Genomic DNA, 72089 nt, shown 5'->3' on the forward strand with positions numbered 1-72089 from the left:
CAAATAACATAATGAAATCAAAGCAAAATTGACAAAATGAAATCTACTCTACCTTACATTCTACAAAGCAATATTTACAAAATTAAATCTTCTCTACCTTACATTCTACAAAGCAATATTTACAAAATGAAATCTACTCTACCTTACATTCTAATATGCTCCATGACATCTACTTCACATCTCCTTCCATGTTGAGAACATCAAAGCTTTATTCAATTTCCTCAAAAGTACAAAGTACAACAAAGTTCTCCAAAGCTTTCAAAAGCCATCAAGGAAGAACTACAAACTTAAGAACTAGGAACTAAAGACTAACAAATGAAGGAGAGAGATCTCCTATTTATACAAAAAGATGAGAGCCATCTCATTAATGATAATCCATGAATCTCTCCCTCTACCTCTAGAGTCCTAATCAAAATAGGAACTGATAAGACACATGTCTTTTTAGAGTTACAATACAATTAGGAGATGTGACACATATCCTCATGATCCCATGATTCTTTCCAACCAAATTCGAATTTGGCCTTAGAGTGCCACATAAGGGTCTTCTATAAGCCTCCTTTCAACCTACACATGTCAACAATCTCAACCCATTTGTTAGGTATAAGCATATGCACATTATTTTCTAATGTTTAACCACAAATTCACTTAAAAGGCTTAGAAATAATAAAGATTGGAAAAACATAAAGGTGGCCCAATGATAATGAAAGTGGGATGAATGTGGTAACATAGTAGTGAAATGGAGGTGAAATGGAGGTGATATAATGGACATAATAGTGAAAGTGTAATGGAAATGAGTGGCATTTTCAAGACTCAACAAAGAGCTCGCGAAGGTATCACCAATAATTGCGATCAATTTGATAAGGCAGAGAATTCCATGCCTACCACCGCCACTCACACCACTTCCATTTTCACCATCTTCACCCCCATATTCACGCACACCAACTCCACCACCACTGCGAAGCAATATGGCAAGCGCGATAAAGTTGCCAGTGTTCAAGGGAGTAGGGAATGAAGATCCAAACTAGTTTTGGTTCATGATAAAAGCTGTATGGGAAGCACAAGGAGTCATAGATGGAAATATAAAGAAGGCAACATTGGTCAGCACTCTGCAGGATCACGTGCTGACCTGGTAAATAACCATTCAAATGAAAATCTGAATGCGGGGATAGAAAATATCCAAGCTGTTCTAAACAAAGAATTTAGCAGGCCAAAGTCAGAGGCGCAGTTGATCATTATGTTCAAGGAAATCACAATGCTACCAAGTGAGACCCCTTGGGAGTTGGATCACAGACTGAAGTTCACAATTTGTGAAGCTAACATGATGTTGATGGATGGACAACGCCGCGAAAGGTTTGTAGCATCGTTAACACTGCATTTAAGGAACATGCTGTCACAACAAATGGTAACAACTCAGGCCGAGGCCTTGGAGGTCACGATGAGATTGCACGAGACTCTGATATAAGATCCCAACCTGGGAGTTTAGTAGATTCATGCGAAATTGAAGAACTTGTGCCTTAAGATGCAAAATTTGAAACAAGATAGGACAACTCACCTAGAAGTACGTGATGAGGTATGGTGCATAAAGTACAAGGGCCAATGACATGACAAGGAACATTGCCTGTTGTTCGTGAATTACCTCGTGGGAGGAGGGTCAATGCCATTGAGACCGGAGGCAAAAATAGGACTGAGCATGGTGCCTGCATTATGGTGCACGATTTGTCAGATAGGAGGAAATCATGCTACAGATAACTGCCATTTATTGAAAAAGTACATAGAGAGCTCACAACAGTTGTTTTGTAATTTTTGTAGATCAGTGGGACATGATGAGTGCACCTATAGAAGTTATGAGTTGATGATGGATCAGACTCCTACCTATAGAGTTCAGGCTGAAACGTGGCCCCTTAACCAGAATGTAAGGATGGCACGAACTGGATTTTAGGGGCACAAATGAGGACGAGATGGAGGGGGACCAAGAAGAGGTCGCAGACAAGTGATATTTTACAATTGTAGAGGGCCAAGACATTATGCCCCTTATTATATGAATCCAACAAAACCATCATGCTTGTATTGTATGTTGTTTGATCATGAGATGGAGGATTGTCCCACACTAATAGCAAGGTTGTGAGATAAAGGAGCACTCCAACCTCCGCCAACTCAGAACCTGCAAATGATGAGGTCAGAACTGCACGAGGAAGAACCTAATGTAAATATTTTGCTATGAAGTGGAATTACGACATGAGATGACAAAGGCAAGTAGCCTGAAGAAAGTACTTGGGTTCGCAAGTTTTCCGGGAAAACTAGTGTCTTTTCGATCTGCTAGTCCCACTAAGACGGGTAGCTATCTTAGAAACAAACAATTTAAAGCACTTCAAGATTTCCTTTATGTACAATAGATAAGAGAGAAGCAAAGAGGACCAACCTGTATCTTCCGCTTGGATCCTTGCTTGTTTCCTCTCTCCCTTGATAGAGTTGGCCATTGTTCTCCTACTTGTCCTACTTTAGAGAATACCTGTAGAGGCAAAGAAACAAAACACTATCAAAGCATCTTGATCTATGATATCATAAACAATGCAGAATAAGAAATACATTAACCATACAATTGCATCTATAAATAACAAGATTCACAAATACACGATTATATGGAGGAAAAATCAAATAACATTATTGATAGTAGAAATAGAAGAGAGGATTACAACCTAGCTGTCTGATCCAGCATCATCCTCCCAGCATGAAAGCCCTCTTCACCTCATGAAAATCAAGATCACCCAACAATACAATGTTTTCTCTCAAAGAGAAACCAACAACACTTCCTTACAAATTACAAAATTCCAGCCTTTATATCTCTCAGATGAGGGATCCATTTATAGATATTTGTAGAGGGGAGAGTCAGCTTCTGGGTTTTTTATTACTGTCATTTCACTAATAGTTCTTGGTTCCACTTGGATATTTCTTTGATCTCTTACTCATCCCTGGACGAATTCAGAGAGGCAACTGTCATATGAGAAGTTTCTAGAAGATTCTATGGGTTTCCACTTGGCAAATGGTCTCTGCCATTTGTCTACTCTTGCCCACCGCACCCCACAGAAGGCTCTTTCAGTATGCATCGCACCTGGCTAGTGTAGCAGCCAGTATGCATCGCACCGTAAGCATGGAACAGTCTGTATGGTCCAATTTTGGCTAGTTCTGAGTGGTTTTTTCAGGTGGAACTTCTAGGAAATTATGTAATTAGTTGACCATGATCCTTTTGGGTGTGAAACAACACTTTTAGGGGTTTAAAAGCCCTTGGTTTATTGACATATGTGATTGGGGTTGTAGTGCCCAAATATGTCTATAACAGTTGCCCCCTAAAGCATGAGGTCATAAATCTTCTGATGTCCGGTGAAATGCTTTATTATGAGGATCCAAGGTATTTGAACTGGAAGGTGACCTATATAAAATACAATACAATACATCATCTTCATGTTATTTTCATGATCTACCTGAGGCAGGCATTCCCACGCTCAACTTTATAACTTCATTTTCATGTACATAGGACATATAATTGTCCATTGTTGCAGAATGGTGATTCTTGTAGAACCATCATCCCTTAGCTTGGATGATCATCTGTGTAGCTACTGTGTACATTTGATGTCTTTATCTTCTTGAATATATCGTAGCCTGAATGGATGAAACTAGATCTGGGATCTTCAAACTCGTTCAATCTTCACCCGATGTGCAAGTCGATCCATGTAAAAAGATGTTCTGAAGTCAAACATGGAAAGGCATCGCCTGATTACCAGCCAATGATGTAAGTTGTTCATAGGCGCAAGAGGAATCACCGATGATGATAATGACACTCAAGGTACCGTAGTACAATTCATGTGGTGCGAATATAGGATCTGATGTCAAACACCACGCAATTTTTTTTTGTCGAAGGACATTGATGTAAACCTATTGCCGGAAGTGAGAAGCATTCCATTGAGGCATGCAAGCTTCAAAGTACTGAAAGGGTTGTTCCTAAGTCAACTTATTGGATAATGAGCTGATGTCAACAAGAAGTGACCCGTCATAGGAGGGCCTCAATGAATCCCACATCTACGACACAAAACGAAACAAATTATTTTCTGGAGGTGAAAATCATCTGTTGATACAAGGTTTAGGAATGGCAGTCATGAAAAATGGAGGGTGAAGGTATTGCAATGGATGAGGCGTTAGCTGGGTGGTGAATTCTCAGAATGACTTCTTTTGAACATATCGGTGACACTAAGATGCATTGGTAGCATTAACCCCAAAAATGGATGGTACAGAGGACCAATGGTGATGTGATTGGTGAACAGAATAACCCAACCCGACTCAATCATGGTGATGGAGTGAAAGTGTCATATTCAAGAGTGACCTGCTACCAATGAAGTTCTTCAAGTTTTCTTCCCTTTTTCTTGAGTCATTGCTGACCAGTACCTCTTTATTTTTGTCAAGATTGAGGAGGATAACATATGCTTGTTCCATAATTTTCCCTTCAAGCGAACCTGTCGCTATGTTTTAGCGAGCTTAGCAATAGTGAAACTCACTCTTGTCCAGATGGACAAGTTTGTCGCTATTGTTTTAACAAGTTTAATGACAAAGATAACTTGGTCCTTTTCATGTTTAGAGATTCTGAAAAGGCATGGAAAGGAAAGTCCAACAGTCCTTTTTCATGGCATACTCCCTTAAGTCCGAAAAAGTATAAAATAATACAAAAGGGATTACTTTTCGATCACTTTAGCGAGCTGAAAAAGACAAGTGCTCGATATTTTTGTGGAATGATCCCTCAGGTCCAAAAAGATTAAATTGTAGAGGAGGGATGGTGCTTCCCCTTAATTTAATGAGCTGGAAATGCTAGTAGCTCCATAATATTTTCATATTTTACAAGTCTAAAAAGACCTTAAAAGAGACTCCTTGTTTAGGAACGAGTGATGTTTTCAAGTAGCAACTAGTCCCAGGTAAGTTTGGAATTTCTCAAACATGGCAGTGTAATGAGGGTGACTAATAGAATCACTCGTCGCAACTATTCCTCAAAAGGGTAAACAATCAAGTGGAAGTGTATGATCGGCCAAAAGAATGGAGGTGAAGGTAAGAACACAACCAAGGCTCAAAAGGCTGATAGTGAGGCAATCAAAAAGGTTATTTACCAAAGGTGGATTCATTTTTTAATGAGCTTGAATCAGAAGAAACTATGCTAGTGGTGGGTTTATTTTTTAATGAGATTGAACCCTGGAGAAACATTTCTCATACCAGTCATTTTAAAGATGTCTCTTATTAGTAGGTTCATTTTTTAGTGAGCTTGCCCCATGTGAAACTTTGCTCATTGCATTTTTATGTAGGCTAGAAATGACCAAACTACAGAGTTAACTATACTAAATGTTAAAGAACTACTAAGATTAGGGAGGATAGTTTTGTCTTTTTCCTAGATAAAACATTTCCTTTTCTTTGCCTATGCGGCACTGATAAAGTTGAATGGTGGATCAGACCATTCACCTAACCTAAGAAGTTGAACTAAAACTTAAGCTAAAACACTACGAGGTTAGAATTAAATTGGTCACTTTTCACTTGCATAAAAAGGTTTGCATGCCCCCAGGTGTTGAGAAAAGGAGAATTTCCAGGTTACCCTATGGAACTTCCTGCATTTAATGAGGATTATTTCGTCTATGGAGCAAATAAAACACTTCCTTGGCCTGTCCATCGAAATAGACAAAGGTGAATGGTGTGAGCTTCTGATCACATAACGTGTGAGGAGATAAATGTTTCAAACTGATCCCATATCCTACACGGAAATGCCATTTCAAACTAGTCATATAACCTGCAAGGAAATATGTTTTTTCAGCTGGGTTTGCCTACCAAAGTAGACCAGGGTGCATGCCCCCTAAGCTTTGCTACATTCATCGAATTACTCACAGTAATTAGGTGGTTGAACTGGAGGTTGAAGAGACATTTTTGACACAAAGAGACCATTTAGGGATGTTGTTTGACTTGTAGCTATGTTTGAACTAGGAAATGAAAGCTGGTCGATAAGTTGCACCATTATGCCTTCATGTGGGAAACACGTCACCCAAAAGAGTGTGGAAACAATAGCTCCCATGCTGTAAATGTAGTCACTCCCAACGATTAGATTGTAATATAGTTTCCCTTGGACTACCATCATGTTCAAGTGAACGGTTTTCCTTCTCAAAGTTATAAAAAAATTTGGAAGGGTCCCTAACGGTCGACTGGTTCCTTTATTGAAGCCTGACAAATTTCGATTCTCAGGCAGAAGTGATGGCGAACCAAGCACTTTCCAAGTAGTTGAGGAAAAGATACTCATGGAAGCCCATTCATCTATGATAGTGCGAGACATGATCATTTTGTAAACTTGTACTATGATTCGGAATGGTACATTAGATGGAAGGCGGGGTCCCGCTAGTAGATTCCAATCGAAGGAAACAACTAGATTGCTTGGAGGGGGGACCGAATAAATGGTTGGATCAATCTCTTGAAATGGGGAACTTCCTTCCTATCGTAAAGGAATGGGTAGATTGCCCCATGTTCATCAGACTCTGTGTTAACAAAAATAATTTGAACGGTATCGTTCTCATTCTCTTTGGGAATTGTATCATCTGAAGGTGGACCTTCTGAAGGAAAGATTGGGTCGATTGTCGTCTCGACCTTTTTACTTTGGTCTAGTATGGAATCAGAGGATTTCTCTTCAACGATAGGCTTTTCGATCGACAACTAAGGTATTTCAGTTGGATTTTCAACTAGTGATGGACTTGGCAAGAGTTTCTTGTATCCGGGCAGAAGTCGCTGCGGTGAAGCAGGACGGTTATCCAAGACACTTTTAGCTTCATGTAGAAAAGGATAATGGTGAAGGGCATGATCGCCTTCACACAACCTACAAGGAAATTTGAATCTTTCCTTTTTTCCATTGACTTCATTTTCACTAGTTGATGGTGTGTTCTCAACATGATCGATAGAGGTTGATGACACTGGATGGTGCAAACAGGGAGACCAGTCTCTCAAGATCCATGGAATGCAAGGAAAATCTCGATGAAAGTGGTTTTCTTTGCAAATTATGCATAGAGATTTTGGTTTTGAAGGTTCGGTGTGCGGATTTTTGATGGATGATGCATGGTTACCCCCTTGCTTGACTGACTTCTTCTTCTTCTTCTCCTTCCCTTTCTTCTTCTTCTCAGTTACTTGGTTTTTAGTATCACTAGTTCCACCAAGCGAAGAGGAAGAAGGAGAGGGAGAAACAAATGAAGTAGAAGGTGAGGGAGTAACTCCATATCATCTTGTTGCTGATTCGATTGCTGAGGAATTACAGTGTTTTGAACGATAGAGGTTGAGAATAGCCATAATAGCAGGCCAATTATGATTCCTGGAAGGGATAATGTAGCCATATATGGAGCACCAATATCTCCCCAAGAAGAGAAAGGACTAGGATTTCCCCCAAGGGGGAATCTTTGATTGGTGGACTCCATTACCTCAACCTAAGATCAACGAAGGAACAAGGACGTTATTCTGAATTAAATAAATTTTATGACGCTTTGACACAACTTTTATTTTTCAATTTTTAAGAGTCGAGAAAAAGCTAAATATGAGAAGTGCTTATATGGACCTTTTCTTTTTAAGGAGTCGAAAAGGAACGAAAGTGACTACTCTGGAAATCTAGATAGAGGGATTACCAAACCAATTGCAAAACTGCAATATGCACCTTGGTGGTAAATTAAAGAGAAATTACCGAGGATTTTACGTACTGTAGTCAATCTTCCCAAATGTTATGTTCAGTGCATTGCGATCGATAGGGCAGCAGACATGGCTTCCTAAGGATAAAGGATATCATCCTATTATGGTCTCCCAATATATACTTGAGGGTATGGGGAGCACAAGTCCGTACTGGCACTTGTCGTATCAAAGAGGAGAAATCACCCAACTTTCGATGAAAGCGATAGTTACTAGGTATTATGATGTCGAAACACATCTCTAGCCTAGACTTCTAGATGTTGTGCATTAGGTTCCAAATCGTTTTTATGTTCATTGAGGTTTATTTTAGAGTTGATATTTTTTAGAAGTTTTCCTTTCAAGTTTCATCACGTGATGTAAATGTAAAATTCCTAAATATTCAATCTAAAATGATAAACAGTCGTTTGCTTTCTTTTAGCAATGAAAATCGTAGCTATCGAGGAAAGAAGAGTATGATTCTTTCAACATAGAGAAAAGAGAACACATTAAGTGCACTTTTCCGAAATCATTTTCCACATGCAGCCGAAATGCAAATTCACATGCACATATTTTTTTTTCCCGTTTCCTTAATGTGAGAATGCCAAAAATGAAAACTAAGTACAGATCTGAATTATTTTCTTCGAAGTGACACTTTAACGATTTCATTTCAAAACGAAAGGAAGACTAAGATGACACTTTCAATTTCGAATGGAAAAACTCTTTCGACACTTCAAATATGATAATTTGAATCAAATATAATGGAATGAGTACAATCGACTATCTAGAAGAGGAAGACTTTACGACACTCCTCTTTTCGACTCAAAATGACAGTTACGACACTTATTTTCATCAAAAGGACAGTTTGATTAAGTTACTCTTGACAAAGGAGGACTATAAATGATGAAATATACATATAAAACATTCACAAATCCTAATCAATGGAGGCTAAATAATGTGAAGGGAGATGGCTTTAGAAATGATATACTGATCATAAGCAACAAAACTTCTAAATAGAGCTGAAAACAATGAAGAAAAAACCAAATTCCAGAGAAGGAAACAATATCATTCATTCATCACACCTATCCTTAAGGGAAATAGGGATGCATCTCACCTACAACACACAGGAAGTGCGATGCATCCAGGCTGCCAGTTAGAGATAGTTCCATGGACCAGGGAAAGAAGCTGAGCTTGGTATTTGCTCAAAATTTGCAGCTAAGTTCAGTGATTTAGGCTGGGCTATGATAGACAATATAAACAAAGTATAGGGTTATGATCTTATGAGGTTATTGAGATACCATTAGGGCACTAAGGATGTTTGCAAGTCAGATGTTTAGTTCATAAATCAACTCGGAGATTTACTGAAGCAACATTGATCTACTTTGCAATTGCATAGAAGAAGAAGTTCGAAGGCTAGCTGGCTTAACTTCAGGCTCCGTCCGTAGTTTATAAAGCAAACAACAGTAACAAACAAACAAACTATTCATTCCCTAGCGTAGTCACCATTTTGTTTCGGAGTCGCCATTTTGTTTCCGAGAAAACTAATGTCTTTTCGATTTGCTAGTCCCACTAAGACAAGTAGCTATATTAGAAACAAACAATTCAGAGCACTTCAAGATTTCCTTTATGTATGATAGATAGGAGAGAAGCAAACAGGAACAACTTGTATCTTTTGCTTGGCTCCTTGCTTTTTTCCTCTCTCTCTTGATAGAGCTTCCCACTCTTCTCCTACTTGTCCTACTTTAGAGAATACCTGTAGAGGCAAAGCAACAAAACACTATCAAAGCATCTCGATCTATGATATCATAAACAATGCAGAATTAGAAATACATTAAACATATAGTTGCATATATAAATAACAAGATTCACAAATACACGATTATATGGATGAAAACTCAAAGAACATTATTGATAGTAGAAATAGAAGAGAGGATTACAACCCAGCTATCTGATCCAACATCATCCTCTCAGCATGAAAGCCCTCTTCACCTCATGAAAAGCAAGATCACCCAACAATACAATGTTTTCTCTCAAAGAGAAACCAACAACACTTCCTTACAAATTACAAAATTCCAGCCTTTAGATCTCTCAGGTGAGGGATCCATTTATAGATATTTGCAGAAGGGTGAGTCAGCTTCTAGGTTTTTGATTAGTGTCATTTCACTGATAGTTCTTGGTTCCACTTGGAGATTTCTTTGATCTCTTACTCATCTCTGGGAAAATTCAAAGAGGCAAGTGTCATATGAGAAGTTCTAAAATATTCTCTGGGTTTCCACTTGGAAAACGGTCTCTTCCATTTGTCTACTCTTGCCCATCGCACCCCACAGAAGGCTCTTTTAGTATGTGTCGCACCTGGCTAGTGTAGCAGCTAGTATGCATTGCACCCTAAGCGTGAGGCAGCCTGTATGGTCCAATTTTGGCCAGTTCTAAGTGGTTTTTTCATGTGGAACTTTTGGGAAATGATGTAATCAGTTGACCATGATCCTTTAGGGTGTGAAAAAACACTTTTAGGGTTTTAAGAGCCCTTAGTTTATCGACATATGTGATTGGTGTTGCAGTGCCCAAACATTTCTATAACAGCAAGGCTCCAATGAAGGAACCAGTGTTTGATTTGGAGCGGGCTAAGGAAACCTTCATGGAAGCTAAGAGGAGCTTCGTTGATGCCTCCACTTTAGGAAGTAAAGATAGAATGGATCCAAAAATGGACCCATCAATGCTCACCACATTCCTGGAAACATGCATGAAGCTGTTGCACGACAACAAGGCTATAAATGGGCTGCATGAACTCATAAATCAATGTGCTGGGACCGCGCAAAGAGAACTACATGTAGTCCGGAAGCTCTAAAAGCACACAGTGCGAACGAGAATGGAGATGAGATTAACCACATAGATTCAGGAATATGATATTGACTAAGTGATTCTGGATCTAGGATCGGACGTGAATGTCCTACCGAAGCAGACATGGGAGTGCATGGGAAGGCTTACACTGCAATGGTATCTTATCCAAATGCAAATGGCGAAGCAACAAAAGTCATACCTATGGGGAGATTGCAGGGAATTACAGTGGATATCAAATGAGTAAATGCACTAGTAGATTTCAAAGTGATAGAGATTGTCGATGACAATAATCCCTACACTGTGCTATTAGGAATAGATTGGGCCACTAACATGAACGGGGTGATAAATCTGAAGAAGTGCGAGATGATTTTTTAGAAAAAGTCTCTGCACATATTTGTACCTTTGGACCCTGCAGAAGGATCATGCCACACAGATCCAGTGTGCGACTATGACAACAACGATGACTTGAACTACATCTACAAGATAACTACGCGAGATCAAGACTGGGTGAATCCGACCACAGATGGATGAATCTCATGAGAGAGTGAAAGGTCATGCACATCAGATTTAGATGAGGAAATAGAACAATGGGAGAAATAGTTACATGAGGTAACCACACTGAATTGTAACATGATGACGAGATTGCCGCACTATGTATCAACGAAGATGAGGGATCTACCTATGTATGATGGATTAAGTGAAGTAGATGACTTCCTAAACAGATTTGAAAGTGAGGTGTTGAAACAACATCGTTCGAAGATTTGAAATGGGTACTAAATGATACACCTGTGAGGTGGTGGGATACACACCAAAGAAGTTTTGAGGTCTGACATGAATATAGAAGGACGACACGCATGCTGTTTGGGAAGCCTCAGATGTGGTTAAAAGAAAAGTATGAAGGATGGAATGATCCATGTGCGAACCTCGCAAAATGGACAAAGGTCTATGGGGAAGAGCCACAACCTGAGTGGGTGCACCTATTTTGTCATACCCTGAATATTATACCCATGAACTAGTATATAGAGACAGAGCTCCGCCATGGAACAAACAAATGGGATATCTTGCATGAAGGATTCTTGTTAACCTTCACATTTGATGATTGTTAGTGGGATACTATTGATGACGCGCTACAAGTAATAAAAGCAATTATCTTTAAAATACCATAGAATCCAATGGAATTTCCTCAGCCTCAATGGGTGACCCAGCTGAGTTGCGCACTGGAGTGTTACAATGTGAATCTTGAAGAAGATGACGAAGGTCCACGAAAAGTTAACATTCCAGAAAATGAAGGATATCAGAAGGTTCAAGTGCCATTGATTGAAGACCCTGACATAACCGCGCTCGTAAAGATGAAGTAGGTAAACATTGGTATGGAGGCCGAATCGAAGTATGCAATGCTCAGCAACTACTAGGATGACACCATGGTGGATAAGGTCATTGAGTTACTTCGCGAGTACGAGGAATTATTCCCAACCAAGATCACAGACTTAAAGCGGATCATTGGTGATTTAGGGATGATAAAGATCACCTTAAAAACTGACATGAAGTTGGTTAAGCAAAGGCCTTACCACTCGAATATGAAGTACAAGGAAAAGGTTCACGCAGAACTAGAAAAAATGCTCGCAGCTGGAATCATTGAGGCAGTGGAAGAATCTGACTGGGTAAGTCCTATGGTAGTGTAAGAAAAGAAGCAGAAGATTGAGATAAGAATATGCATGGACCTCAGGAAATTGAATGACACATGTGTGCATGACCCATTCCAAACTACGTTCGCAGATGAAGTACTGGAAAATCTTGGCAGGCAAGAAGCATATTCTTTTACTAATGGGTTCTCAGGGTATGACCAGATCAAAATCACACTAAAAGACAGGAGCGAGACCACCTTCGTGACTGAGTGGGGCTACTTTCAATACACCATTATGCCCTTTGGGTTGAAGAACACACCGACCATCTTTCTATGCATAGTTGTTGCAACATTCAAAGAATATATCCACAAATTCCTAGAGGTCTATCTGGATGATTGGACTGTATTTGGATTGGTTAGGCACCATGTAGTGAGCTTATGCTTGATGTTGGATACTTACCGATGAAACCAAATTGTGTTGAACCTGAAGAAGTGTATGTTCCTCATTCCCTTTGGGAACTTGTTGGGACATGTGGTCCGCAAATAGGGACTAATGGTAGAGCCCGTGAATATTGCAGTAATTCTTAATTTGGAAGCACCGCAAAGTGTTAAATAGTTGTGTGCTACCTTGGGACATATGGGGTACTACAAGAAGTTCATCAAAAGCTATGCTCAAATCACCGTGCCAATGGAGAAACTGTTGAAAAAGGATGTCATGTTCTACTCGAATGACGATTGCATGAAGAACCTGGATGTACCTAAAGAGAAATTGGCATCCACGCCAATCCTTGTCTTCCCAAAATGGGATGTGGAGTTTCAAGTCCATGTTGACATGTCTTGTATAGTGCTGGGAGCAGTACTCACACATGAGGGTGGAAAGGGCCTGGATCACCCTATCGCATTCGCAAGTCACAGGTTGTCTAAAATGGAAAAGAACTATTCCACAACTGAATGTGAGGGGTTGCTTATGGTGTACGCACTCCAAAAATATCAGCACTATTTTCTAGGAGGACATTTCAAGATGTATACAGACGTGCTAAAATACTTGATTAATAAGCTTGTCTTGGGGGGGTGCATATTCAGGTGGTTTTTAATAAAGGAAAAATATTAACTATGGTTATGGGACACTTATTCCAAGTTGAATGTTGGGTAAAAAACCTAGTGTGGGTGTTCATTTCAGTTATTATAGCTATCGAAATTAGCAAAGGCAATGGAAAAGGCTTTCGAAAGGAAAAATGGCATTTTTGGCAATTTATTTATGAAAATAATGGACCTTAGGAGAAAAGGAATGTGAAAGCTCACATGTTGCATGTGAGGAGGAAAATGAAGGAAAATAATGGAAAATGAAGAAAATCGAGGCCACATTCATAAAAAGGCTTATGACGATCAGTTCAGTTTTGGAGTTCTCTCTCCATTATCTCTCTCACACACTCTTGGAAACTTAGAGTTTTCTTGGAAAAATTTAGCATTGGATCAAGAATGGAAAAGAAGGAAAAGAGGAAAGAAAAGATCAAGCAAGACAAAGTAGGATCAAGCAGCTACAACATGTTTAATTGTAGGTATAAATTTTCATGGGTGATTTTCTTGCTATATTTGGCATGCATGGTTATGCATGTGTGTTATTGGTTCTGTTTTTGTCATGGGCATGGGTTTTTTTAGGTGTGCTAGTGTTCTTTAGTCTTGCCTTCCCATTTCCATATAGCCATGATGTGATGGGGTTCTCATGTTTTGGTTGAGATAGATTTTCGGATGGATTCGAAAATGAATGAGATGGATATATGAATGAAAGAACACATGGCCTAGTGATCCCTAAACTAGAATGTGGATTTTGGTAAATCCATTCGCCTAGTGACCCGTGAATCAGAAAGTGAGTCATGGTAAATCTAGGTATTGCATGCCTCAGTGGGCATCAGAATCATTGAATAATGCATGGCGAGATATATGGTAAATCCTAGAGGTGGCTTCCCTTGATCGGGCCTAGAGATCCTTGCCAATGAATGGCAGGATATATGGGAAAGTGTTAACACCCAGGTTGTTCCCTTTGACTCTAAGGGAATACGGCCGGGGTAACCACTAACCAATCTTTGGATTACAGCTTCTAGCCAGGCTGTAATCAGAGAGGGCTCTCTCTTTATGATTTATCTCTGTTTTGTACTGATTTTAGGCTAGCTATAGGTTCAGGTTTGTTTAAGGTTTTGGTTGGATGATAATTTCAGTCAAGGTGCTTATGCATTCTCCAAAGTGTTCTAGTCCATTGGGCTATGGAGTCAGTGGTCCTTTAGTTATTTTGAGGTGCTGAGTGATTTCCTGTAGTGATGCTGCAGAGCCAGATTAGTGTCTGAGAACAACGTTTATAATAGTGATTAAGTGGAGTGTATCTAATTAATGCAAGGCAGTGAAGAATCTTGCAGTGAACTGCTAAAGAAACACAAGGGGAATATTATCCTAGAAGCAATTAAGAATTTCTAGGTAGTATTCATACTTATAGAATCAATATAGACATGAGCAATTAAGAATTCATGTGCATAGTAATCCTGAAGACAAACATTTACAGTAGTAAAAATTGAGTACAAGGTGTAGCGAAACAAGTCCTGCACTATTCTTTCTTTTTACTGCTAGCTTAGTATAAGATGAGTATGATTTTGACAAACATAAGTAAAACAAGAACAGAGTTTGGAAAAAACTTGTTATTTCATCAGACAGCACAAGAATTCTGCATCAGCACATGGAGCATCATCCAGACATCAAATATTTCAGGAAATCACTGAGCTCATCCAACCCTATGTATTAGATAATTATGAAAGTGTACAATACATTTGTCTCATAGAGAAAATTACCAACCCCTTATGAGTTACTCAGGGGAGTATATATACAAAATTTACATCAAAAATATCAGCGAATGAGTTAATATCTCATTTATGATATGCTAATCTCTGGAATGCAGTAGCTGAAGGAGTGAATGCTGCAGTAATTCCTTAATGCCTCAGCTGTCCAAATAGTCAGAAGATATTTGGACTTTATGGCTGTTAGAGTCGGCTGGAGATGTGCTGTCTGAAACTTGGATAGCTGTCATTGTCTATGTGATGAGTCACTTTTTTAGTTGCTTTAACTGTTTTCATTTGTCATGTTATTTGTCTTGTAGTGACCTGGAGCTGGCAGTGGCCGAATGACTGAAGCTACCGTGGCAAAATCTGAAGCATAAATTGCCACCAATCCTCCTTAGGCATTTGATGTCTGCGCATCTTTATCAATGTTTCCTCGGCCTCTGTATGTCTATATAGATTGGGAGGGGTTTCAAACAGGTGATTCACTTCATTCTCAATGAAGAACAGGCCTTCAAGTTTGTCATATAAGCTCTGTCCTGTGGGAGGCCCTGCTTGTTCAGATGAACTGCTAGATGCAATAATCTGATTTTCAATAGTGGTTGCCATTCTGTTGGCCATTTGATCTGGAGAGATCAGTTTTCCTGCACCACTTAGTAAGCTGGGCAGGCCTTTTGCTTGCAGCACTCCCATTTTAACTTTGTATTCCTCCACATCTGCTTGCATCTCATAGTACTTCCTCTGCACTGTTTGTATATAGTTCTTGAGAGTTAGTACCTTCTTGGCAGAGAGGACAGCCTCTGTTCTGTTGGGAATGCCTATAGCTGCCAATTCCTCCCTTTCTTGCCTGTTCAGGAAGTCTATCATTCTGTTTGCCTGCTCTGCTCTGTTCCCTAGCACTGTCTTGGCCTTCTGAATTTCTGCTTGAGCTTGGCCCATTAAATCCATCTGCTCATGCATTATTTTTATTGACCTCCATTGCTGTTTGATGGATTGGCCAATTTTGGCCCATAGGATTCTCTTTATGTCGGCCATAGCAGTCTCCAGATTCAGCTCTTTCTCTAAGGCCTTTATCTTTTCTTTTTGGGCCTTTATTTCTCTGCCCTGTTCTGCTACAGTCACTTTGGACTTGTCATACTTGGCATCCAGTTCTGCCAACTTCTCCTTGGCCTTCTTTATTTCATCTGCCTGGAGCTCCATTGCTTTGACGGCCTTGGTTAATTCCTCTACACTTGGGCTGGCATCTGGAGCTGCTGCTGTTCCTGCTGCTTCTGTTGTGGGGGCCACTGCTGCCCCTGAAGTTGCTGCTGTTGTTGAAGTAGTTGGAGGAGCTTGGGAAGTGGATTCTGCCTGTTTATCTTGTAATGCTCCTTCCAGCTCTCTCTCCAAATCCCTGATCCTCTGGTCTTGCTGCATTAGGAGGTCTAATTGGTCATCGACCTGTTTTTGCTTTTGAAGCTCTGCGGTTTGAGGGTGCTCTGTGGGCTGCAGCTTCAACCTTTTCTTTAATGCATTCAGGTCATCATCTTTCTTCTTCATAAGGGCCTTCACACCCTTTGGATCACTAGGATCATGTCCAAGATCAATGATGATGTCCTCAAGAGATTTTATTCTATTGTCTTTGGCCAAGGAGGACATTCTCTCAAAATCCAACTGTGTGTTGGTATTCTTTAGGGATTCTTTTAGCTCATGGGCCATAATTGCCCTCTCTACCAAGGTTGCATAAACCATTTCTCCAGCTTGCTTGTGGAGTTCTATTTGGTCCATGGGATGGATGTCTTTGGCCAAGACCTCCACCCTTGTCTTCACAAAATCTGCAGCTGATGTAGGCTGCTGTTTTGTAGGCTTGAAGTGACTGAAGATTATCTTTTCCTCTTTTATGTCATACACAGACATTAGCCTTTCTTGCTGGGCTGGTGTTGCATCTATAAATTGCTTGTAGACCTCAGCCCTCAGCAGGTCATTCTCAGCCTTTATTTGCTTGAAAGAAGCCTTAGTGCTCTTGGGCTTCTTGCTCTGTTGGGAGGAAGAGGACACCTCCAAACCAAGCTGTAAACCTTGCTCCTGTTGAAAGGAGCTTGTACCTGTGTGCTGACTACCCTCCCTGTCTTTTCTTGCACTGTCCAAGACATCTTCAGTAATTTCTTCTACCTCAGGGAAGTCTGCTCTTTGCCTTTTGGCTTCTGGCTGGTGGGAGGATCCACTGAGAGGAGTGGACTCTTCTCTATCTCTTTTTGTCCCCCTTTCCTCATGTGCTGGGGTCTGTAAAATTGGGGCAGTTACTGGCTCAGTTTGTGGGGGTGGAATTTGCAGTGCTGGAGCTGCTGGTAGCTCAGTTTGTGGAAGGACAGTTTGCCCTTGCTGCTGTTCTTGTTGATGTTCACCTGAAGGGGCAGACTTTTCTTTCATTGTTTGTTCTTCTGCACCCATTATCCCTTTGCCTTTATCTAACACTGGTGCTGCTGTGGAAGATGCCTTTATTACTGGTGCAGTCCTTGAGGTTGAGGTCCCTTCTCCCACTGAATAAGGCGGTCTGAAAGGTACCTGCTGCACATAGTCTAGGTCAATAGTTTTTTCAAGCTCCTTCACATTCTTTAGCATTGTCTCTTCCTCAGTTAGATTTTCAACTAGAGTATCCAGCTGCCATTCTTGCAGGTTGGCATATTTTTCAATGTGTGGGTACTGGCAATACTTAATGCCTATAAGCCTATACTTGTTTCTCCTAGCAGTGATGAAACCTTCAGGGTCATAATGGACCCACCGAAAACTATAGGACAGCTTGTATTTATCCTTAAGGATTAGGTCTGCATCTTCCCACCCTTCTTTCTTGTTCATGATGAAGGGGCCCAACTGGTGTTTGAACTTGAGGTGGGCCTTCTTTTTGGCGCTGTGGAAATGGGTGAGGTCGGACTGAATCAACTGCCTGTAATACTCCAAGGCAAATAACCTCATAGGTACATATTTTGGGAGCCTGTATGGACAGAGCTCACAGCCATAGATCCTAATGACAGTATGGTTCTCATATAGGTACCAGTCACCTATTTTATATTTTTTGGAAAGCTGCAGGGCTTTCTTTATCTCATTTGATATTCTGGGAGGAGGGGACCTCATCAACAAGCAAGAGACTGGGTATACAAATTGGTCAACAAATTCACAGTAGGTATAGGGTGAATTTGTGACTTTGTGATAGACAGAGGTCCAGAAGATGACAGATCTTCTTTCCCCTCTGTGATCCAGCTTTTTGATGTAGCATGGGAAGGCTTCAGAACGATAGTACATGAACAGGTGGTAAATATAGGCCGAGTACTTGAAGACCCCCTGTCTGTCCACTCTGCTCAACTGATCATGAATCTTGTTAGCTATGAACTTAGCAAAGTTATATTTGCAGGCAGGGGGTTGGCGTGGGCTGTAAGTAGATAGCAATACCAGCATTGTTTTATCCACATGCTCACTGTTTTTGTATCCCAACACATAGGCAATCATGTCCAGTAAAAGCCTGCCTACATCATTGAAATGGACATCCAGGTAGGGAGGTGGCCCTGTAGGCTGGCACTCACGTCTCATGAATGTCCTGGTGACCTTTTGAATCTCCTCGCTGGTCATCTTGGCACCAGTGTCCAGCAAATAGTTCATGGAAAATGGGATTAGCAACTCTGTCTGATCAAAATGTAACATTTTGTTGATGGACTCAGCATTAATGTAGAAAAGGATCCTCCCAGATGGAGTGCTAATAGCTCTGTGCTGCACATCATAGTTTTCAGCACATAGGTGAATGATTTCAGGGAAGACATTTACAGCTGGGAGACAATAGTATGGTAGGTTTGACTCCCATATCCCATGTGTACCATGACCATCCTTATAGTCCTCTCTTAATTGACAGAAGGTCTACAAGAAGTCCCTGTTACCCTCAAAGTCTTCAATAAGATAGTCCTTGTCAACAAATGCCAAGGCCTCCAGCTCTTTATTTGGTGGATTTAATGGAGCTACACTGAGGGATGAGGATGCAGAAGCAGCCATTGTAAAACTTGATTTTGAAATAAGGTGATGGCAATGGTTTGCAAAGTTCTTTAAGAGCTTAAGTAATAGGCCAAATGTAGACCAAGTCTGAAGTGTTTTTCTCAGTGGAAAATGCAAGCTGGTTTCTGTAGTTTGTTGCAAATTCACAGGGATGTGAATTGCTAAGGGTAAGTTGCAGAGGGTATGAGGTTTCCTTTGGTAGAAATTGCAGCTGGCCTGTACTCGGCAAAAGGGAACAATGCCGAGCACCTCGAGGAAAATTTTATGGTTCTGGCCCACGGAACGACTGTTTTAATGTCAATTTTTAGTTCTGGGGGCAATGCAAGTTACTTTAGCTGACTCTTAGTTAGCAGACAGAGCTAGACTGTGGATTTTGACCAGTCTTCAATGGTGAATTTACAGAGAAATGGAATGCATGGGCAAAATGGGGAAATCTGGTGAAATACCTGGAAAAACGTTTGACAGGCCTGCGGGCCGAACTGTGCAGGCTCAATGTAGCTGAATTCTTGACTTGTAGCGGTCTGAATCTTGAATTTGATGGCTGGAAATGAATTTTCGCGGCAGCTGGTTGACAACGGCTACGTCGTTTGTGCGTGAAAATGACCACAAACGGCTAATTTAGTCGTTTATAACGACAAATTTGGACAAAACATGCCATTGGCGCTTTTCCGCCGATGACGTCAGCATGACGTCATGGTGGGGCCCGGGTACGGAGGTGACGTGGCTGCTGAGGTGTAGGCCAGGGTGGCAGGACACGGTGGCGGGTGGATGCGGTGGCAGGGCTACGTGGAGGGCCACGGGACGCGGGGGCAGGCGGAAGCGACATGACGTCAGGCTGACGTGAGGGTGACGTGCGCCGGATGGGTGGTAATGGGGAGGCGGTAAGCGGGTTCCCCGCACCACCTTTGGGCCAAAGGCGGTATCGGGGAGGGGGCTCTGAACAACCCCACTGCCTGCCACGCGTCCCTGTACGGGGCGGAAAACCATTTTCCCCGGACGCTAAAGGTCGGCAGATCCGAGCCCAAGAATACCCACCCATCGTTAGATCATGGGTGGCGGAAGATCGACGGCTGGCGGGCCCTCCGACGGATCGTGCAAGTTGGGGGGACCTGCTGGCCTATTAAAATATTCAATTTAATATTTTTAGGCGGAAAACTTTAGAGTTAAGGGTTTTTGCGAGTTTTTTCGGGGTAAGGGTCAATCTGAAAGGGGAAAAGTGGTTAAAAGGTGGTTTTGAGCAGAGAAAAGGGGTTCTTGTGAAATTTACAGGGTAGAGGTGAGGTAATGGCTTAGGGGGAGGTTGTCACTCCAACCTGAGGTCAAAGCAATCCCATGACAGGGTTGACCATAGTCCATGATGGACTAATGTCTCCCTTGACAACTTATTTGGCTATAGTGCTAAAGGGAGGATATGCATATAATGCTGGGATTTATACACCATAGTGTTATTATAGTAGGGAAAGGGGACCATAGGGGACTTAGATAATAGAGTTAGGGGTTAATATGGATAGAAGAGGTGAATGAGGAGTGAAATGACCAGGTTTATTTGAAAACCACTTAGCTGTAGGAGTAGATCAAAATGAAAAGATTTTTACATAGGAAATGTGGCTTTTAAAGGCATAAGCACCAGTATAAAACCTCAAACTTTTTCATGAATCTTGGCTGCTCAAGGGATGTTAGTAAATGGATGTGAAAAAGGGGACAATGGGAAGTTAGACATGCTCCTTTGCCTTGCTTTTCTTATCTTGACCAGCAAGATTCAATCTGAAATGAATACCACTTCTGCAACCCCATCTACTTACCCAGCTACTTTGCCTAGCATTTTTTGTTTCTTCTTGGAGGGTGCACTTGAACTTGCAGACCCTTATGTGCCTTTTCTTTTCGTTGGCTTTTCTTTTGATCATCTATCTAAGACTGCCCTTATTTCTTCCAAGGCCCCAGATTAAGCAGTTGGGAACCTTAATTCTCTACCTAACTACCTTTGTCTGCCAAGATTAAACTGTTTGGACATACTTCTTTCTCTAATCTACAACAAAAATTGAGACATGGCATGACCCAGCTTAGGCTATTGGATCACCCATTGAGAAGTATAACATCACTAATAAAATGAACATGTGTTCCTTTCATCAGAATATGATATCTTTGCCTTGCCAAAGTAGATCATATTGGCATTTCCCAAGCCAATCATGAAAAATGAAACCTATTGGTATAGGTAGCTAACAGTGGCTCCACTTGGGGATGGTTTTTCTTCTTGAAAGACCAAGAACAGCAGGTCAGAATGCCTTGGTCATTGATCTGTTTTTACCAAAACTTGTAAGTTCTCTTCTTGTAGTTTCAAAATTTGGAGGCCACAACCTCTGTGGAATTTCTGAGACACTAATCCCCCTTCTGCTTATTTACAGCGGCATTCTCAAAATGAACTATTTACATGCTGAAAAGAAAAGATATATACAGTTGTCTTATGTACAGAAGGGAAGACCCTGTTATGTGGATGAAAAGTGATCAAAATAGTGTTTCAACATCCTGCCATTTACAGGACCTTCACCTAGGTCGGTGCCATCCAAATTCTCCAAAAAATAAGTGTTATTTCCTTGTAATGCTTGAATGACAAAAGGTCCTGTCCAAAGGGAATCAAATTTTCCATGTTTTCCTTTATCTTCTCTTCTTGAATCCCACTTGAGCACCTTGTTCCCTATGAAAAAGTCTTCAGCTTTGGTTCTTCTGTCAAAGGCTTTCTTCAGCTTCTCTTGAAGGATTTGGACTCTGTTATACACTTGATCTCTAGTTTGCTGCAGACATATAATTTGATTCACCCTCCTTTGCATATCATTGGGCTCAGCTTGACTCTCTTGCAGTAGTTTCATGACAGGAACCCCTAGTGAAGAAGGAAATTTGGCTTCTAGTCCATAGACTAACTCATATGGGCTGGCCCCAATGGACCTCTTGGTTGTTAGCCTATCTGCCCATAAGGCATTCACTAGTTTCTTATGTCAATTCTTCTTGTTTTCTTCCAACACTTTCTTTATGATGTTCACTAGGCTTTTATTTGATGATTCAGCTAGGCCATTCCCTTGAGGGTAGTAAGCAGTGGAGAGGCCCAAAGTAATCTGAAATTTGTGGCAGAAGTTGACCATCTTCTTGGATCTGAAAGCAGCAGCATTGTCTGTTATTATCTTGTTGGGGCAGCCAAATCTAGACAGTATGTTATTCTCCAAGAACTGAATAATTGTTGAATCATTTGCCTGTCTACATGGGATGGCCTCAACCCATTTGGTAAAGTAGTCTGTGGCTGTGAGGATCCATCTATGTTGGCCTGAAGATGAGGGATGAATTTCTCCAATGAAATCCAAGCCCCATTGCTGAAAAGGTCTTTCTGTTGCAATAGGCCTCAAGGGAAGTGGCAACAACTTTCTTTTTCCCTCAAATATTTGACATTTATGGCATGAGGTAGTAAAATTCTTAACATCAGAGAACAAAGTGGGCCAATAGTAACCAGCCCTGAGTATTTTATCCACAGTGGACTTCCAATACAAGTGTCCACCACAGTCACCTGCATGAAATTCTTCCTTGATCTTGTTAGTCTCATTTTCAATCAAGCAGTTCAATAAGATACCCTCATGGTTTTTCCAAAGCAAATTGCCATTCATAACACAGAATCTTGAGGCTTTCATTTTCACAAACCTACACTTAGTTCTGGACAGTCCTGGGGGAGCACACAGGTTTTGTAACACATAACAGATATCAGAATACCAGGGGGATTGTTCAAAGGCTACATTGATCTTTGGAGTCGCCAGCTCCGGTTCACTGTCCAATTGATTGATGTCCAAGGCTTGGAAATTTGTTTCAGACATTAATTTGGCCAAGCCCTGCCCTTTTATCAGTTTTGTAGGTTTTATTTCAATATCAAATTCCAAAATGTTGGCAATCCATTTTCCTCTTCTACCTTCGAAGTTCTCTTGAGTAAGTATGTCTTTCACAATTGGGCTTGGTACATAGGCTATAACATGGGAGTACAGGATGTAGATCCTAAAGTCTTTAATAGCTTTGACCAAGGCATATGCTTGCTTTTCCATGATCTGGTATTTCAGGGGTGCATCTCTAAGAGCTTTACTAAAGAAAGCAATGGGTTTCTCATTTCCTTGGTCATCTTTCTGTAATAAAACAGCGGCAATTGTGTGTTGGGAGGCAAAGGAAAATATGATAAATTCCCTATCAAATTGTGGATTTTTTAGAACTAGGGTTTGGGTGAGGGCCACCTTTATTCCTTCAAATGCTTGACTTGCTTCTACTGACCATTTTACCTTTGAATCCCTTTTAAGCATATTATTGAGTAACCTACTTAATTCGGCCAGATTTGGGATAAATCTCCTTAGAAAGTTGATTTTTCCCAAGAAGGCTTGTAATTCCTTCACAATTCTTGGATGAGGCATTTGTAAGATGGCCTGGATTCGGTCTGGATCAATCCTAATTCCATCTTTAGAGATGATGTGACCTAACAGTTTACCTTCCTCCAAACCAAACAGGGATTTTTTAGGATTTAAGGAAATCCCATATTTCCTACAAGTTATGAATATCTGTCTCAAATGTTTCAAATGTTCTTGGTCAGATTTGGAAAAAGGTGTGAGGTCATCTAGATAAATGACAAGGAAGTCATGAATCTCTTTGGCAAAAGCAATATCCATTTCTATTTGGAATGTGGCCCCTGCATTTTTCAACCCAAAAGGCATTTTGACATATTTGAAGGTTCCCCATGGGGTTGTAAATGCTGTTTTGTCCTGATCATCAGGATGTACTAAGATCTGGTTGAAACCTGAGAATCCATCAAGTAGAGAAATTCTTGAGGCCCCCACTACTCTCTGCAAGATGTGATCCATCTTGGGTAAGGGGTAATTATCTTTCAAGGATACTTGATTTAAGTTCCTTAGATCAACACAAAGCCTTATTTCACCAGTTTTCTTTCTTGTAGGGACTAAGTTTGAAATCCAATCAGAGAATCTGATTGGTGCTATGATACCTGCCTTAAACATTTTCTGTACTTCTTGTTCCATTGCTGGGAGAAGCATAGGATTAATTCTCCTAAGTTTTTGTTTAAAGGGTTTTTGATCTGGTTTGAGAGGGATGGTGTGTTGAATTACAGAGGTGTCATAGGATTTTAAATCCTCATAACTCCAGGCAAAGACATCCTGGAACTCCTTAAAAAGGTCAATGTATTTAGGCTTTTGATCAGGGGGTAAAGCAGCAGACAGCTTTATGATTTTGGGTTGTTCAGCAGTCCCAATGTTGCACTCTTCTATGGCAGTGTTGAGGGGCTGCATTTTTGGTTTGCTGGGAACATCATTGGAATCAAAAATGTCTTCTAGAGGGGCTAAGCCAGTGGGAAGAAAATTGTCCTTCAATTGTATAACTTCAGCTTCATCATCAGCTGTCTCTTCACAATCAATTTGTTGAATTTCTAGTATGTTGTCTTTGTTAAAAATTGTAGGATGTAGCATTTGGTTAGCTGTTTTAGGTGATATTGCTTTGTTATTCTGTTCATCCTGTATTTGTGATTGACTTGCTCTTTCAAGTATTTGTGATTGACTTGCTCTATCATTGTCAATACTTAGTCCTGAAAATTCTTGCTGCAAAGTCAAGAAGTTGTTTATTTGCATGTCATCATCAAACACTTGCCAATCCTTAACATTGTTTGGGACAGATGGTCTATGTTTTATCTCAGCTGTAAAGCAGTGGTGGGGCTCAAAAGGTAGCTTGCAGGTACTTGCAAATGTGGCCAAGCTATGAGCATGAAGGTTCTGAGTCCTAGGAATTTTGGTAATCTGAAATTCAGTAAATGAATTTAATAATTCAGCAGCAGCAGACCTATAGGACCTCAGTCTTTTGTCATTGGTGACAAAATTACCCTTGACTTGTTGGATAACTAGGTCTGAATCTCTTAGGATTGAAACTTTTATAGCTTGTAGGGACTTTACTAGCTTGAGACCTAGTAAAAGAGCCTCATATTCAGCCACGTTGTTCGTGCATCTGATGTTCAATCTATAAGCTTTGCCCTCTGCATGACTGTTTTGTTTATTATGTATCCAGACTCCAGCTCCTGCCCCTAACTTGTTGACTGACCCATCAAACTCCATGAACCATAGGATCTGTTGGTCTAGGGGAGACTTAACAACTTCTCCGTGGTCAGGGACTGTGAGCTGAAGTTCTGGTTTTGTATTTTGTTCATCCTTTAGAACAGTCTCATCACTTGTTTGGATCAGCTTTACTTCTAGGACAGCAGTATCTTGTTCACTATAGCCCTGCTCTTGTTTTGATGTCTTGGTTTCATCATTATTTGTTAGACCTGAACTGTCATTGAAGAGAATGTATGAATCTATATCAGAATGGACAACATATATGGGAAAGTTTTGAGGTTTCTCTTCACTGCTGACCATATATTTCATGAGGGATTCTCTATATAGTCTCTTGGGTTGACCAAAGACTGTGATTGTGGCATATGACATGTCTAACTGTAAGGAACCTTGGAGTTTAGCCCCCCATGATCTTAATAGCAACATTCCATATTTGGGTGGGATATCAGCAACCACAACATCCATTAAGATTGTTTTGTTTGGATATTGGACAAGGGATACACATAAGTCTTTAATCAAGCCTAAACACTTAACTTGGCTGGAGTCAAATGAGAATAGGTCCTTATATGGTCTTGTAATGTCTAGGTTCAGCCTCTCCATCACCGATTTAGGCATAAGGTTATGAGAAGCACCTGAATCAAACATTGCATTGTGTAGTATCTTGTCATGCACATGTAAACTAACATAGAAAGGTAATATCCCTGTGACTGCTATTTTTCCATCAACCTCTGGACCGAACAGCAATTCTGGGGTGTCATCCAACACATTGAAATTATCTTTACTATGAGTGAGTTGAAGGGATTTCTTGATCTGTTGATTGTAGATGTCATGCTTCGCTAATTCTGAGAGAGGAATGGCCACTTTCAGTTTGCCAATTTCAGTTTCCAAGTCAAAAGGTTTTTCAGTTTGAAACTTAATGTTGTGGGCAACAACCTTTTCTTTGTTCCCTAAGTTTTCTTCTTGATCCTTGCATTGATCTTGGGGCTTATGTTTTTCATTCATCTTTTGATAAGAGTCACTCAGATTAGGCTGCAAACAAGGTGCAGCCAGTGGCTCATGTGTTGAGGGAATTTGTTCAGTAATTTCTTCAACAATTACCTCTTTTGTAAGTGGATCAGTTGTGTTAATTGGTTCTGTGCCTATGGCTCTTTTAGGTTGCGGCCTGTCCTTTGTTTTTTTAGGGTGTGTTACGTTTACAGTTCTGCTCCTTAATTTGTACTGTTTATGAACTTCATAAACAGCTGTGTCATAACCTTGTTTAAAGTCAAATGACTCACCTGATTTGGTTTGGAATTGCTCAATTTCACCATCCTCTTGATCCTCTTGACTAAGAAAAACTTGATGCCCATCATTTAAGCCCATCAGGTTAATGTGGGTATCATCTTCTTGCTCATTTGAAGTGGATGTTTCGGCATAGTTTTCCTGAAATGGAGGTCTGATTTCTGGATCAGAATTGGCCTTGCCAACGTTTGGGTTTGGATTTCTCCTAAAATTGGGATTTCTGATAGTGTTGTTTTGTGGTGCTTCCCATGATGCTTTTCTCTCCACTGATTCCACCCTATCACCCAATCTCTTCATACCATTAAGTATTGCATCAAGTTTTTGATCAAAGGCTGTAAGTTCTTCTTTGTATATGCTTCTCTTTTCTAACCTTGTCCTGTTTCTTTTGGCAATCAGGTTTGCTTCCACTGTGACAGCAACCTTTTGGGCTTCTTGGAGAGTTTCAGGTGCTCTTTCCTTCAACTGATATGCCATGTCAGGATCAAATCCATCAGGGAATTTGTACAGGGCCAAATCAGGGGGAGGTCTTAAGTTTTGTGGTATCGCATTGTATACATTGTTGAATCTAGCACAATACTCTAGAACGGTCTCTTGAGGACCCCTCTTGATTGTATCATATTCACCAAGTATGTGCAGGCGATCTTTCTTCTTCTCCCATCTATTAGTAAATGCTTGATAAAGCTCATCAGGGGTTGTGATAGTGTTTGCAGCAAGTGACCTGAACCGGGTTCTAACATCACCTGTCAGGCTTTGGACAAAAATTCTCATCCTCACACTGTCATCATCTATTTCATAGTTTTCAAAGTGATCTTGCATCCTCTTAGCATGTTGGATGGCAGAGTAAGGGCCAGTGGAGTCAAAGTATGTGATTTTGGTTTGGTAATCCTGAGGTAAGGCTGCAGGATTAGCAGGTAACTGTAAGGGTGCATATCTGTTTGCCATATTTACAGGGTTTAGAGGATTAACAGGGGCAGCTGGGATAATAGGAATAGTGGGTACCACAGGGGTAATAGGTAAGGGTGAACCTAGAGTGTTGGTCAAGGGGATATGTGCAGTGGATGAAGATGTGAGAGGAGGACTTTGAGATGTGGATGGTGAACTAGGGGAACTAGGGGTAGACCGGAAAAGGACCTTGCATGGAGTAGAGATGAGGCTGGGATGATCTGAATCTGAGGTTAAATCAGCAGGCTGCTCCTGCCTTTGCTGCCTCCTAATGTTTTTAGGGATAGTATTTGGATTATCAACAATGATGGGTGGATTAGGGTCAGGATTTGCCCTAGTATGCCGTGGATTTTTCTTAGGAGCCAACTTCTAACTGTTTCTAGGATTTTATAGGAAGTTTTTATATCTGCAAGGACTGGATAAATATTTTGGAATGGCTATATATATTTCAAAGCTGTGATGAAGATTCACTGAAAAAGCTCTTCCCTAAAGTTGTCAATGTGACACAGAAATAGTTTTGAAGGCCTCCTGACTAATTTCAGGCTTGATTTGTAGCTTTGAGAGATGTATAGAAATTGGAAAATCCTAAGAAGTCCCCAGTGGAGTCGCCATTTATGTTAACACCCAGGTTGTTCCCTTTGACTCTAAGGGAATACGGCCGGCGTAACCACTAACCAATCTTTGGATTACAGCTTCTAGCCAGGCTGTAATCAGAGAGGGCTCTCTCTTTATGATTTATCTCTGTTTTGTACTGATTTTAGGCTAGCTATAGGTTCAGGTTTGTTTAAGGTTTTGGTTGGATGATAATTTCAGTCAAGGTGCTTATGCATTCTCCAAAGTGTTCTAGTCCATTGGGCTATGGAGTCAGTGGTCCTTTAGTTATTTTGAGGTGCTGAGTGATTTGTTGTAGTGATGCTGCAGAGCCAGATTAGTGTCTGAGAACAACGTTTATAATAGTGATTAAGTGGAGTGTATCCAGTTAATGCAAGGCAGTGAAGAATCTTGCAGTGAACTGCTAAAGAAACACAAGGGGAATATTATCCTAGAAGCAATTAAGAATTTCTAGGTAGTATTCATACTTATAGAATCAATATAGACATGAGCAATTAAGAATTCATGTCCATAGTAATCCTGAAGACAAACATTTACAGTAGTAAAAATTGAGTACAAGGTGTAGCGAAACAAGTCCTGCACTATTCTTTCTTTTTACGGCTAGCTTAGTATAAGATGAGTATGATTTCGACAAACATAAGTAAAACAAGAACAGAGTTTGGAAAAAACTTGTTATTTCATCAGACAGCACAGGAATTCTGCATCAGCACATGGAGCATCATCCAGACATCAAATATTTCAGGAAATCACTGAGCTCATCCAGCCCTTTGTATTAGATAATTCTGAAAGTGTACAATACATTTGTCTCATAGAGAAAATTACCAACCCCTTATGAGTTACTCAGGGGAGTATATATACAAAATTTACATCAAAAATATCAGCGAATGAGTTAATATCTCATTTCTGATATGCTAATTTCTGGAATGCAGTAGCTGAAGGAGTGAATGCTGCAGTAATTCCTTAATGCCTCAGCTATCAAAATAGTCAGAAGATATTTGGACTTTATGGCTGTTAGAGTCGGCTGGAGATGTGCTGTCTGAAACTTGGATAGCTGTCATTGTCTATGTGATGAGTCACTTTTTTAGCTGCTTTAACTGCTGTCATTTGTCATGTTATTTGTCTTGTAGTGACCTGGAGCTGGCAGTGGCCGAATGACTGAAGCTACCATGGCAAAATCTGAAGCATAAATTGCCACCAATCCTCCTTAGACATTTGATGTCTGCGCATCTTTGTCAATGTTTCCTCAGCCTCTGTATGTCTATAAAGATTGGGAGGGGTTTCAAACAGGTGATTCACTTCATTCTCAATGAAGAACAGGCCTTCAAGTTTGTCATATAAGCTCTGTCCTGTGGGAGGCCCTGCTTGTTCAGATGAACTCAATAGTGGTTGCCATTTTGTTGGCCATTTGATCTGGAGAGATCAGTTTTCCTGCACCACTTAGTAAGCTGGGCAGGCCTTTTGCTTGCAGCACTCCCATTTTAACTTTGTATTCCTCCACATCTGCTTGCATCTCATAGTACTTCCTCTCCACTGTTTGTATATAGTTCCTGAGAGTTAGTACCTTCTTGGCAGAGAGGACAGCCTCTGTTCTGTTGGGAATGCCTATAGCTGCCAATTCCTCCCTTTCTTGCCTGTTCAGGAAGTCTCTCATTCTGTTTGCCTGCTCTGCTCTGTTCCCTAGCACTGTCTTGGCCTTCTGAATTTCTGCTTGAGCTTGGCCCATTAAATCCATCTGCTCATGCATTAGTTTTATTGACCTCCATTGCTGTTTGATGGATTGGCCAATTTTGGCCCATAGGATTCTCTTTATGTCGGCCATAGCAGTCTCGAGATTCAGCTCTTTCTCTAAGGCCTTTATCTTTTCTTTTTGGGCCTTTATTTCTCTGCCCTGTTCTGCTACAGTCACTTTGGACTTGTCATACTTGGCATCCAGTTCTGCCAACTTCTCCTTGGCCTTCTTTATTTCATCTGCCTGGAGCTCCATTGCTTTGACGGCCTTGGTCAATTCCTCTACACTTGGGCTGGCATCTGGAGCTGCTGCTGTTCCTGCTGCTTCTGTTGTGGGGGCCACTGCTGCCCCTGAAGTTGCTGCTGTTGTTGAAGTAGTTGGAGGAGCTTGGGAAGTGGATTCTGCCTGTTTATCTTGTAATGCTCCTTCCAGCTCTCTCTCCAAATCCCCGATCCTCTGGTCTTGCTGCATTAGGAGGTCTAATTGGTCATCGACCTGTTTTTTCTTTTGAAGCTCTGCGGTTTGAGGGTGCTCTGTGGGCTGCAGCTTCAACCTTTTCTTTAATGCATTCAGGTCATCATCTTTCTTCTTCATAAGGGCCTTCACACCCTTTGGATCACTAGGATCATGTCCAAGATCAATGATGATGTCCTCAAGAGATTTTATTCTATTGTCTTTGGCCAAGGAGGACATTCTCTCAAAATCCAACTGTGTGTTGGTATTCTTTAGGGATTCTTTTAGCTCATGGGCCATAGTTGCCCTCTCTACCAAGGTTGCATAAACCATTTCTCCAGCTTTCTTGTGGAGTTCTATTTGGTCCATGGGATGGATGTCTTTGGCCAAGACCTCCACCCTTGTCTTCACAAAATCTGCAGCTGATGTAGGCTGCGGTTTTGTAGGCTTGAAGTGACTGAAGATTATCTTTTCCTCTTTTATGTCATACACAGACATTAGCCTTTCTTGTTGGGCTGGTGTTGCATCTATAAATTGCTTGTAGACCTCAGCCCTCAGCAGGTCATTCTGAGCCTTTATTTGCTTGAAAGAAGCCTTAGTGCTCTTGGGCTTCTTGCTCTGTTGGGAGGAAGAGGACACCTCCAAACCAAGCTGTAAACCTTGCTCCTGTTGAAAGGAGCTTGTAATTGTGTGCTGACTGCCCTCCCTGTCTTTTCTTGCACTGTCCAAGACATCTTCAGTAATGTCTTCTACCTCTGGGGAGCCTGCTCTTTGCCTTTTGGCTTCTGGCTGGTGGGAGGATCCACTGAGAGGAGTGGACTCTTCTCTATCTCTTTTTGTCCCCCTTTCCTCATGTGCTGGGGTTTGTAAAATTGGGGCAGTTACTGGCTCAGTTTGTGGGGGTGTAATTTGCAGTGCTGGAGCTGCTGGTAGCTCAGTTTGTGGAAGGACAGTTTTCCCTTGCTGCTGTTCTTGTTGCTGTTCACCTGAAGGGGAAGACTTTTCTTTCATTGTTTGTTCTTCTGCACCCATTATCCCTTTGCCTTTATCTAACACTGGTGCTGCTGTGGAAGATGCCTTTATTACTGGTGCAGTCCTTGAGGTTGAGGTCCCTTCTCCCACTGAATAAGGCAGTCTGAAAGGTACCTGCTGCACATAGTCTAGGTCAATAGTTTTTTCAAGCTCCTTCACATTTTTTAGCATTGTCTTTTCCTCAGTTAGATTTTCAACTAGAGTATCCAGCTGCCATTCTTGCAGGTTGGCATATTTTTCAATGTGTGGGTACTGGCAATGCTTAATGCCTATAAGCCTATACTTGTTTCTCCTAACAGTGATGAAACCTTCAGGGTCATAATGGACCCAACGAAAACTATAGGACAGCTTGTATTTATCCTTAAGGATTAGGTCTGCATCTTCCCACCCTTCTTTCTTGTTCATGATGAAGGGGCCCAACTGGTGTTTGAAATTGAGGTGGGCCTTCTTTTTGGCGCTGTGGAAATGGGTGAGGTCGAACTGAATCAACTGCCTGTAATACTCCAAGGCAAATAACCTCATAGGTACATATTTTGGGAGCCTATATGGACAGAGCTCATAGCCATAGATCCTAATGACAATATGGTTCTCATATAGGTGCCAGTCACCTATTTTATATTTTTTGGAAAGCTGTAGGGCTTTCTTTATCTCATTTGATATTCTGGGAGGAGGGGACCTCATCAACAAGCAAGAGACTGGGTATACAAATTGGTCAACAAATTCACAGTAGGTATAGGGTGAATTTGTGACTTTGTGATAGACAGAGGTCCAGAAGATGACAGATCTTCTTTCCCCTCTGTGATCCAGCTTTTTGATGTAGCATGGGAAGGCTTCAGAACGATAGTACATGAACAGGTGGTAAATATAGGCCGAGTACTTGAAGACCCCCTGTCTGTCCACTCTGCTCAACTGATCATGAATCTTGTTAGCTATGAACTTAGCAAAGTTATATTTGCAGGCAGGGGGTTGGTGTGGGCTGTAAGCAGATAGCAATACCAGCATTGTTTTATCCACATGCTCACTGTTTTTGTATCCCAACACATAGGCAATCATGTCCAGTAAAATCCTGCCTACATCATTGAAATGGACATCCAGGTAGGGAGGTGGCCCTGTAGGCTGGCACTCACGTCTCATGAATGTCCTGGTGACCTTTTGAATCTCCTCACTGGTCATCTTGGCACCAGTTTCCAGCAAATAGTTCATGGAAAATGGGATTAGCAACTCTGTCTGATCAAAATGTAACATTTTGTTGATGGACTCAGCATTAATGTAGAAAAGGATCCTCCCAGATGGAGTGCTAATAGCTCTGTGCTGCACATCATAGTTTTCAACACATAGGTGAATGATTTCAGGGAAGACATTTACAGCTGGGAGACAATAGTATGGTAGGTTTGACTCCCATATCCAATGTGTACCATGACCATCCTTATAGTCCTCTCTTAATTGACAGAAGGTCTGCAAGAAGTCCCTGTTACCCTCAAAGTCTTCAATAAGATAGTCCTTGTCAGCAAATGCCAAGGCCTCCAGCTCTTTATTTGGTGGATTTAATGGAGCTACACTGAGGGATGAGGATGCAGAAGCAGCCATTGTAAAACTTGATTTTGAAATAAGGTGATGGCAATGGTTTGCAAAGTTCTTTAAGAGCTTAAGTAATAGGCCAAATGTAGACCAAGTCTGAAGTGTTTTTCTCAGTGGAAAATGCAAGCTGGTTTCTGTAGTTTGTTGCAAATTCACAGGGGTGTGAATTGCTAAGGGTAAGTTGCAGAGGGTACGAGGTTTCCTTTGGTAGAAATTGCAGCTGGCCTGTACTCGGCAAAAGGGAACAATGCCGAGCACCTCGAGGAAAATTTAATGGTTCTGGCCTGCGGAATGACTGTTTTAATGTCAATTTTTAGTTCTGGGGGCAATGCAAGTTACTTTAGCTGACTCTTATTTAGCAGACAGAGCTAGACTGTGGATTTTGACCAGTCTTCAATGGTGAATTTACAGAGAAATGGAATGCATGGGAAAAATGGGGAAATCTGGTGAAATACCTGGAAAAACGTTTGACAGGCCTGCGGGCCGAACTGTGCAGGCTCAATGTAGCTGAATTCTTGACTTGTAGCGGTCTGAATCTTGAATTTGATGGCTGGAAACGAATTTTTGCGGCAGCTGGTTGACAACGGCTACGTCGTTTGTGCGTGAAAATGACCACAAACGGCTAATTTAGTCGTTTATAACGACAAATTTGGACAAAACATGCCATTGGCGCTTTTCCGCCGATGACGTCAGCATGACGTCATGGTGGGGCCCGGGTGCGGAGGTGATGTGGCTGCTGAGGTGTAGGCCAGGGTGGCAGGACACGGTGGCGGGTGGATGTGGTGGCAGGGCTACGTGGAGGGCCACGGGACGCGGGGGTGGGCGGAAGCGACATGACGTCAGGCTGACGTGAGGGTGACGTGCGCCGGATGGGTGGTAATGGGGAGGCGGTAAGCGGGTTCCCCGCACCACCTTTGGGCCAAAGGCGGTATCGGGGAGGGGGCTCCGAACAACCCCACCGCCTGCCACGCGTCCCTGTACGGGGCGGAAAACCATTTTCCCCGGACGCTAAAGGTCGGCAGATCCGGGCCCAAGAATACCCACCCACCATTAGATCATGGGTGGCGGAAGATCGACGGCTGGCGGGCCCTCCGACAGATCGTGCAAGTTGGGGGGACCCGCTGGCCTATTAAAATGTTCAATTTGATATTTTTAGGCGGAAAACTTTAGAGTTAAGGGTTTTTGCGAGTTTTTTCGGGGTAAGGGTCAATCTGAAAGGGGAAAAGTGGTTAAAAGGTGGTTTTGAGCAGAGAAAAGGGGTTCTTGTGAAATTTACAGGGTAGAGGTGAGGTAATGGATTAGGGGGAGGCTGTCACTCCAACCTGAGGTCAGAGCAATCCCATGACAGGGTTGACCATAGTCCATGATGGACTAATGTCTCCCTTGACAACTTATTTGGCTATAGTGCTAAAGGGAGGATATGTATATAATGTTGGGATTTATACACCATAGTGTTATTATAGTAGGGAAAGGGGACCATAGGGGACTTAGATAATAGAGTTAGGGGTTAATATGGATAGAAGAGGTGAATGAGGAGTGAAATGACCAGGTTTATTTGAAAACCACTTAGCTGTAGGAGTAGATCAAAATGAAAATATTTTTACATAGGAAATGTGGCTTTTAAAGGCATAAGCACCAGTATAAAACCTCAAACTTTTTCATGAATCTTGGCTGCTCAAGGGATGTTAGTAAATGGATGTGAAAAAGGGGACAATGGGAAGTTAGACATGCTCCTTTGCCTTGCTTTTCTTATCTTGACCAGCAAGATTCAATCTGAAATGAATACCACTTCTGCAACCCCATCTACTTACCCAGCTACTTTGCCTAGCATTTTTTGTTTCTTCTTGGAGGGTGCACTTGAACTTGTAGACCCTTATGTGCCTTTTCTTTTCATTGGCTTTTCTTTTGATCATCTATCTAAGACTGCCCTTATTTCTTCCAAGGCCCCAGATTAAGCAGTTGGGAGCCTTAATTCTCTACCTAACTACCCTTGTCTGCCAAGATTAAACTGTTTGGACATACTTCTTTCTCTAATCTACAACAAAAATTGAGACATGGCATGACCCAGCTTAGGCTGTTGGATCACCCATTGAGAAGTATAACATCACTAATAAAATGCACATGTGTGCCTTTCATCAGAATATGAGATCTTTGCCTTGCCAAAGTAGATCATATTGGCATTTCCCAAGCCAATCATGAAAAATGAAACCTATTGGTATAGGTAGCTAACAGAAAGAATGGAGGATGGTGTCTTGATTATGGCCTACTGATCCCTAGATTGAATTTTGGATTGCGGTAAAGCCTAATTCTATTGATTAGGGTGAGGTTTTTTAGGCTTGGGAATCTCTGGTTGGTTCTTTTGGTTTGAGTCCCATATTCATGCTTAGAATATGGCATGGGGGCCATCGTATTAAGAGATATTTGCCTGAGCCAATCTATGGTTGGGTGGAACGTGGTAGTCCCATACCAGGTTGGTTTTTCATTCATTAATAAGAGTTCCTTTGTTTTCTATTTTCTGTGACAAGGTACTAGATTATATGTAGAATTTATGGCTTTTCAATCCTCATTATTTATGTTGTTTATATGATGGGTATGGATATGTTTTATGACAGTGAAAATGTATGGTTATCATCATTTTTTTATTTTTAAATGATTAAGCAATGAATATATGACACAATAGATGATAATGCATCTAATGTGATAAGGCATCAGTGCTTATTAATGATTTTGAAATAAGTATAAGACTCATAGGCTCAAATATGTTATTATGACCTATAGAATGCATATTTTGTGACATGTTTCATGAAATGCCTATCATGGCTAGTAGCAGTCCGATCAAGTATTTTTGCAAGAATTTGCATTGGCATCATTGTCTCTATGTTTCTTTTCACTTTTTTTTTTCGATGAAGTTGTGGGCAGTGACTCAGTTGTAACCTTATATTTTATCCTTAAATATCATAGTTGTTGGCATAGAACTGGAATAAATAGGATACAATCACACTTAGGCAAGGTCATGGGAGCGACTGGGACCTTCAATCGCTTGGATGGCTTGGAAAGGGAGTGTCTGGGGCACTAGTTCCTTTAACTGTTGAGTTTCCTTAGGGGTTGGTCACGTAGAAAGGTGGGGTAGCTCCTGGAGTTTTTGTAGGATATGTGGATGGTCAATTTGGATGTGTTTTCTCAGTTCCACTTCCTTAAGGTGACAGAGGAGGTTGAATCATATCATAGTAACCTCTGGTCTCATGTTTACCCCGGTTGGTCGGTTACTTGGGTAGATGTGGGAGGACAGTGTTACATAGTGGTATTAGAGCATGGTTCACCCCTTAGGCTAGATGGGTGGTGTGTTGGTCATGCATTCATGTCAGTTGTGTATGTGCTCTCATATTTGTGGTACATGTTGGATGTGTATGCATGGCGTTGGTTATGGTTGTAGTGGTGATGTCATGTGAAACGTTAATGGCGTTGTTGTTGGATGTGTTTATTATGAGTTTATGTCGGCTATGCAATGGATATGCATGTCAATGTTTGTATGTAATGTGTATGTGTGTGTGTCATACATATGTTGTTATGCATACAATGATATGTTTATAGTTTCCATGCATGAGGTGATGATGTGTAGTGGGTATGGTGATTCATTGATGAATGGATAATGGTTGAGATGATTATTAGATGTTGATATGATTATGTTTATATATGTATTGTGATAATATGGTTGCTTTTGTAGATGAGATATCCTCCCCGAGTTATACTAAGCTATGTTGGTGTGTTTATGATTTAGCTTAGCTGGCATAGTATGCCTTGCAGGAAGAGATCAAGATGACTAGCGAGATGGTAGACTACAAGGATTCTCCCTATAAATCAGATGAGAAACATAGTGTTGGGAACTTTTTTGACTTAGCAGAAACATTAAGGAGTTTGGAGGAAGAAATAAGGAGTTGTAAAGAAGATGATGATAGAATCATTCAGGCACAGGAGAAACAAGCAGAATTAAATGCAGTAATGCTTCATAATTTTTCGGAATTGGAGAGACACTGACCACTTCAGATCCGTTATGGATAGGAGGATGGGACTAACGTGGCATATGGTAGTAGGTCTCATGGTGGTCACAAATAAGATAGAGATGACATGATAAGAGATGGTATATTTCTTGGAGACTTCGGATAGGAGAGGTGATCGACACACGTACTATTCTAGTTATGGTTATGACAGACACTATGATCATCACCATTGTCACCCTTACAGGAGGCACGATAGGGGATACTTCCCGAATGAGTTTAAGAAAGCAAAGCCACCTACTTTTGACAGATATTTGAAGAATCCTAATGATGAAGAGGCTTGGTTACTTGGCATGAATGAGTTCTTTGAACTACATGAATATACAGAGAGTATGAAGGCCATAATAGCTTTCTTCAACCTCAAAGGGAAAGTAGATATATGGTGGGAAGATGTAAAATAGGTCAGATACATTTGGATAGAGGAGTTGATTTGGCATGAATTTAAGAGATTGTTTAGAAAAAAGTACTTGTTGAAAAGGTACTACGACAACAAAGCCAAGGAATTCTATGAGCTCAAAATGGGATCGATGACCAGGAATTCTATGAGCTCAAAATGGGATCGATGACAGATGAGGTGTATATGACCAAGTTCTTGGAGATATTGAGGTACGTGCTAAAATACTTGATTAATAAGCCTGTCTTGGGGGGGTGCATATTCAGGTGGCTTTTATTATTCCAGGAATATTATTTTGAGGTCGTGGTGAAGCGTGGACACCTAAACGTGGGACCGAATCACTTTTCGTACATTGAGATGGGAGAGGAACCTACTAGTTTGGAGGAACCTCTTAGTTTGGAGAGGAACCTACTTGTTGGGGGATCTCTTTGATGTGCACGTAGCGGACGGACACTTTGAAGATATAATCCACTTTTTGACAATGGGGATTGCGTTGAAGGAATACTCCATCTAGCAGAACAAGGAACTGGTGGTGCGCATGGCTAATTTTTCTGTCATCACGAGTTACCTATACAAAATAGACAATGGTGAGATACTGCAGAGATACATACCTGAATTTGAATGAAGCCAAATCCTTGAAAAAGCGCATGGGGGCACTGTAGGAGGACACTATGCAGGGTGAGCAACCACACAAAATATTCTCTGTTAGAAAATTATATATTACGAAGCAATGGAACACATAAATATTGCAGAAATATAAACACAGAAAATGCATAAAACAAGAGAGACACAGAGATACGTGGTTCACCCAGTTTGGGCTACGTCCATGGAGAAACAACCAGTCCTTCCCTTTATATTATCCAACAAACTGAAAAGATACAACCTATAGCAGATCCGTTGTAACACCCTCTTCGCTCTCAATCTCCTCTCTCTTTCTCACTCAAGACACAGATCTACCTAGCCACAATAAAATTCCCTCATATATAGTGAGGGGTTGCCTTCTAGGGATAAAAACCCTAAATTAAACATAACTTCTACCATCAGATCTCTGTCTACCGAACATCCCAGATTGACTAGAAATTACTATACTTTTACAAGGCAATTTTACATCTATTCTTAGCTTCAAGGGTGTTTCTCTTGAAACCCCCCGCCAGGGGGGCTCCCCAAAGGTCACAACCGCCTCCCCCTGGACCCCCCCTACAACGAATATTTTACAGGTGGCATTGTTGCCCTATTTCGAACTAGGTTCCAATGTGGCAATACCTTTGAATACAGAAGATAATTAGGCTCCACACGCAACATTCTCCATGTAGGGTTGTGGTGGCCAACCCTTCATCACGATTCAAAAGCGCACTATGAGGGCTGTGATATATGTGAAAGGACAGGTAAAACATCATGGAGGGACAAGATGCCTTTGAATCCACAAATGATGTTGCAGCCCTTTGAAAAGTGGGAAATCAACTTTGTAGGACCTATCAAACCTCAGGAAAAATGAGCGTGAGATACATTATCACTGCTACAAAGTATATGACTCATTGGGTAGAAGCGTAGCTGATAAAACATTGCACAACAGCCACAGCTGTGAAGTTTTGTTTGAACATGGTACACATTTCCTAAACGAAACCATCAGCATGTTAAGAGAATAGTTTCAAGGGTATGATCATAAAATCACAACATATCACCCACAAGCCAATGAGACAGTAGAGGAATTCAACAAAATAGTGGACACTGCACTGACCAAACTATGCAATGCATAGTGAAGTGATTGGGACCTGTATGTACCTGAAGTACTATGTGATTATAGGAAAACGTGCAAGAAGCTTATGGGACAGACACCTTTTGAGTTGTTTTATGGCGTGGAAGCTCTCATGCCAATGGAATATATTGTACCTAGTCTACACATAGCAATGCCCATAGGTATGGTCGATCGCAAAGCCCTCGAAGAGAGGTGCACGTAGTTCGAAAAACCTGAGGAGGAATGGTTCCTAGCAGGCTTTCATCAATAGGTGCAAAAGCAGTGCGAGAAGACCTGTCACGATCACCATATTAAGTTGCAGACCTTCAAGGTAAATGACTTAATGCCGCTATATAACAGTAAGTTTGATAAATTCCCAAGAAAGTTCAGAATGCATTGGCTAGGACCATATGTTTTCAATTAGGTTATAGACGGAGGCATGGTATAGCTAGTCAAGCTAAATGGAGAGACTTTCCCAGTAAAAGTGAATGATAGCCGATTGAAGCCTTACACGTGTGGCCCAACTATCTAACTAGTCGAAAGAAGCATAATCTTCATGCTCCAAGGATCCGGACAAAGGCACGGGACTATAAACAAATGTAGGGAACACAGGCACATATGCATGGAAGTAGTTCCAACACCGCAGTCTCATAACAATGCATACAGGAGATCCAGTAGGCAGCCGCTCAATGCACTACCAACCTTGCAGCAGTTCAGACAGAATTAGAGGGACTCCATACGAAGATATCCCTGTCGATAGAGTGACTAAAGGGTGAGTCACAATGTTTGTGTTGGGGCCTGTTGGGTATGGAATCCCCCAAAGGAATGTTTTGGGGCTTAAAGCCCAACTTTTGACGAAGTCCTTTATGAAGGCTCCACGATTTGTTGGCGCGTAGCACGAAGTCATAATAGAGTCACAATGTTGTATGCCCTTGTTTTTTAATGCAATGTCGGCTTGATAGACCTACCCATGTTCTGCAGACCATGGGATTATATAAATAGAGTGAGGTGCTAAGCATAGCAAGAAGACAAAGGTGATGAGTCTAAGAGATTAGTCAAAGTGTAAAGTATGTCTTTGGGTTGTAGAGTAGGAGAAGGCTCTACAGTTGAGTGCGTAGAGGTCTAGTAGTCTCCAGCTGATTGCGCAAACCCCTGCAACTGAGTGCGTAGGTCAAGTCGAGTCTATAATCATTGGAAGAATTAATAAAAAGAAGTTTACCATATTAATGTGTATATTTCCTTTTTTTAATGTATGATTGGATTTAGATTGCAAGCGCAATGTTTATTTCTTTCACGAACTCTTATGAATGTGTTGTATAAATAAATATAACGTAAGACATCCATTTACGTGAAGATACTTGACTAGGCATAGGAAGATAAGTAATATCTTAGGTGTGACTTAATGGAATAGGGCAGAGCACTACTCCAGCAACATGGAAGCTCCACAGCTGTTGGTTAGGGCTCTACGAAGGAAAGTGTATCATGGTGCGAAGGCCTGGGAAGTGAGTGAAGCAACCTATGTGAAGGGACTAACAGTTGGACTAGTTAAACCTCATCAGACATCTCGAGGGTCTGGAAAGCTGGTTCTAGAACCCCCCCATACTACTTTGGGTGAGACCTCAATTCACGCTCTGTGGGCTGTTACGAAAAGGGCAAATAGTACAGGGATTTGTTTGGATAATTAACTCTGAACCTAGGTTAAGCCCCAAAAAGCCAACAATGACCTCCCACACAAACCCAATGAGAATCCGCGAGGATGCTACTTCATTCAAACTTAGGTGCATACCTTCATAGTATCTCCTGAGTCCCCATCTTGTATAAATGCCCCGCAATGATAGAAAAATTTGCCGCATGCACCAGTAGTTCCTTGTTTTGTTGGATAGAGTATCCTTCCGGTGCAGTTCCAGTTGTTAAAAAGTTAATTATATCTTCAAAATGTCCATCTGCTATGCACACAACAAAAAGTTGTATGTTGGGTAGTCCTTCCTCAAAACTAATAGGTTCTTCTCCCGTCTCAATGTGCAACAGGTGATTTGGTCCCGCGTTCAATCATCGAGGCTTCACAACAACTTCGAAATCATATTCTTGGAACAATAAAAGCGACCTGCATATGTTCCCCCCCAACAGAGGCTTATTGACCAAGTATTTCAAAGCAGAATGATTTGTATACATCTTGAAGTGTACCCCTAGAAAGTAGTGCCAATACTTCTAGAGTGCATACACCATAACCAGCCCCTCGCATTTAGTGGTGGAATAGTTATTTTCTACTTTAGATAATCTTCGACTTGCAAATGCGATAGGGTGATCCAAGCCTTCCCCACCATCCTGTGTTAGAACTATCCCCAGCGCTATACACGATGCATCAACATGAACATGAAACTCTTTCTTCCAATTTGGGAAGACAAGAATCGACGCAGTAACCATTTTTTTCTTCAATATATCCAAGCTTTTCTTATAGTCATCATCCTAGCAGAACGTGACATCTTTCTTCAATAGTTTTTCCATTAGCGCGGTGATCTAGGAATAACCTTTGATAAACTTTGTGTAGTACCCCTTATGCCCCAGAGTAGCAAGCAACTCTTTCACACTATGCGGTGCTTCCAAATTCAGAATCATCACAATTTTCACGAGGTCTACCATTAGCTCTTGTTTACAAACCACATGCCCCAACAGATTCCCAAAAGGAACGAGCAACATACACTTCTTGAGGTTGAGCACAATTTTGTATCTTCAACATGTATCCAACATCAAGCACAAGTTCGCTACATGGCACCTAACCAGCCCAAATACAGCCCAGTAATCAAAATAGACGTCCAAGAACATATGAATATATTCCCTGGACGTCGTAACAACCACGCGGAAAATGATAGTAGGGTCATTCTTCAATCCAAATGGTATGAAAGTATATTGAAAGCAACCTCACTCAGTCACAAAGGTTGTCTTGCTCCTAGCCTCTAGCACAATTTTGATCTTGTGGTACCATGAGAATCCATCAGTGAAACAATATGCTTCCTGACTGCCTAAATTCTCCAACAACTCAACCGTGAATAGAGTTCAGAATGGGTCATGCACACACATGTCATTCAAGTTCCTAAGATCCACACATATTATTATTTCTTCCTTCTGCTTCTTCTCTTGTACCACCATCGAGCTTACCCAATCGGATTCGTCCATAGGCTCAATGATGCCTGCCATGAGCATCTTGTCTAATTCTACGTGGACCTTCTACTTTTATTTCGGATTTAGGTGGTACGACCTCTGCTAAATTGGCTTCATGTTGGGCTTCAACGTGATCTTCATTACCCATAAATCTCCGATAATTCCTTTTAGATCCGTCAATTTGGTTGGGAATAAGTCCTGATATTCGCGGAGTAATTCAATGACCTTATCCACCATGGCGTCATCCCAGCAGTCCCCAATCTTCGCAAATTTAGGTTCGACCTTTATACCAATATTCACCTTCTTAGTCTTCGCTGGTGCAGTTATGTCAGGGCTCTCAATTTGTTGTCCTTGAACCACGCATTAGCCTTTTATCTCTGGAATATTAATTTTCCACAGATCTTCATCCTCTTCCTTAACAATTACATTATAACACTCCAACGTGCAAGTTAGCTGAGCAACCCATTCAGGCTGAATCAACTCTACCGGCTCCTATGGTATCCTAAATATGGTTGTTTTTACCTCTTGTAGCGCTTCATCAATACTGTCCCACCCATCCTCAAAACTAAAGGTCATCATGAACCCTTCATGTAGAACATCCCATTCACCTATCCCGTGGCAAAGCTCTATTTCTATATACCAGTTCATTGGTATAACATCCAGGGTATGACATAACAGGTGCACCCACTTAGGTTGTAGCTTTTCCCCATAGGCCTGCATCCACTTAGCCAGATGTGTGCACGGATCATCCTGCCCATTGTACCTATCTATCAATTACACCCTAGGCTTCCCAAATCATGTGTGAATCATTCTCCTACATTCACACAAGTTGTCAAAGCTTGCTTTGTGCATACCCCACCATCTCACAGGCATAGTGCACAGTACCCATGCCAAGGTCTGGAAGCATTGTTTTTCTGGCACTTCTATTTCAAGTTTATCCAAGAAGGTGTCTACCTCACTTAACCCATCATAAGTAGGTAGATCTCTCACTTCTATCGATACACAGTGCAGTGACCTTGTCATCATATTACAATTCAACGTGGTTACTTCGTGTAACGGATTCTGCCGTCGCTCTATCTCCTCATTAGAATCTGAAGTACAAGAGATCTCACACTCCCATAAAATCCACCCATCCGTGGTGGGATTTACCCAGTCTTGTTCTTGTGTTGTTATCTTGTAGATGTAGTCCAAGTCATCATCACTTTCATAGTCGTGCATCGGCTCTGTATAGCGCGATCCTTCAGCAAGGTCCAGGGTTATAATTATGTGTAGTGACTTCCTCTCAAAAATCATCTTGCGCTTTTTCAGATTAATCACTTTGTTCATGTCAGTGGCCCAATCAATTCATAAGAGAACGGGATAGGGATTGCTATCATCAACAAAGTCAATCACTTCAAAGTGTTCTAGCATGCTCGCTCCCTCAATATCAATGGTTATTCTCTGCATTTGCCCCATGGGTATTATTTTTTATTGGTTTGCCATTCATAGCCAAATAGGAGACCACTACAACGTAGGTCTCCCCATTTGTTCCCTTGTCTTCTTCAGTAGAACATTCGCATCTCATCATAAATCCATATTTAGTTGGTCCATTTCATATTATCCAATTTGCAGGGTAAGTCTCATCTCTATTCCTGTCCTTGAATTATGCTTTCTAATCTTCTAAACTACGTGTGGTTCTCCTGGCGTAGTCCTAGTGCATCTATTAATGAATTCCTGTAATTCTTTCATAGCCTTACTATCACAAAGTAACTACATACATGTTTCTACGAACACTGTGAGCATAGATGGGTCCATCTCCGACTCTCATCTAACTTTGCTTCCTAAAGTGGAGGCATCAGTGAAGCTCTTCTTAAATTCCATGAAGGTTTCTCGAGTGCACTCCAAATCAAACTCTTCTTCTTTCATTGGAGATTTGTGAACCCAAGTACTATCTTCTACTTATTTTCCTTTTCCATCTCCCGTTACGGTTCCACTTCAGAGCACAATGTCCACATTTGGATCTTCCTCGCATGGCTAAGACCTCATCATTTATAGGTTTTGAGTTGGGGGGGGGGGCAATTGTGCTCCTTTGTCACAAATCCTACCTATCAACGTAGGACAATCTTCCGTCTCATGATCAAATAAGGTGCAATACAAACATGACGACCGCATTAGATTCATGCAATCATGGGAATAATGTCCTCGTCCTCCCCAATTGTAGCATATCAACTATCCGCGACCTCTGCTAGGTCCTCCTCTGCATCGGCCTCGTCTGTGCCCCTGAAATCTTGTTCACTCCATTCTTGCATTCTAGTCTAGGGATGTGTTTTCGCCCAAACTTTTTAGGTGGGAGTTCTATCCATCATCAACTCATAGCTTCTACAAGTGTGCTCATCATGTCCCACAGACTTACAAAAGTTATAGAACAACTACTGTGAATTTTTTGTATACTTCTGTAACAAATGGGAGTTCTCCATAACATGTTTTCTGGCTATTTGATAAATCGTGCACCACAAAGCAGGCACCGCACCAGGTCCTGCTTGCACTTCCAGCTTTAATGACAACAGTCCTCCTCCCAAGAGGTAGTTCACTAAAACTGAGAAGTGGTCCTTGTCATGATCTTGACCCTTGCATTTTACACACCACACCTCTTCATGCACTTCTGCGGGCAGTCCTGTCCTGTTTCAGACTCTACATCTGAAGGCATAAATTCTTCAGCTGCAAATGGATCTGCTGAACTCCTAAGTTAGGATCCTACATCAAGGTCTCATGCAGCCTCATTGTGATCTCTAAGGCCTCTGCTGAGTCGTTAGCTTTTTCTGTGATAGCACACTCCTTAGATGCAGCGCTAGCGACGCCACAAACCACTCGTGGTGTTGTCCATCTTTCCGATTCATATTAGCTTCATGAATCATACATTTCATCCTCTGATCTAGCTCCAAACGAGTCTCACAATGTGGCATCATGATATCTTTGTATCAAATGATCGATTATGCTTCAGACTTCAGCCTGCTAAATTCCTCATTTAGCACTGTTTGGATATCCGTGATTCCCGCATTCGGATTATCATCACAATGCTTAATATACAAGGTCAGTGTGAGATCTTTCAGGGAACTAACCAATGTCTCTTTCTTTATATTATCATTTGTAACTCCTTGCGCTTCATATACGGCTCTTATGACGAACCAAAATTAGTTCAGATCCTCATTTCCCAATCCCTTGAACAGAGGAAACTTCATTGTGCTTGCCATATTGGATCACAGTGGTGGCATAGGTGGTATAGGGTAAGACAGAGGTGATGGAAGTGAAGCTGGTAGCAGTGTGGGTGGGGATGGTATTCACAGAATTCTTTGCCTTAAAAAATTGATCGCACTTTGTGAGCTCTTCCTCATCCCCTTGCGGAGGTGAAATCAAGGGGCTATTCTCTGGTCCCTTACTTCCTTCATTCTTGCAACTTTTTCCACTTCCTGTTGCCCCGAACATCAAGCTAATTGCATAACCCTATTTTTGCACAATAACATTTTAATCGAAGTGTTTAAACACTTTACATACTTACCTCGCGGTCCTTTGAGAAAGCGTCACTCTGCCTTGCTATAGATGATTGAGGTGTCAACCGCAAACTCAGTAATGGATGCTCCTGTAATCCAATCAAGCCGATGATCAACGGCACATGTGATCTTATCCTTTGATGATTCCAAACTTCACTCTAACTCTGGGTTCCATGCAATAGGATCATCCAGTTTCCACCTTCCTTGGCTATCTGCTAGCTTCGTGATCCACTCGTGTAGCTCAGTAGGGAAGGAAGCAAAGAAGATTTCATGGATCTCTGTGTATAGGTAGCAGTATGACCACTCTTCTTTTTTCAATCATTGTTTTCTATTCTCCTGCTTTGTGAACTCATGAATTCTTCTGTCTAACTAGCCTTCAATTTCATTTTTAGTTGGATTCCAATGATATGACATCAGACATCTCTATGCAGATTCCAGTCCTTGCAATGAGACCATTTATTGGATAGATGAGGCCTGACCCAGGTTCAGAGTTATTTAGCCAAACAAATCCCCACACTACTAGCCCTTTTGGCATCATCCCATGGAGTGCGGACTGAGGTCTCACCCGAAGCATTATGGGGGGGATGTTGGAACTAAGTTTCTACACCCTTGAGATGTCTGAGGTGGTGATTTAGTCCAACTATGCCAACCTTCGCATAGGTCACTTCCCACACTATTCTAACCTATGAAATCTTCGCGATCTACTATAATCGCCTTTCGTGCAACCCTAACTAGGGGCTAAGATGCTTTCAAATTGCTATGGCAGCGATCTGCGCTATTTCACCAAATTACACCGTGTATCTTACTTATCTTCTTACAGATGTTAATTAACTTCACGTAAATAGATATTCTATCTCACATTCACTTAATCAACATAGTCATATATGTTCGTGCATCATATAAACAATTGAAATTCAATTCATACCTAGTATATTCAATGTGGAAAATAGGAGACAAATACACATAATTGATATAAAAATTATCTTTATTAATGTTCCCAACTATTACAGACTCAACTCACCCTACGCACTCAACTGCAAGGGTCCACACACTCAGTTGTGGACTACTAGGCCTTTGCGCACTCAGATGTAGAGCCTTCTCCTACTCTACGACCCAAAACTAGACTTTACACTTCGGATATGATTCAGCTCTTCATCCTTCATTACATTCCATGATTAATCCTTCGATTTAACTACTTAGAGACTTGCTATATTTGTACAATCCCATGGTCCGCAGACCATGGGTAGATCTCTATAGCTGACATTACATTACAAAATTGAGGGTGGACAACCCTATGACTCTTTTACAAACTACACGCTCTGCGCCCACAAAATATGGAGTCTTTACATTGGGGTTACAAATTTTGACCAAAATCTCATCTTTAAGCCCCAAAACTTCCCTTGGGGGATCTCGTGCCCAACAAAACTCTAGTTATGATGGATACAATATCCACTCCATCCTTAACTATATGATTAAAGGAATCTAAAATATGTACAACCAGACACTAGTAATTCAATCCACAAACCCTATACATGTCAATTCTACTATAGAAATGACCCAATCCACATTTGGTTTAGTATTTTTCATTAAATAATTCTTTGAAAAACTTCTTATTTGGGTTTTTCCCCTATTTATTTTTTTACCAGTTGAGAATAAAATTATATAACACAAGTCAACTCTTTACAAATATTTTTCATCCTAGAAAATCATGTCATGGAAAATAGGAATATCGTGCCCATGACAGGTGGCTTGGATAGACTATTGTGATTCATTGTGGTACATAAGGTAAGTTTTCCAACCCTCTAACAAAATCTTCCAGTGAGATAGCCTATATGGATCTACTCATGAAGGTGGTCACTTGTAGATTGGCCTAGAACCTATCCAGTTGTGCTTGGAGTCTAGCTAGTGATCTATATTGGTTGGAACCTTACTCTAGTGGTTTATACTCAGGTTTTATGTGTAGCAACCCTAGTGAAAATTCCATGTAATAAAAGTTAATAAAGGAAAAATATTAACCACGGTTATGGGACACTTATTCCAAGTTGAATGTTGGGTAAAAAAACTAGTGTGGGTGTTCATTTCAGTTATTATAGCTATCGAAATTAGCAAAGGAAATGGAAAAGGCTTTGGAAAGGAAAAATGGCATTTTTGGCAATTTATTTATTAAAATAATGGACCTTAGGAGAAAAGGAATGTGAAAGCTCACTTGTTGCATGTGTGTTATAGACATTTTTGTGCCTTACAGCTATAAGCATGAAATGTCCATAATCTAAGGGATCCCAAGTCCCTAAACATGTTGTTCCTACCCCTAGAGGAACAAGGCTAACAAACCACAACAATTCACAGAAGTTCTCCACCAGAAACTGCTCAAAAACAAGTCAATTCAGGATCAATTCAGTGGCTCCACTAGCTGTCTGCGCTGAATGTCAAAGTCAACACTGGCTACCTGCACTGCAACACAGGTAGAAGCACTACCAGGGTGCGCTGAGCAAGAGTTGACATGTGGCAAGTTCATTCAACAAGGTGTCAAGACCCAGGAAGCTTCCAAAATCTTCCTCAATGACACTTGCCTCAGTGAATTTGACTATGATGAGTAAGAGGGTCCAAATCTCCAAGTGGAAGCAAGAACCTCCAAGTGGAATCAAGAACTGATAGAGGGAGAGGACACTAGTCAGATCTCAAGCTGACTCATCCTCTCTCCAAACATCTATATATGGATCTCTCCTCCATGAGATCTAGAGGCTGGAATTTTGTTATTGCAAAGAATTGTTGCTCGTTTGAGATTGAAATCATTGGGTGCTTAATGCTTTGAAGGGAGGCGAAGATAGGAATTTCATTTTCTTGGAAGGAGATGCTGGATTGGAGCCCTCTGGGTTGTATCTCTTCCTGAACCTTGTTATTCATCAATAAAGCTATCTTGGTTTCTCCTATATACTGATGTATCTTTGATGTATGATTGCATTAGTATGTTTAGTTTATTTCTAATCCTGAACTCGTTATGAATATGAATCTATGTCTTGTGTAGTGTTCTCTTCTTGTGATCTTGCAGAAACCTATTGAAGCTGGGTGAGGGAGAAGGCAAGTAGCTGGGAACTCTCAAAGAGAAGAGAAACCGGATCGAGGGACAAACGGAAGACACCGGTTAGCCCATCCATCTCTCTTCATTCTTAATTCATAAAGGAAGAATACTAGAATAGATGTCTCTGTTTGTTGCTAAGGCACTGTCACACCTTAGGTGGATAGGATCGTCCTGCATAGGCATTTTTCCCGACAACAAATTGGCGACTCTGCTGGGGAGATCGGTTTAGTCATTTTATTTGTGTCTCTATCATTGTTTGTCTCATAGACTCAACAGCAACAATCGAACTGCATATGCTTTTCTCAGATGCAAAGTAGACAGTTGCTGCTTTGATCCAATCACTGGATTTGTCTATGATCTGAACAATGGACTCACAAATGATTTGATGATCCTTTCTGATAGATCTTAGTACTCCCTCAAAGCATCCCTTTGATTGTACCTTGCTTGTTGCTTTTATTTGGCCTGAAACAATAGATTAATCAGCAATCTGTGACCCAGAACCTAGTGAGAAACTCTCGTTTCTCCTTCAGCGCGACCCCTGTGAAGAGGTTCTGCATTTCAATGTAGGTCCCGTGAAGGCTACCTGCACTGAATGTCAAAACCCCTGTGTTGAGGTTGCGCTGATCTAGTTTGTGCAGCTGGGGTTCTCTGCTCTGTTTTGCCTTGTTTTGATCTCTGATTTTTACAGCCTGTAACCAGCATAGGTACTAGTCTGATAACTCCTTTTCTCTGCTTAAATTCCGCCTCCTTTTGTACAAAAAGACTGTGAGTGTTTTTATGTGTTTGTGGCGTCATTTACAGTTTTTCTTTGCAAGAGTGAAATAGTCATCCTGTAGCCCTTGATTCAGATCTGTTGATTGTGATCTTAGGAGAGAGTTCATTGGCTGTTTACAGTTGATTATACATTCATTTTTGCATTTGGTTTCAGTTTGTCTCTTTTGAGTGTCAAAACAAGTATTCATTTCGAAAATCGTTAAGTGTTGTAATCTCTTCTACCCTTTCTGATTTCGAAAAATTAAACTTGTTTGTATTCGTCATTTAAAAGCAAATTCAAAGTTGTACAAAAAGCTTTCTTTGTAGGCATCAATACTAAGAAAGCGGAAAACAAACACCTGCATTGTGCATTTGCATCTTGATAGTTTGCATGCTTGATTTAGGAAAAGTGCATTAGAGTGTGCTGATTGCTCTTTGAGAAAAGATGGTGTCTTTCTTTTCCCTTAGTAGCTAGGATTTTCAAAGTTGAAAAGATATAAAGCTTGCTTATCATCTTTAGACTGCATTTAGGAATTGTATCATACATCTCGTGGTGATCCAGAAAGGAAAACTTCTAAAAAGATCAACTTAAAATAAATTGAATGAACTTAACAACGCTTTGTAACTTAATGCACAACATAGAGGTCTAGGCTAGAGACGTGTTCCGGCGTCGTAAAGCCTGGTGACTGTCGATCTCGTTGATGGTGGATGATTCCTCCTGAGGGACGATCACGCCAGTACGGATTGTGCTCCCACGTACCGTCGTGTATATATTGGGAGACCCCTATAGGCATAAAACCTTTATCCTTAGGAAGCCGTGTCGGCTGCCATACTGATCGCAATGCACTGAACACAACATTCAGGAAGATCGACCGCCCGTACCTTAAAAAGTATTCTGCGGTTTTGCGAAAAGTTTGGCACACCCTCTACCTAGAACTCCAGAGTAGTTCCTTTTGGCCTTTTTCAGACTCTATAACGGAAAAAGTCCATCCGAGCATTTTTCACTTCGGGCTCGTTAAAACATCGAAGGAGACTAGAGTCATCTTTAGCTTTTTCTCGACTCTTTAAAAGCGAAAAAGCAAGTTGTGTCTAAAGCGTCGTTAAAATTTATTTTAAACGGAACAATCACCCCTTGTTTCCTGCGTTGATCTTTAGGTTGAGAAAATGGAGCCCACCAACCAAGGAATTCCCCTTGGTGGAAATCCTAGTCCCTTCTCCTCTTGGGGAGATGTTGGTGCGCCCCATATGGCTACATTGTCGCTTCCAGGATTGACAATTGGCTTGCCGGTCTAGCTCTTCTCAACCAATGTCGTTCAAAACACCACTATTCCTGAACAGTCGAATCAACAGTTAGACCAGACCAGAGTTACCCACCAGCCTTCTACTTCATATAATTCTTCCTCTCCTCCTTCCTCTTCGCTTGACGGAAATGGTAAAACAAAAAACCAAGTTCCTAAGGAGAAGAAGGAAAAGAAGAAGAAAGAGAAGGGGCCAAAAGCGACTGGGGGCAAACAAGTGTCGTCTGACAAAAATCCACACACAGCACTGACTAGGCCTAAATCGCCATGTGTCATATGCAAGGGAGACCACTTCCACAGAGATTGTCCCTGCATCCCTCGGATACTAAGGGACTGGTCTCCCCATTTGCACAATTCGGTAGCGTCAACCTCTGATAGCCATGTTGACAGCACACCGTCAACTAGTGAAAGTGAAGCCACATGACAAAGAGGGAAATCTAGATTTCCCTGCAAACTGTGTGAAGGCGACCATGCCATCCACCGTTGTCCCTTCTTAGATGAGGCTGAAAGAGTTTTGGAAGATCGCCCGATTTTACGAGCGCAACTTCCTCCTGGATATCAAAAACTCCTGCCAAGTCCTTCACCAGTTGAGAACCCGGCTGGCCCGCTCAGGTGGTCAGCCGAAGCACCTATCATTGAAGATGAACTGTCTGAATCCATACCTGACGAAAGTCAAAAGGTTGAGGCGGCAGTTGACCCGGTTTTTCCTTCAGAGGCTCTATCTTCGAATGATACCATCACAGAGGAGAATAAAGACGACACCGTCCAAGTTCTCTTCATCAACAAAGACTCCGATGAACACGGGGGCAATGCACCCATTCCTTTATCACAGGAAGGAAGTTCGTCAGAGTGATATCCGGCCGTCTATTCGGTCCCACCACCAAGCAACCTAGTTGTCTCGTTCGACTGGAACCAACTAGGCAGACCCCGTTTACCAGCAAACATACCATTCAAGATTATCGTTCAAATATACAGAATGGTAATGGCTGGCACTATTATTGATGAGGGGGCATCTGTGAGTATCCTTTCCTCTATTTCTTGGAAAGCGCTTGGTTCACCATCGCTTTTGCCTGAAATGAGAAATCTATCAGGCTTTGATAAAGGAACCAGTCGACCTTTAGGGATCCTCCCCAATGTGCCTATAACATTGAAAGGGAAGACCGTTCAAATGAACGTGATGGTAGTTCAAGGACCCTTGGATTATAACCTACTCCTTGGACGAGACTATATATATTGCATCGGAGCCATCATCTCCTCACTCTTTAGAGTAATGTGTTTTCCGCATGAAGGAAGAGTGGTCAAGCTCGTGGACGAACTTTCATTTCCTGGATCACGCATCGCAAATAGTCATGTACCGTCCCTAAATGGTCTCTTCACGCAAGAAGTGTCTCAACCCACAGTCCGTCCTCTTGATGAGCGCGAGTAATCCGGGAGGATATGACTGGAACCCAGGGGGCATGCGTCCTGGTCTGCTTCGGCAGGGAAACTTTGGGTATAAAGTAGGTTTCCGCGGGAGAATATGACTAGTCTGTACCCCGTCCATCTAGGAAGAGGGGTTATTCTAGAATAAGATTCTTTTGTCAAAGTTATGTGAGTTGGCGGGCTTCGTCGCTCACCTTTGTCTATTTCAGTAGACATTGCCGAGGAAGTGTTTTGTTTGAAAGATTAACGAGACAATCCTTGGGTAACCTGAAAGAGGTAGGCCTCTCTCGGTGAAATGAATGTTTTGACGGAAATGAAGTAGAGGTAACCTTGAAATCGTACTTTATGCCTGGGGGCATGCAAACCTTTTGGAGTGCAAGCAAAGAGCGGTTATTTATCTGTTTTTTGGGTTAGCCGTTTCCTAGCTTGCATAAAGAAAGGATGCGGGGCAAAGCTTTGTGAGATGAAGCTCCATAAAAAATAGAATCTCAATGAGACACTCTTATCATATGACTGGGTTAATCGAGCAGTTTTTGCACACAGTTCATGCTCGTTAAAAAATAAATGCAAGATCCGAGCAGTTTTAACGCGGACTTCATGCTCATTAAAAAATAAACATAAGCAATGAGCAAGTGTTTCCACCAGCGTTTAAGCTCATTTTAAAATAAAAAATGAACCAATTTCTGGTAAATAACCACCGTGAATGAAATATCATCAGCCATTAAAGCCTTGGTCGTGTTTGCACCATCACCTCCACTTTTCATTTGGCCAATCGTTCACCTCCATATGATTGTTTACCCATTTTGAGGAACAGCTGCGAAGAGTGATTTCACTAGCCATCCTTGTGACACTGCCGTGATTGGAAAATTCCAGCCTATACCTGGAATCAGCTGCTAACCCGTTTCATCACTCGTTCCTCAAAAGACGAGTCTTCTTTAAGCTCTTTTCATCTGACTCGTAAAATATGAAAAGATTGCCGAGTCCTTGGCCTTCCAGCTCGTTAAAGGGACAGGAAGAGCTATCCCTCCTCTAGATTTTAATCTTTTTGGACCTGAGGGATTATTGCACAAAAAGATCGAGCGCTTGTTTTGTTCGGCTCGTTAAAACTATCTAAAACTCATCCCTTCTGTATTGTTTTATACTTTTTCGGACTTAAGGGATTAGGTGACGAAAAAGGACTTTTGGAGTTAACTTTATGTACCTTTTCAGACTCTCTAAAAATGAAAAGGACCGAGTTATCTTTGTCATTAGAGTCGTTAAAATCATTGAATAGCGACAAACTTGTCTTTAGACGAGAACGAGTTTCACTATCGCTAGGCTCGTTAAAACATAGCGATGGGCTTGCCCAAAGGGCAGGTTATAGAACAAGCATATGTTATCCTCCTCAAGCTTGACAAAAATAAAGAGGTACTGGTCAGCAATGACTGGGGAAAAATTGGGAGAAACTCAAGAAAACTTTGATGGTAGCAAGTCGCTCTTGAACATGACACTTTTCCTCCGTACCACAATCGGGTTGGGTTGTTTCATTCACCGGTCCCATCACCATGGTCTCGCCATACCATCCATATTTGGGGTAATGCTACCGATCCATCACATCAGTGTCGCCATATGTTCAAGAGAAGTCGTTCAGAGAAGTCAACCGTGTCCCATCCACTGTCGTACATTATCCTTCATCCTTTCATGACCGCCACCCTGAATCATATGTCACAGATCGTTTTCACATCCATCAAAATCATTAGCTCCGTTCCGTGTCACTGATGTGGGATTCATTAAGGCCCTCCTTTGACGGATCGCTTCTTGTCGACATCAGCTCATTATCCAAGAAGTTGATCTAGGAACAACCCCTTCAGTACTTTGAAGCTTGCATGGCTCAATGGCAAGTTTCTCACTTCCGGCGACAGGTATACATCAATGACCTTCGACCGAAAGATTTTGCGTGGTGTTCGACGCCAAGTCCTTTATTCACACCACGTGAATTGTACTGCAGTACCTTGAGGGTCATTATCGTTATCGGTGATTCCTCTCGCACTTGTTAACGGTTTACCTCATTGACCGGTAATCAAGCGATGTCTTTCCATGTTCGACTTCAGAACATTTCTCACATGGATCGACTTGTACTTAGAGTGAAGATCGGACAAGTTTGAAGACCCCGGATCTAGTTCCATCCATCTGGGCTGCGATATATATTCAGGAAAAATAAAGACATTGACATGTACATCATTGCAGCAGATAATCATCCTACCCACAGGATGATAATTTCATCAAAATTATCAGTCTACCATCAGACGGTTGTCTGTTCTATGTACAGAAAAATGAATTTATAAAGCTGAGCATGGGAATGCCCGCCTCAGCTAGATCATGAAAGCAGTATGAAAAATAATGTATTGTATTTTATCGTATTACAGGTCTCCTCCCAGCAATGAATGAACTTCGGATCCTCCTGATAAAGCATTTCACCCGATAAACGGCCTCATACTTTAAGGGGCAACTGTTATAGACATTTTTGTGCCTTACAGCAATAAGCATGAAATGTCCATAATCTAAGGGATCCAAAGTCCCTAAACATGTTGTTCCTACCCCTAGAGGAATAAGGCTAACAAACCACAGCAATTCACAGAAGTTCTCCACCAGAAACTGCTCAAAAACAAGTCAATTCAGGATCAATTCAGTGGCTCCACTGGCTGTCTGCGCTGAATGTCAAAGTCAACACTGGCTACCTGCACTGCAACGCAGGTAGAAGCACTACCAGGGTGAACTGAGCGAGAGTTGACATGTGGCAAGTTCATTCAACAAGGTGTCAAGACCCAGGAAGCTTCCAAAATCTTCCTCAATGACACTTGCCTCAGTGAATTCGACTATGATGAGTAAGAGGGTCCAAATCTCCAAGTGGAAGCAAGAACCTCCAAGTGGAATCAAGAACTGACAGAGGGAGAGGACACTAGTCAGATCTCAAGCTGACTCATCCTCTCTCCAGACATCTATATATGGATCTCTCCTCCATGAGATCTAGAGGCTGGAATTTTGTTATTGCAAAGAATTGCTGCTCGTTTGAGATTGAAATCATTGGGTGCTTAATGCTTTGAAGGGAGGTGAAGATAGGAATTTCATTTGCTGGGAAGGAGATGCTGGATTGGAGCCCTCTGGGTTGTATCTCTTCCTGAACCTTGTTATTCATCAATAAAGCTATCTTGGTTTCTCCTATATACTGATGTATCTTTGATGTATGATTGCATTAGTATGTTTAGTTTATTTCTAATCCTGAACTAGTTATGAATATGAATCTATGTCTTGTGTAGTGTTCTCTTCTTGTGATCTTGCAGAAACCTGTTGAAGCTGGTCGAGCGAGAAGGCAAGTAGCTGGGAACTCTCAAAGAGAAGAGAAACCGGATCGAGGGACAAACGGAAGACACCGGTTAGCCCATCCATCTCTCTTCATTCTTAATTCATAAAGGAAGAATACTAGAATAGCTGTCTCTGTTTGTTTCTAAGGCACTGTCACACCTTAGGTGGATAGGATCATCCTGCATAGGCATTTTTCCCCACAACAATGTGAGGAGGAAAATGAAGGAAAATAATGGAAAATGAAGAAAATAGAGGCCACATTCATAAAAAGGCTTATGACGATCAGTTCAGTTTTGGAGTTCTCTCTCCATTATCTCTCTCACACACTCTTGGAAACTCAGAGTTTTCTTGGAAAAATTTAGCATTGGATCAAGAATGGAAAAGAAGGCAAAGAGGAAAGAAAAGATCAAGCAAGACAAAGTAGGATCAAGCAGCTACAACATGTTTAATTGTAGGTATAAATTTTCATGGGTGATTTTCTTGCTATATTTGGCATGCATGGTTATGCATGTGTGTTATTGGTTCTGTTTTTGTCATGGGCATGGGTTTTTCTAGGTGTGCTAGTGTTCTTTAGTCTTGCCTTCCCATTTCCAGATAGCCATGATGTGATGGGGTTCTCATGTTTTGGTTGAGATAGATTTTCGGATGGATTCGAAAATGAGTGAGGTGGATATATGAATGAAAGAACACATGGGCTAGTGATCCCTAATCTAGAATGTGGATTGTGGTAAATCCATTCGCCTAGTGACCCATGAATCAGAAAGTGAGTCATGGTAAATCTAGGTATTGCATGCCTCAGTGGGCATCAGAATCATTGAATAATGCATGGCGAGATATATGGAATCCTAGAGGTGGCTTCCCTTGATCGGGCCTAGAGATCCTTGCCAATGAATGGCAGGATATATGGGAAAGAATGGAGGATGGTGTCTTGATTATGGCCTACTAATCCCTAGAGTGAATTTTGGATTGCGGTAAAGCCTAATTCTATTGATTAGGGTGAGGTTTTTTAGGCTTGGGAATCCCTGGTTGGTTCTTTTGGTTTGAGTCCCATATTCATGCTTAGAATATGGTATGGGGGCCACCATATTAAGAGATATTTGGCCGAGCCAATCTATGGTTGGGTGGAACGTGGTAGTCCCATACCAGGTTGGTTCTTCATTCATTAATAAGAGTTCCTTTGTTTGCTATTTTCTGTGACAAGGTACTAGATTATATGTAGAATTTATGGCTTTTCAATTCTCATTATTTATGTTGTTTATATGATGGGTATGGATATGTTTTATGACAGTGAAAATGTATGGTTATCATCATTTTTTGATTTGTAAATGATTAAGAAATGAATATATGACACAATAGATGATAATGCATCTAATGTGATAAGGCATCAGTGCTTCTTAATGATTTTGAAATAAGTATAAGACTCATAGGCTCAAATATGTTATTATGACCTATAGAATACATATTTTGTGACTTGTTTCATGAAATTCCTATCATGGCTAGTAGCAGTCCGATCAAGTGTTTTTGCAAGAATTTGCATTGGCATCATTGTCTCTATGTTTCTTTTCACTTTTTTTTCGATGAAGTTGTGGGCAGTGACTCAGTTGTAACGTTATATTTTATCCTTAAATATCATAGTTGTTGGCATAGAACTGGAATAAATAGGATACAATCACACTTAGGCAAGGTCATGGGAGTGACTGGGACCTTCAATCACTTGGATGGCTTGGAAAGGGAGTGTCTGGGGCACTAGTTCCTTTAACTGTTGAGTTTCCTTAGGGGTTGGTCACGTAGAAAGGTGGGGTAGCTCCTGGAGGTTTTGTAGGATATGTGGATGGTCAATTTGGATGTGTTTTGTCAGTTCCACTTCCTTAAGGTGACAGAGGAGGTTGAATCATATCATAGTAACCTCTGGTCTCATGTTTACCCCAGTTGGTCGGTTACTTGGGTAGATGTGGGAGGACAGTGTTACATAGTGGTATTAGAGCATGGTTCACCCCATAGGCTAGATGGGTGGTGTGCTTGTCATGCATTCATGTCAGTTGTGTATGTGCTCTCATGTTTGTGGTACATGTTGGATGTGTATGCATGGCGTTGGTTATGGTTGTAGTGGTGATGTCATGTGAAACATTAATGGCGTTGTTGTTGGATGTGTTTATTATGAGTTTATGTCGGCTATGAAATGGATATGCATGTCAATGTTTGTATGTAATGTGTATGTGTGTGTGTCATACATATGTTGTTATGCATACAATGATATGTTTATAGTTTCCATGCATGAGGTGATGATGTGTAGTGGGTATGGTGATTCATTGATGAATGGATAATGGTTGAGATGATTATTAGATGTTGATATGATTATGTTTATATATGTATTGTGCTAATATGGTTGCTTTTGTAGATGAGATATCCTCCCCTAGTTATACTAAGCTATGTTGGTGTGTTTATGATTTAGCTTAGCTGGCATAGTATGCCCTACAGGAAGAGATCAAGATGACTAGCGAGATGGTAGACTACAAGGATTCTCCCTATAAATCAGATGAGAAACATAGTGTTGGGAACTTTTTTGACTTAGCAGACACATTGAGGAGTTTGGAGGAAGAAATAAGGAGTTGTAAAGAAGATGATGATAGAATCATTAAGGCACAGGAGAAACAAGTAGAATTCAATGCAGTAATGCTTAATAATTTTCGGAATTGGAGAGACACTGACCACTTCAGATCCGTTATGGATAGGAGGATGGGACTAACGTGGCATATGGTAGTAGGTCTCATGGTGGTCACAAATAAGATAGAGATGACATGATAAGAGATGGTATATTCTTTGAGACTTCGGATAGGAGAGGTGATCGACACACGTGCTATTCTAGTTATGGTTATGACAGACACTATGATCATCACCATTATCACCCTTACAGGAGGCACGATAGGGGATAATTCCCGAATGAGTTTAAGAAAGCAAAGCCACCTAATTTTGAAAGATATTTGAAGAATCCTAATGATGAAGAGGCTTGGTTACTTGGCATGAATGAGTTCTTTGAACTACATGAATATACAGAGAGTATGAAGGCCATACTAGATTTCTTCAACCTCAAAGGGAAAGTAGATATATGGTGGGAAGATGTAAAATAGGTCAGATACATTTGGATAGAGGAGTTGATTTGGCATGAATTTAAGAGATTTTTTAGAAAAAAGTACTTGTTGAAAAGGTACTACGACAACAAAGCCAAGGAATTCTATGAGCTCAAAATGGGATCGATGACAGATGAGGTGTATATGACCAAGTTCTTCGAGATATTGAGGTATGTACCATATATTAAAGATGAAAACACTAAAGATCAGAAATTTGTAAACAGATTTCCATCAACATTTAGATATCAGATTCAATATGACGAGCCTCGGTCACTTGATGAAGTTATTTGGAAACTAAAGCATTACAATGAACAGTCAAAGAATAAGATAGAATCTCAACAAGGATGGAAAGGAAAAGATAAAAGAAAAGGTAAAAGGTAACTTAAAGGAACAAGGCTTCAAAATTCAAAAGAAAATGATAATGCCACACTTCATAAGAAGTTCAATGCAACTAGACAGGGACATGAGACAGAAAGAAATAATAGAGGTGATGGTACAATATGGTTGGAGTGTTGGACATGTGGTAAGGATCATCTTAAGAGGGATTTTCCATATAATCAGAGTCATAGGCCTCAGATATATAGTGCAAAGGAGGCACAAAATGTTGGGGATATTGGGAAGAACATCCCTCATACTATGCAGTGGTGGGTAATACCAAGAAAATCATCAGACATCTATCATTGAGATGGATATTAAACTTTGTGATCAATTTGTTTCTATTTTGATTTACCCTTGATCTAATTAGAGTTGTGTTAACCCTGACTTGGTGGATAAGTGTGGTTTGAATAAAGAAGTATGTGTTGAACCTTGGTAAGTATACCTGTCTACTGGTACCAAGAAGAGAGTTCATCATTGGGTAAGAGCTTGTGCATTTGACTTGAATGGTATGCCTATTGTAGCACATTTGAACGTATTACTGTGGGGGTCATATAATATACTTTTTGGTATGGACTAGCTATATCTTCATAGGATCAAAGTGTATTGTTATTACATATCCATCGAGTGCTTGGACGGCAATGGGGAGAAGAGAATATTGTGCAGTAAGAAGAAAAATACATTAGTTAGGATGGTAATAACTATGTAGGAAAAACACAATTGCAGAAAAAGGTGTGTGTTATTCGTAGTACAAATTTTTAGTGATAAAGGTAAGGAGGCTGAGGATGTAGAGATATTGAGAAGGTACCCAATCTTACAACAGTTTGAAAATATGTTTCCAAAGAAAATCTCAAAGTTTTTGCCTCATAGAGAATTGGACTTCTCCATTGAGTTGGTACCAAGAGTGACACCAACATCAGAGGCACCATACAGGGTGGGCACTCGAGATTTAGTAGAGTGGGAGCTGCAGTTGATGGAAATGATTGAAAAGAGATACATTAGGCCAAGTGTATCACTGTGGGGTGCACCGGTCTTGTTTGTGAAGTAGAAAGATGGTACTCTCAGGTGATGCATTGATTATAGGTAGTTGAACAAAAGTGACCATCAAGAAAAAGTACCTGTTGTCGAGGATTCATGACTTATTTAATCAGTTAAAGGGAGCAACAATGTTCTCAAAATTTGATTTGAGATTCAGCTATCATTAGGTATGCATCAAGGAAGAGGACATTTACAGGGCAACTTTTCAGACTAGGTATGGGAATTATGAGTTAGTTGTAGTTCCATTTGGTTTGAATAATGCTCCAACTACATTTATGTGCTTGATGAATAGTGTGTTTCATCCTTATCTTGACAAGTTTGATATTGTATTCATTGATGACATTTTGATATATTCTATGAACGAGGAAGAACATATTGATCATTTAGCAACACCGATGAAACTCTTGAGAGAGCATGAGTTATATGCTAATCTTAATAAATGAAGTTTCTTTCAGAAAAAGGTACATTACATAGGCCATGTGGTCTCCAAGGAAGGCATAATAGTAGATCTAGAGAAGATAAGAGCTATCATGGAGTGGGAAGCTCCTAGAAATTGGATGAGATAAGATCATTCATGGGGATAACAGACTATTATAAGATGTTCATCAGGAAATTCTATTGTACTCAATATCAGATTACGTCATTGTAGAGGAAAGGTAAGAAATTTGAATGGACTGAGGAATGTGCAACAATTTTTGAGTAGTTAAAGGAGTTGTTGACCAACGCGTTAGTGTTAAAGATTACAAACCTAGACAAAGAGTTTGTAGTGTGTACATATGCTCGCAAGAGATGAATTGGTGGAGTCCTTATGCAACAGGGAAATGTAGTATGTTATGAGTCACAAAAAATTAATGAGCACGAGAAAAATTATCTAACACATGATATTGAGTTGGAAGTGATCATCCATTCATTGAAGAAGTGTAGGAACTATCTTCTTGGCAAGATTTTTGTATTGATGAGTGATCACGTGGGTTGAGATACTTGTTTGGCCATCCAAATCTAAATTCCAGGCACGTTATATGGTTGGCCATGATCAATGAGTTTGACTCTGAGATCAACTACATCAAGGGTAAAGAGAATAGTGTCGTGGATACTCTTAGTGAGCAGATACAAGCGAATCCATTGTAGCTATGAGTTCTTATGGGACAGACATACATGATCACATTTTACAGACAGGTTAGCATGATGACATGTATAGAGAGCTTATGCACAAGTTACAATAGAGTACAGGTGCATGTATAGGTAGTGGTATGGGTACAGGTATAGGTGCTAAAGATTCATAATATTATCTATCAGAAGATGGATTGATCATATTTAGTGAAAGGATATATGTCCCAGATAACAATGAGCTCAAGAAAATTATGTTGAAGGCGTTTCATGAAAAACCATATTGAGGTCACATAGGCTACCAAAAGGCATTGATAGTAGTAAAGAAGCTTTACTAGTGGCAGAATCTGAAGAAGGATCTGGCAGCGTTTGTGGCTATCTGTTTGCATTGTTAGTAGCTAGAGATAGAGTGTAGGCATCCAAGTCGACTACTACAGTGGATTTTGATTCTGGAATGGAAATGGAAGGTCATTTCCATGGATTTCATTATAGGTTTGTCGAGGACACCTAGAAAACATGATTCCATCATGTTTGTGGTGGACAGATTGATTAAGATAGCACACTTCAATCGAGTGAAGACTACATATTTAGCTAATGATGTAGCATAGGTATTCATCGTAGATGTGGTTAGATTGCATGGTGTTCTGAAGAATATTGTGTTAGATAAGGATGCAAATTTCACTTCCAAGTATTGGAAGGAGTTATTTTCAAGTTTAGGTACAGAGTTGGCCTTCAGTACAACTTATAATGTAGAGATAAATGGATAGATAAAGAGGGTCAACAAGATATTAGAGGACATGTTGAGGATGTATGTTATTCACCAACATAGGAGATGGGAGGAGTACCTTCCATTGGCAGATTTTTTTTACAATAATGATTACGAGGAATCACTGAGGATGAGTCTGTTTGAGGCATTGTATGACGAAGTTGTAATATTTCCATCAGTTGGAGTGACCCGGTGAGCAAGGTATTAATTGGAATGGAAATGCTAGCAGAAATGGAATAGGAAATGTAGGTAATTAAGAAGAATCTAAAGCAAACTCAGAACAAGAAGAAAATATATGCAAATAGAAACAGGTTGCCTAAGGGGTTTCAGGTTGGGGAACAAGTGTACTTGCACATCAAGCCAATGAAGAGCTCCTTGCAGATTGGATCCTGTGCCAAGATGGCACCTTATTTTTGTGGACCTTTTTTTATTCTTAAAAGGATTGGACCAGTAGGATGTCGACTTGCATTTCCTCCAATAGCAAAATTCCATGATTGTTTCCATGTCTCATTGCTTCAAAAGTAACTTAATGATGTTGATCATGTGATTGACTGGTATGTATTGCATGTGGAGTGAGATGGAGAATTCCATGTGGAACCTTAGTGTATATCGCGGAGAAAGGTGTTCATGCTCCTGAACCGAGCAATCGAGCAAGTTAAAGTGTCGGGGAAGCACTTTCACTCCAATGAAGCTACATGGGAGATGGCGGATCAAATATAGGTTATGTATCCTTCTTTATTCGCTGGTTGAGTTAATTTCTTTGCTATCTATTTTGGTATATGTTTTGGGTATATGTTTGATGTGATGTTTTGGTATATGTACACATGTATATGGATTTAAATACTGCCATGACCTATCATATAAATCTCCAAAAGCATTATGGTGGTCATGTTAATATGATTGTTATGTTATTATGTTTCCATGTTGGTTTTCTTCTCGGTAGGTTGATCATTGTAAATAATCCCATGAGCTAAGTTTTAACGATCCATGGGCATTATGTTTTTCTTTCAGCAATCCTATTGGTTGTAGGTGTCATTGAACACTGAGGATGGTGTTCCCCCAAGGGGGAGGGTTCTGCAACAACACTAATGAAACTTCCATGTAATAAAAATTAATAAATAAAAAATAATAACCACAATTAACAGACACTTATTACAAGATGAATGTTGGGAAAAGATCCTAGTGTGTGTGTTCATTTCAATTATGGCTAAAAAAGTTGGAAAAGGCAATGACAATACCTTTGGAAAGGAAAAATGGAATTTTTGACAATTTATTTATGAAAATAATGGAAATTAGGAGAAAAGGAAGGTGAAAGGTCACAAGTTTCATATGAGGTGTAAAATGAAGGAAAATAATGGAAAATGAAGAAAATATAGGCCACATTAATAAAAAGGTTTCTGAGGATCAACTCATAGATTTTGGTCAATTCAACTTTGGAGTTCTCTCTCTATTATGTCTTTCTCCCACTCTTGTCTAATTAGAGTTTTCTTGGAGCACTTCAACATTGGATCAAGAAAGGAAAACAAGGCAAAGAGGAAGCAAACTATCAAGCAAGACATAGTAGGATCAAGAAACTGCATCAGGTTTAATTGTTGGTATCGATTTTCATGTTTGATTGGCTTGCTAGATTTGGCATGCATGGTTATGGATGTGCATTCGTATTTCTCTTGTTGTCACAGGCATGGGTTTTACTAGGTGTGATAGTTTTCTTTAGTCTTTCCTTGCCATTTCTAGATAGCCATAGTGTGATGGGGTTCTCATGTTTTGGTATAGCTGGATTGTTGGATGGATTCAAAGCTAAGTGAGGTGGATCTATGAATGAAAGAACAAATAGCCTAGTGATCCCTGAACTAGACTGTGGATTGTGCTAAAGCCACTAGCCTAGTGACCCCTGAACCAAAATGTGTGTTGTGGTAAAAAAAGGTAATGTGTGCCTTGTTGGGCCTAGTAATCTTCGACCCATGAATGGCGGGATATACTTTAAATCCTATAGGTGTCTGCCCTTAATCAGGCCTAGGAATCCTTATCATTGAATGACTAGATATATTGTAAATCCTAGAGGGAAGTGTCTCGATTATGGCCTAGTTATCACTGGGTTGGACTCTGAATTTGAGTAAATACTAGAGACTAGGAGACAAGAAAATTCCTCACGGGGTAGGTGGAGAAATACAGTGGCATCCATGCTTGTTTATGGTGTACTGATCTAGTGAGGATTGTAGTAAAGCTTGATTCTATTGATGAGTTTGAGGTGGTTTAGCCTCGGGAAGCCCTGGTTGGTTCTTTTGGTTTGAGTATAACATTCATGCTGGAATATGGCACATGGGTGATTTGTTGAGGAGATATTTGGCTCAACCAATCTATGGTGGGGTGGAACATGGTTGTCCCATACCGGGTTGGATTTTGCATTCATTAATAAGAGTTGCTTTACTTGGTATTTTCTATGTAAAATTATTAGATTATATGTGGAATTTATGGTTGTTGTATCCTCATTGTTTTGTTGTTTATATGTTGGTTATGAATATGTTTTATGATAACGAAAATGTATGGTTCTTATAATGTTTTGATTTGTAAATGATTAAGCAATGAATCTATGACCTAATAGATTATAATGCAACTAATGTGATAAGGCACCAATTCTTCTTAGTGATTCTCATATAAGTATAGGACCCCTATGCTCATATTTGATATTATGACCTATAGAATGCATATTTTGTGACATGTTTAACGAAATTTCTATCATGGCTAGTAGGGCTCCATTCATGTCTTTGTGAAATAATTTTATTGGCATCATTGTGTCTATGTTTCTTTTCATTTTTGTAAATTCCATAAAGTTTTGGGAAATGACTAGGTCCTAGCATTGGAATTTAACCTTAACTATTGAATTCGCCAGCATAGAACCCGAATAAAAGGGCTACATTTTCATTCAGAGTGGCTCATGGGAGGATATCGGAACCTCGGTCGCTTGGAGGGCTTGGAATGTGAGTGACTAGGGCTCTAGGTCCTTAAATTGTGGAGTTTCCTTAGGGGTTGGTCACCTAGAAAGGTTGGGTAGCTCTTGGAGGTTCTGTAAGATCTGTGGATGGTCAGCTTGGTTGTGTTTTGTTACTCCCACTTCCTTAAAGTGTCTTAGAAAGTTGAATGAAATCATAGTAAGTTACTCTATCACTTACTTTGATCACTTACTTTGTACATTTTTATATAGATTTTAATTGTTATTACATACTCTTTATGTTTTAATGCATAATTTCTTGCCTTAAAAAGAGCTTATTTCTATTGCTCGATTTTTGTACTCAGCGGAAAGCACAATATTCATCGCACATAAGAGTAGTCTTTCTCTGTCACGCAAAATCATAAAATTTGAACACTTTTAAATTTTCATATCCAACCTGTATTCCATTATTATCTCTATATATATATATATAACTTTCCTATTAAATAATTTTAACTAGATTTATATATAAATTTCCATATTTATCCAAAATAGATCTGAATTATATATATATATATATATATATATATATATATATATATATACTTTCATATTGAATAATATTAACCATATTTATATATAACTTTCCCATTGAATAACGTTAACGATATTTATCCAAACTGTCTCTTGATTGAAATTATGATTGTGTTCGTTAAAGTATTATTTAATATATACAAAATGGATTTTGAAATATTTGTTTGTGTGGGTTGATTTATTGTTTAATCATTGTATTCTTTATATTTTGTGGTTGATGCATGAAGCAATATAGTAGATTGTTTAATAATAAAATATTTATAAATAAATTATAATTATTAATAATTACTTAAATTAAATTAAATGGAGGTTTGTAATTATATAAATTATTTTAAATTTATTTTAGTTTAGGATTTATTAAGTTTTGAGAAGGATTATATATCTTTTTTTTCCAAAAAAGGTTTGTAGGTTAATATTTTTGATTTTTCGAACTTTGATAAATTCAATAGTAAAATGATTCTAAGTTGGTTTATTTATTAATTATAATTATTAATTCTTATTTTTATTATATTTTTTATTTTTATTTTTTTTATGTAATTTGATCAATGTCAAAATATTAAAACCACGCTATATTACAATATCTCTATCATGATAAGAGAGAGTCTCTTAGATGCATTTATGATAAATATCAAAATACTTATTTTATAGGAGATATATTACTAAAAAAAATGTAAGATAGTTACATTTGAAAAACTATGTAATAATAACTTTTGAAAATTCATCCCTATGTTATGATAGAGATTCTTAATTTGTAAACGGGATTTGTTACAATACTATGACCCGACACCATAGTTTATCAATATTACATGTTCAAAAATCTATCTCATTTCATTTGGTACTTGGTCTTGTGACATTCTTTTTAACTGATCAATTTAATTAAAATGAGACAAAGGGCATAAATGCTTTTGAGATAGATCTTAACTTTTGATTAGTAACTATGATTAAGAATATATTTAAATATTCTATGAAAGTTAAATCTTTACTATACACTAAATAAATATTAATAATTAAATTCAAAATTTTTGAAGAATTTCAAACTAGTTATAGATAGTAGTAAATTAAAAACAAATATGTAATTTTTTGTATTACATAGAATTAAATTATATTCTAATAGAAATTTGTCCTTTACTAAAATGATTGTAAATTAATATTTACTAATTTTAATTTAAATAGTTGATTTATAAATAATTTATATTTCTATTATTTAAATTTGTCTTTATGTTAATTACTTTTTCTTTGCTAAAATATTTTGAAATCTATAGTATATTTGTCAATGTATAATTCTAATAAGCTTTGAGAGTTAGTTCAATTGGTCAATTCTTATTATTAAAACAATTTTTTATTAAGAAATCATAAATTAATAATCTCAAAGATCAAAGATCTATATGCACTAAATATATATATATTAATAAACTATATAATTTTTTTATTATGATATTGATGAGCCTCATAAATGGATAATTATATGGGCTCATTTTACCTCCTAACCTAGTCAAATCAACCATTCTCTTAGCTTATTGTATGATTTTCTAATTATATTTATGCTTATAGGGTGAGTTGAATTAGTTATTATGCCATGTGGTCTAACATGTATTTAATGCAGATGATTGATGGATTTTGAGGTCAAAGTCAAGGATTTAATGGTCAAACTGCAACAATAACTCAAAGTAGATAAAGGAGAGGGCTTATAGAAGGGAACCCCCCTCATTTATTGCTCTTCACTTCGAATTCCATTTCATTCAGCTCGGAGTACAAGCAACCGAATCATGCACTAAGAGGCAACTGAGCAAGTGGAAGATGATTGATAGTTATCTCGAGTTTTGGGAGCCAAGCCTCCCTGATTTCAAGGAAGATGTTGGTAGCTTCAAATGTATAAGTAGAGAGGCGTAGGGCCTCACTAGGGTCAGACTTTTTTCTTATGTAAACTTTGCTCAAATTTTGAGCTTACTATTTTGTAACAGTTTCATGTAATCTTGTTATTTTTAGATAATGAAGATGGAATCCTTTTTTATCTAAGATTGAGTTACCTTAGAGGGCTAAAGCTCTTGGGTTAGGGCCCGATCCAAGCAATCAAGCTTCTCTTTACTTCTATTTTTATTCTTTACTTCTGTTTGTAGATTAATTTGCTGTTAGATGTATTTATAGTATGGTTAAGAATAGGTTGTTGTTGATGATTTAGGAGCTTGCTTCCATTTATGCTTTCTATAGCAGGTTAAGCAGTGATCAGAGAAGATTCAAAAGTCTACCAGCAGTGCCTTGGCCTTTCTTCCTCCCTTTGGGACCATGATCTAAGGCAAAGACTCTCTTGCTACCCCAAAAACTCAGATTTTCCTCATTCCCAGGACTTCTAGTGTTTGCAAACCTTTAGTAGGTTGATAGTTCAGTTTTGCTTTGCTTTAGATATTATTTATCATGCTCACTTCCTCATTTGCAATAGTCCCTTTTTGTGCTTTCCTTTCTTACATCATTTACCAGCACTTCCTTCTATACATCATAGTTTAGGCCATTTTAGTGCAAAACTATGTTTTTCCTAGGATGCACTCATTTCATTGGTTGCTTAATTTTCTTGGTTGACTGTCAGTTTCTATGTAGCAGATCTCTTCCAGCAGTAGGCCAGCTTACCATCAATCACACCTTCTATCTGATCCATGCCCTATAGGTCTCCCAAACCTCACCTCAATTCTGCCCTAGTTTCCTTCATTTTTCATAGAACTTCTTCCTCTCTCCTTGAGCAAACCCAATCAGATTTCTCTCTCCTAGTGATTCATGGTAGACCTTAGGTGCCCTAACACCTAATTCCAACCTTCATCCACCTTTTCCACCCACTCTCACACCCTCAAAACAGAGGAAATTGCTCTCAGCCTCCTCTTGTGCACCTCCTATAGTTTTCTTGTTTTCCTCCTGTAGTTTTCCTATGTCCTCCTGTAGCTTTTCCTGTAGGTTTTCTTTTGAAGGCCGAGCGTGGGAAATGCCTCTAGAAATCCACCTAAGACCTCCTAGGACCCATCCACATCATCCTACATCCTCCCAAGCTCCAAAACTGCCCTCTAACGCCACCTGTTCGCTGCCACGCTCACACACAATAAATTAGATGCATATAAATTCACATAAAAACACATAAAAGTCCAGAAATATGTTTTTTTCTTATTTACTTCCAGAAATAACATGGTTAGATATTTTTTACTTCCTTGAGTAGGTAATAGCATTTATTTCATGGTTTTCATAGTGTTTTTGGCAGAAGTAGAATTAGCTTGTTAATTAGGGTTTACTAGGTTTTGCTTTACATTCTAGTTTTTCTCCTTTCTGCAGTTAGAATAGCATCTATATAGTAATATTTCTTTTCTTTCATCACGCATAGAGATTCTTCTGAAATCTTTAGAAGTTGGCTTGAGCTCCTAGTGATCTTGCACCGACTGACCAAGTGACAACCTTCAGTGAGAACTAGTACTTGTGCATATAGCACTGACGCTTCCAAGTTTGTCACGAACTACGAGGTTGATAAAAGTAAAGTTGGCAGCCAAGGAGTTGTATCATTCTTGCTGCAATACTGGCACTCACCACTTTTTGGCACCGTTGCTGGGGAAGCATTAGAGTATTCTGTGATTACTGCTTTCTTCTATTTCCTATTGCAACATTTTGCTAATAGTTTATTTCGACAAAGGTAGACTAGTCATTTCTTTTCTTTCAGTTCTGCATTTCCTTACTTTCCTTTCCAATTCTGCAAATTTCAATTCGGCAAGTTCATTTCAGCTCGTTGCAATTTGTTAAGTTCAATCACAATTTTAGTTTCTATAGGTACTTTCAGTGTGGGGGAAAAGAAAAAAAAAACAACCAAAAATATTTCCTTTCATGTCTCGTAGGAGTAGATATAACTTAGGAAAATTTTTGCCCAATACCCCCACTGCTTCACACAGCCAACCTTTTCTCTTCTTCAGTGGCTGCGATTAAGAAGAACCCTTAGCTGAATAGCCAAACATATTTGAAGGACTTATAGGGGAGGAAGAAGAAGAAAACATTCCTCTGGAGCCAATGGCTAAAAACTGAAATGCTAGGGGAAATGGAGAGAGAATAAAGAGTACCTTCCCCATTCAGGAGACCAATGGGGACACCAAAATGATGAATATAAGTCCTTCAACCGTACCTAACTTCCATGGTCTGACTACAGAATATCCTGACACGTTCTTGTTCAAGTTTGTTGTCATCTGTCGAACTTACGACTATGCAGAAGATGAGTAAAAGTTGAAATTGTTCCCTTCTACTCTCAAGGACGCAACACTACACTAGTTCATGGGATTACCTAACAATAGCATCACAACTTGGGCTCAGATGTCGTAGGGCTTTAACAACAAGTATCGAGACTATTGTATGTCAAAAGATACTAAAGAATAAATCTTACGAATGACCATAGGGAGTGATCAGCCCTTGGAAGACTATGAAAAGAGGTTCCGGCTTAGTTACAAAAGGGCCAGGCATACACTTGACCCTGAGTCCCTAAAGTTGTCCCTACTTAGGGGAATTCGAGAAGACCTTTTAGACACCTTCAATTTATTGGTCGGAGGAGACATCTACCAACTATCCTATGAGGAAATAAAGACTATTTTTAGAAAGCATTCTAGAGTAGCCAGAAAGAAAGGTAGGGGGAGTCAACCCATGGCTAGTACCTCTTCTTCCAATTCATCCATTAAAGGTGAAAATGGAAAAATGCTGGAAGAATTCAAGAGTGTGATGCTATAGACTCTTGGCATGCAAATAGATACCTTACCTATCAAAAGAAAACAAGAGGTAGCAGAGAGGGCTTTGGTCATATTTTGTCCTAGATGCACCAGGAGGCATACTAGGAATGAATTCCCATTGAATTTTATAGAGGTTTGTTTAGTCTATGAAGCAGATCATTTTATAGATAAGTTCCTTTCCTTGCTCAAACTTAAAGTTGTATACCAAGGGGTCGAAGGAGTCACTAAACAGATCTATTACATCAACCAAAGGAGGCCGCATCAACCTAGACCATACCAGCAGGGGATGCAAGGGACATCTCAGGCATAATAAAACCCCAACCAAGTCACCTCCATACCTTCTTGGCGCCCCCATACTCATCCTTCTTGGTCCACACCTCTTCCTTGGTCCTTCACATCTCAATATCATGCCCAACCAGCCACCCATTCATTTCAATACTATGCTCATACGCAACCTCAGTGGAATGCATCTCATCAGGGGTGGAGGCCCCAATATAACTCTCTTCCCACTCTTCTACCTCCACCACCTACCCAACCACAACCATTATCTCCTGCTCCACCAAGGAAACCCCAAATGATTGCCCTGCCAAATCTGAACCTGAACAATATACAGGCTCAAAAAGTGTATAGTGGGGAACCATCGTGCCAAACTTATGCTATGGAGATTCAAGAAATTAACTTGCAATCTGGAAAAGTTCTCCCAGATAGCTAACTTCCACCCAGGGAGGTTGAGGCAGATAAAGAGCAAATCGAACCTAAAGTAAATCCATTGTTTCTTGAGAGACTATCCATGACAATCCATCCTACCCCAGAAGAGACTGAACTCCTGCAAGAATTGAAACATTTATGTGTGAAGATACCACTTCTCCAATCCATAAAGGATGTGCCTATTTACAATAGGTTGATCAAAGAGAAGTGCTTTAGGCATCCAGGAAGGCACAAGAGAGATGCTCCAACCATCAATGTCATAGGAAAATTGTTCGACCTAATGTTAGGGCAGATAATCTGTCCAAAATTCCTGGACCATGGAAGCCTAATAGTTGATGTCCACATCAATGGCACAATAGTCCCACATACCTTGATTGATCTGGGAGATGGCATTAATGTGATGACAAAGGACACAATGCTCAAACTTAACCTCCAAGGGTCCTTGAAGAAGACCATGACAATGTTGTAGCTAGTAGACCACTCCACAGTGACCCCTGAGGGGATTGTGGAAGATGTGATGGTCTCCATTGATTCTTGGGAGTACCCTGATGATTTATTAGTTCTCCAGCCAAAGGCAAAGCTCACTAGGTATCCTCTCATTTTGGGAAGACCCTGGTTGGCTACAACCGATGCCTACATCAGCTGCCAAGTTGGGAACATGACCGTAAAGAATGGGCACATGTCTAAGTAGTTAATCCTATATCCTCCTTCCCAACCTTTGCTAGAACATGATCAACCTCTCCAGTTGGAGGAGGAGGATGAAGATGAAGTTTATTCTACACCACTTTGTACATTAGAAATTTCCATGGGGGGAAGCTGCAAGATGAGGAATACATGATTGAAAATTTGATTCAGAATCCACCTCTCAGTGTATCACCGTTAGAATACATAGTAATATGAATCCAAAACAACCCCTCAGTTGATCTCTGTGTGGTCGACCCTCCTTCTCTTCATGTTAAAAATATAGAGTTTGGCCCAGGAAGAACATTGAAAATTAATCCATCACCATCTACTTCCTATGAGGAGCTATGCATCATACTAAGAAACCATCTAGATGCCTTCGCCTGGAGTTATAAGGAGATGAAGGGAGTGCACCCTTGAGTATGTACTCATCATATATACATCAAGGAATATTGCAAGCCAGTCAGGCAGCCTCAAAGGAGGATGAACCCAGCACTTAAAGA

The sequence above is a fragment of the Pinus tabuliformis genome, chromosome 1_1 (genome assembly GCF_031772625.1).
Source record: "Pinus tabuliformis cultivar Carrire ecotype Pingquan chromosome 1_1, CPIR1, whole genome shotgun sequence".
Taxonomy (NCBI): Eukaryota; Viridiplantae; Streptophyta; class Pinopsida; order Pinales; family Pinaceae; genus Pinus; species Pinus tabuliformis.